At 39.6% G+C, this 72089-nt stretch overlaps 1 long non-coding RNA gene across 1 annotated transcript; it reads left to right on the top strand.

Annotated features, from left to right (window-relative positions):
- Positions 1-13622: 13622 nt before the first annotated feature.
- Positions 13623-44735, top strand: LOC136291514 (uncharacterized). Its single transcript, XR_010721594.1, has 4 exons — positions 13623-13702; positions 41063-41135; positions 41612-41682; positions 41887-44735. It is a non-coding gene; the product is annotated as an uncharacterized lncRNA (long non-coding RNA).
- The last annotated feature ends 27354 nt before the right edge of the window (positions 44736-72089 follow it).

Below are 72089 nucleotides of genomic sequence, written 5' to 3' on the forward strand. Positions count from 1 at the left end.
AAACAAGTTACAGTATTTGTTTTTCACAAGTGCTTGATCTGTGAGAGGATATAAAACCCTCATAATGGGGAAACATTTGCTAGTTTACCGGCTTTGGACCAGCCCTGCCAACCATTAAACCCACTCAGGCATGCTTGTGTTAATCTGGTGTAACGCCAGTCTCGATTACCTTCCCCTCAGTATCTTATTTTTTTTCTTTCTCTTCCTCTTCTAAGTCTCTTTGCATGTTGGCTGGACTGTGGTGATTGCATGACATGAAGATGCAATTAGTGCTACTTCCAGAGGTTGAGACTCTTGCTGAGTCCTCCTGGCTGCTCTTCAAAGTGCTATCAAAGCCCTCTTGGCTGGATGGTCCAAAGAGTCTGATCCTCCGAGATTAGCAAACGTCAGTCATTGTTTGTCATCAGTGTGTGTCCCCATAAGTTGGGCTTCCTCTGTGAGGCTGGGACTCCACACTGAAAATTCACTGAGCTTCTTTCAGAGTCCCTGCCGCTGTTACCTCATTTCTGCCTTTCTGTCGTATGCGTTCCCTAAATTCTGCCAATTGAGCTTCAGTCCTCTAAAGGTAAGGTCAGTTTTTATGCCAAGCTAAAAAATATTCCACTGTCCAAAGGAGTAATCTCATTGTCTCTGAGGCCCTTATCAGATCTCTTCCTTTTAAGTCAGGAACAGAAAACACACTCTCTCAAACTAAAGTTCTTCAATTCTTATTTTGAATGCTTAAGTTTGACTTTCAAAAATGCTGAGTGTGCTACAGTGTCTATTTAAACTCGGATGCAGCATGGCCTGGCTGTGGTGTGTAACAGCCACCTAGAAAGAAAAAAACCACAGACACAGTTTTGGGTTATTTAAAGCTCTTTGCTTGGCTGAGCAACAGTATTGCTGGATATGCCAAGACCTGTTAATTTATATCTACTCTACTCATCTGTTAAAGCAATAGGAATAACAGAAAATGTTAGATTTTTATGGTCTCCAGACATAAATTTTTCACTCTGACTGGAAGTTAACCCTGGCACCAGCCACCTCAACCAGTGCAAGAGCAACCCAAATGTCCTCGGTAGTTGAGGAGCTGTCAACACCCACCATACCCATGTGCAAACTGTCCTTTGCTGGGAGGGTTTATCTGTAATGTGTAATCTCAACCAGTGGATATGTTTGCATTAGTAATGATCTTTCATCTTGGGCTTCCCCCTCCTGCCCTCTCCTACCCCTCCACCCTTCAGGAGATCTGTAGTCTTTTAGAGACTGAAAGGGTTCTTGCTAGAAGATAGGTTGAGGTAGGAAAGAAAAATGAGGTAAAACTGACAGAAATCTAGCTGTAATAAAATCCTGCTGTGTGGTTTTGTTTGGGTTTTTTTAAATCTCATGTTGGTACAGTTTACACTTCAGCATGATTCGAGATTATACTCTTACATCTCAAGAGTACAGAAATGTTCGCAAAATAAGGGCTTGTGTTCTATTTGGCCTCTATATTCAAGGATCTTGAAAAAAACCCAAACCTCTTTTTTGACAAAGAGAACATTCTTCAGAAGCAAACAAACCTTTAAACCTATCCTCTTTCTCTGGGACTTTCATTGGAAACACTGAGTCTAAATATCATCAGTGGTGTGACCATCTCTGTGCAGCTCCTTAGCTGGCACCAGGAGAGCCAGGGCTGTGGTGGTGAAATTTTGGCAGCCACATGAGGCTTGAAAGCCTGCAGGGTAAGAAGAACAGCATGGAATGTTTTAGACTAGAGATGAGCATGCAATTTTTAAATAAGCTTGGGTTTTGGTTCTTGTTTTTTTTCTTACTCAAAAACTCTTAATGGCTTCATTCATTGAAATTCTAATTGCTTTAGGAACATTTTCCATGCAGACTTTTCATTATGCAGCAGAGAAGGATACATTCAGAGATTATTTTTGAGACTGAAAGGGTTAAAATATCCTGAACTGCTAATTTCCACTGTTTTATTCTGTAAATAACCCTTTCCTTCCTGTCCCTGTAAAATCATGTGGTTTTTACATTATAAAATTATAACCTCATAACAATTTTGAGTATTTAAGTGTTAGGAAATGTCATAGTTGAGAGATGGCAGAACATTAGTTTGTTTCATCGCTGAGCAACCATTATAGTGCTGTTTTTAATTATACTGTCACGTGTGTTGGTCATCCTATTGTTTAATTTCAGGTCCCTGTTCCAAAATGTGAGGTCAAGAAGTCTTTGGAACCAAATGCCTTCCCATGAGATTTCATTTAAAACACAAGTTGCAAAAAATGTCTGTGTAGATTAAATGGATGTTTCCAATGAAGCATCTAAGGGAACTTCATGAGAAAGCACTGCCTATCTTAGGAAAAGGTGTAAGATAGGAGTAGACCACACCTGGAAAACATGGGCTCAACTCTTTTCCTAGCAGGCCGGTGATGTAGTCATCCTGTCTTGCAAAATTCTACACTGAAGTAGTACATTGGGTACACCTTTCGCTGAGGTGTCTTGACTTCTACTCCAGCTCCCCAGGTACAGCAGCTATTAGTGGAAATGTTGACAGTATCCTAAATCCATGAGGATAATAAAAAAAGTGGGAACCACCAATGTCAATGGTTTCTTTTTTCCATGAAAACTGGGTCATAGCAAGTATTTCTGAAAAACTTCCTTGCTGACAGAAAGTGATAATCAGTGTAAAAAGTTCCGCAGGTCTGCAGGGCAAGGCGATTTTCATGAGCCGTTAATTCTAAAAATGAGTAAAAAATACTTAAATTCTGTTTTAAGACAAGAGTGTAAAATCATTATTTATGTAATTTAGCAAATCTAATGCAGAGAAAATGGGCAGACCTAGATAGATACTTTTTTTTCTCTTGCTTGCTTTTTTTCTCTCTGTACCCAGCTTTCTTTGCCCTTGTTAAAAATACTCGGTGTACGCATACCGTGCATAAATTTGCCTTTCTGACATCAAAGAGTCTGGTTCTGCTGCTGGGGCCATCTATAAGATTATACCGACCAGAACTTAGCAGGCTCATGCCAGACACTTGACCCTGCGAGGCAGTCCCAGGCCAGGCTGGATTTAAACCCAGCTCGCAGGATTTAAGCCCCGCCGTTCGCAGCCAGCGCGGGGCCGGACAAACGCGCATTGTTGTCACAATTGGAACCACATGCTGAGTAATGGAGCAGAGGTGCAACTTTCCTGAGAGTGCGCGGACAGTTGGAAACGGGAATGTATTTTTTCATTTGTGTCTGAGCGTCTCAGGCCTCCCTTACTTTGTTTTTGTAGTGTCAGACAGATCAGACACGTAGGATTAATGGAGCCGGGCACTGACAGACCAGCTCTGTTCCAGCTGCAGTGACTGTGGAAGAATTGGATCTGGACTCTCTTAACCAGTCCTCCAAGAGTGAGATTTCAGTTACCATGACCAGTCACCAAGGACTATTTTATTTTAACCCATGTCAAATCTGAGCTTGCCTATGGGGCTAAACCACAGCCTGCTGAGCCAAGTGTATCCGAATGCAAACTCATTTCACTGGCTGTTTGTTACTGTTTGGAAAATTCAGCCACATACAATATGGAATGATCTCCTCCAAATGAAACGTTTCAGGCTTCGTTGCACGTGAAATACTGCATGCTGCTTTCTCCCAGCTTGCAGCCAGTGCATCAGTTCCTGTTTATTAGGAAATGAAATGAAAGCAGGATAAAAGCATTGGACAATGTTCTCAAGCACATGGCGTTGTCATGTGCAGGGCCAGGAGTTGGACTTTGTTGATATTTGTGGGTTCCTTTCTTTTCAGGATACTCTGATTCTGTGATAGAAATAATAGAGTTTTCTCTTTGGGATCAACAAGATTAAATTATGGATTTTATGGTCTTATTGCCCTTCACTGTGTAAACCAAAAGGGTTTGTGAGGGGTGTAAACTTACGTTTACTTGGGATACTTCCAGTTGGTGACTTCAGGTCCATAGCCGTCTCCTTCTTGGCATTAGTAACCAAATCAGGGCTTTTCTGAATTGAGATCACTTCTTTGTACCCAGAAAAACACTTCTAAACTTCTTTTCCTTTGTGGGTAATGCAAGTACAAGAACGGTGATCATACTTGTGATGGGGAATAAACAGTGAGAAGGTTCTCCTTCGATTTGTTGATGCATGCTCTAAGTAGCAAGCAAGTCAAGCAGAAAATAAAGCGAGAGAGAAACATTTGCTGTGTTCCTGACATTAATCACATGTGTTTGAGCTGCCCATGGTGTGGCCAAACAGCAGGTGGGGTGAGAATCCTTGGGATGCATTTTCTCCTCACGGAGCCCCACAAATTGTTGACACAGTGTTCTGAGTGCTTGTGGCTTCATACAATGTTTTTGTTCTATGTCTGTGAATAGGAATAAGTTCCAGTGATGGGGTAGCTCCATTGGCTGTTGACTGAAAGCAAACAACCCACCCTTGTACCACTCTGTACAGAGTTCAAAGATGCCTGGCAACTTGCAGGTGAACAAGGCTGTCTGTGTGCCTGCCCCTGCCTGCCCTTGCATAGCTGTGCCATCCCTTCTTCCCTGCAGCTCTCTGGGCACTGGCAATTGCCTGCTCCTCATCTCTCAAATCCAGAGGGATGGTAAAGGGAGCTTTGCAGGGAGCGTGCTCTGAATTCTAATGAGGTTCTGGGGAATCTGATGTGTCAGTGTGTTGAAAAGTCTTGGCATGTGGTTCACGTTGCGTAAACCATCAATGTCCTCTCTGGGTAGGGCACCGTTTCTTTTTGAAACAGCGATCACAGAGTGTGGGCAGCAGCACTCCTCTCTTGCATGAGCTCCATTCCAAACTCAGAGGAGAACTTTTTCATCTTGGAAGTTCAGAATAACTGTTACTTTTTTGGTTTTGTTTTAATATTGCTAAGAGGCCACAAAGAGCACAGCACACCATCCTTCTGTGCCGCAAGGAGAAATCTGCCCCCTGAAAGAGGAATATACCCATATACCTAAATCAAATTTTCTCTCGTAAATGCACTTGTAAAAGCATATATGCACTGAATGATTAGTCAAAAAGGACTTGGTTTCTTGATCTCACATCTCATATATGTGAATCATACTTTTTTTTTTTTTATCCTCCTGACTTTGATTTAATAGGTTTTTATGTGCCTGATCAGCCATTCATTTGCCATTATATTTGGTACTATGAAATGAAAAAGTCCTATAGGAAAAAAGGGAGAAAAGATGAAGTGCCCTGATGGAAACACACTGAATAAACCACCACTACAAGTTTGCAGCCTACGTATTTCTTCACCCTTGAGCCCACATCCATGGCTAGGAAGTGAGGCCAAGCTCACTGGAAGGGAGGCCAAGCTACTGCACTTCTAACTTGCCAAGATGAGGAATGGAAGGAACGAAGGTTTCAGGCTGGTTAAAGTTTATTAACTGTGGGGTTTTTTTTCCTTTGTTTTTGTCTTTGCTTCTGATTCCAGAAGCAGCTGAGAGATGAGGTTTCCTCAAAATGCTTATTTGCTTTTTCCGGACTTTGCTCATTAGCTGCTGGGCTGAATTCCTGGGGCTCTGCTGTCAGGTAGGAAGAATAATGTGTGGAGGCAGCAATTATTTGTCAAGTACTGGCAAGGTACTTGGCATGCTACAAGGCATGGATAGGAAAGCTTTACTTACTCTGGAGAGTTGCAGTTTAGGTTATGGACAAAAATACGAAGACAAATCATACAGGGAACAAATGTGGATGTTTTTAAAATCCTTTATCTTGATGTTTTCAAAGAAGAGTAAAGTTTTCATGAAGAGAGGACAGGTCTTTATATACCAAGGGTTTGTATTTTTCTCTGGACAGGCCTGGTTGCAGCAGTTTAAAATTAAGAGAGGGCTGTTATGAAGCATTTAGGCAGTTAGGAGAACGTGAGACTTGTGGACAATTTATGCTGTGGTTAAACAATGTGGGAATTAAAAAATAAGGGTTAAGTGTTAGACAATATGAATTGAGTTGCTCAAAAGAAGTGCAATGAGTGAGAAGATTTTGACAGCAGTTAGGAGGAAGACAGTCAAAACACTTAAGTGTTTTTTAATCAGGTGAGAATTAAATTTTCCAAAATCAACCCCTTTCTTTTCCTTTTCCTCCCATCTCCTCCCCTTCCGTCCCCTTTCATGTGCTAAATGACTCTGGTGGAACTGTGCTGTAGGTACAGCATATTGTGATTAAATGCTCTGTAATGCTCTCTGAGATACATTGGACCAAAAAGTATAAATGGAATGCCAGTTGCATAAAATAAATCTGAATTCTTGCCGCACCATGGTGAGGCAGCTCAGTTACAGCTTCGACCACCCATGAATGCTCAGCACACAGCAGGGGTACTTTTGGACTTGCATCTCACCTATTATCTTGGTAGTAGGGTATGAATCTCTTTGAATGTGAAAGCCTGGTTTTGTTTAAGTGAAGAACATGAGAAAAGGCTCTTTCCTTATTTTGTTTTTTTCCCTTGAGCAGATGAAAGGTGGATAGAAGCAACTGTAAATTTTAGGAAGGAAAGAAGTGGAAAAAGGCTAATGCTTGCTGAGCAGAAATTTTATTTTCCCAGCCATGCTACCCAAATGTTAAGACTCCCCTGTACAAAAGTGTCACTGCTTGGTCAATATAAATTCACTGTCAGAACAAAGGAGACTTTCTGGAAGGGAAATAAGACTGTATCAAACCATTCAGCAACTAACAGAAGAAAGAGAATAGCTACTTCCTGCCAACATTGATACTCCAAAGATGTATGCATGAGGTGGTAGGTGAGCATTCAGTTCTTGCTGCAGCTGGCTCTTGGTGATGACTTATCCATCTTGTGGGTAAACGGTATGAAAGGCTCAGAGACACAAAAGTGGGGGGCTGGCAGGTTAGCTCAGGGAGAGTGATAATGACAGTGACTGCAGGGGTCACCTTGAAGAAACTGAGTAGAGCCAGTGTGGCTGTTGTGAGAGTGAGCATGCTAGGATTGCTAGGAAAATGGGACTATATTTCAAGGACCCTTTCTAGGTGCCACTAAGCCAGCTAAGCTAGGAACCATGTGCTGGTTCACACTGACTCCATTCTCCAGTCTGTGTTAGTTCCACATTCCTTGATTGCTGTTACTCTGACTTTCTGTTTGGCTTTTCCTTTTCTTTTACAGGAAATGTCATTGATTCTTTATCTACCCCTTCTGGCCTTCTTTACCTTCCCAACTGGAGAACTGTTCTTACAATCAGGACAGGGGTTTTGATTTCCCCAACACCTTGATGCCACAGAGTCCTTGCTATCCTCTCATCCCTGGTAACAGCAGCTGATTTCCTGCTCTTCACTAATGCTGCTGACTGGAAGTGTGGCATAGTGACTTTACATTCTTGCTATGCTCTGAGCTGTAGTGCTGCAAGGTACTACTGTGGATATTTCCCATGCAGAGCTTCAGGAACGGGACTGGATGTGGGGTTGATTTCACTGCTTCCTCACTTGCCCATCTGCTGATGCTGAGGTTTCTCTTATGCTCTTCCTGAGAGATTAGTGGTGAACATGTCATCATCCCCACATTTAAATGAACTGTTTCCTGAGGATTTGAAATGCCTTGGCCTAAAGTAATTTAATGAGAACAATAATTGCCTCATTTCCCACCACATAAGATCCCAATCCTCTTCTTGGCACAGGTATGGCATGTAGCAAATGTTTGTATAGAAGACTTAAACCATTCTTCTCTTTGAAGCCCTGTCATTGTCTGCTGTCTATTGCTGGAATAATTAAAAAAATTCTTAGTAAACTATGTTTGACCAGAGTGTAATCTGATACACTGCCTAGTCTACACTGCTGAAAAAGGATGAAGTTTCATCCTGACAGCTAGAAGAATAAAACAGATACCTGACAGTCTTTAGCTGCTTTGTGCAGTCTTTAGCTGAACAAACTGTCAGAAGGATCTGCCTGTGCTGTGTGAATTACAGGCTGTGTGACTTGGAAGGTTGCTTCTGTTCTGCTTGGTTTGTCCTTTCATCTCAGCCAACTGACTGTGGTTGTCAGTCCCATTCGCCTCCTGTGCTCTGGTTCTTGTGATGCCAGTTTGGCCTCTTTATTATCTTTATTTTTAGCTGCCTCCCGTTTTCTCATTTCTGGCCTTTAATTTCATCTGTGGTGATGCAGAAGGGCTAATTCTATTTCTTTGGACTATTTCATGCTGAGACCAACTTCTGGCACCACCAAGGACACGGAGGTGATGAGTCTCTCGTTTTTAAACTTTATTTCAATCTTTATTGCTATTTTATGTCCCGTGAGACCCTTGAAATATGGAGTTGTTGCCTTGCCTGATGCCCAAGAGCTCTCCTGGCCTCCAGTGTTCAGCCCAAAACACATTTTCCCTGTAATCTGCTTTTGCTAGAGAACTCCAGCAGGGCCTGTCACATGGAGAGACAGAGAACCTTGTGCCTGTATGGGAACACCTAGGGCTTGGTGGTCACCTTGCAAATATCTAAGGCACAAATTTTTAGGTTGGCCATTCCCAAGGAAAGAAGTGCCTTAGGGCTCAACCCTCCTTGGAATAGCTCCTAACAAAAATTAAGCTACAAGCCAGTAAGTATTTGTTTACAAATCCTAAACAGATGGCACACACACATACTTGTATGAACAGAAGGGAACGGAGAAAACCCCAGCATATTCTCCAAGCAGCATTTAGTTCAGATTTGGTGGTTTCCTTTACTCCTTATGACACGACTGACAAGTTGGCAAATGCCTGGCAGAATTTATAACTGAGGCCTCTGTTTTCACTAAGTCTTTAAGTCTTCAGGTTACACTCACTGAGTGGAGCCTGAAGCAGGCGGATTCCTTTTCCGTGTTTGGTCCCTGTACACCTTTTGAATCATTTCAGTGGAAAGATTTTCCCCTGACCCACTAATTTATCATTCATTAACTCAAGAAAGAAGGGGTTTGCCTTTCTTCCTAACAAGCCATTTCTTACTGCCTTATGCTTTGGAGGAATTATGCCAATTCCTCTTGTTCATCACTTGGACACTTCTTAATTGCCCAGCCAGGTAAAAATCTTTTCCATACTGATGTTAATAACTCTTTAAGGTGTAACTCTGCTCCCTGATGCATCCTAGAGCTTGGAGTATCCAAATCCCAGACAGAAGCTTTTTCACTTAATTTGATGACCATATTTTATAGACTACTATAGTTGTAATTGATTCAAACAACTTGTTACTGGCTCTTTGTGAGATCAAGCCCAAAGGTAATCAATAACTCAGTAGTATTAATAGATATGAGGCGCCTTGTTTCCTTTCTTCCTCTAAATTTAGGCTTTTGAGAAACACCCTAACAAATTCCAATCCCTTCCCCCCCCCCCCCCCCAACAGACTAATAACCCTTTTTCTTTCTGCTGACGCTCTTTCCTTTCTTGCACTCACTTCTTTCTTTTCTTTCTTCTTCCATATTTCCTGTCTTACTTCTTTTTCCTAATCTATTCCCTGCTGCCAGACTCTGATTCATGATCCCTGCAAGATGGAGCTGCATTGGCCGATGAGATGTGGGGGGTGCCATCTCTTTAGCCCTTTGACTCCAGCAGGGATTGTGAATCAGAGCTCTCTGCTGCTGTGGTTCAGTCTCACATAGTAATGTAAACTGGAGCTGATGGCAACTCCATTAGTGTGACAGCCTGAGCTGCCTCAGCTGAGCAGTAGATGTACCACCTGTTCCGCTGCTTCTGTGGTGGGGATTGCAGCCTCTGACAGAGTCAAGGAATAGGTAACTGTGCATCATCCTCCCTCTCTTCCATGAGCTGCTAGAGCATGACAGCCAGGGTCCTTGGACTTTCTTTCTTCCAAAAATTGATTCTAGAGCCTCTTCAAAGCTATCATTCCTTGCACAATCTCATGGGCCAAGACGGCTGAGTAAAAAAGCCCACTCTCACCTCAGACTGCCCAACCTGAGCACAGGAAAAATAAACCCATTGGCTAAAGTCCACTGCCATGCACCTCCAGGGATGGAAATGAAAACCAAGCAAATTCTTCATCTGCACCTAAATGAGGACCATTGTCACATTCCCGTCTTCCCCTCATATTCCCTGTTGTCATCAGCCCCCCCAGTTGTCAGAGATGAGATGAAATTAGATAGTCTTTGAGGTGTCTTCCAACCCTACTCATTCTAGAGTTCTATGATTCTCCAGAGATGGCACTGCATGAACATCAAGTCAAAGCTCTCCTTTGCTACTCTGTTTCCCTCTTTAGCCAAACAAACCCCTGCTGTGATAGCAGTGGTGAAACTTGCATTGGTTTTTATTAACCCCTTTTTAATATTTAGGCTGAGCTATGGGTACTTGTTTGCTCCTTGCCCAGTGCCTGTGAGGAGCCTTGCACCCCTCCGGCCATACCCTGCCGCTGTGCCTCAGGCTGGTGTTAAAATCCACCCCTGAGGTGGGGAGTGTTAGAGTGAAACAACACTGAGTGACCCATGTATACATATATGAATGTGTGCCAGGGTTATTCTGGAACACCTTGGTTGCAAAGGAAAGGAGGTATGTAGCCGCTTTGGTTAATAAAATTGGAAATATGACAACTTAAAATGTATAAAAATACCACTTAAAAGATGTAAAGTTCAAAGCAACTTTTTAATCCTGGGGGCAGGCAGGCAGCAGAACAGGCTGTTCAGAGAGGCTGTGCAGTCTTCATCCTTGGGAGTGTTCAGAAATTGGCTGGACCATCCTGATCTAACTTCAGAGCTGACCTTGCTTTGAGCAGGAGGTTGGATCCCCTGAAGTACCTTCCAGCCTGAATTTTCCTGTGGTTCTTGTGTCTTCTGTTCTCCAAGACTGCTAAATTTACCTCACCATATTAAATTAGGAGAGAATAATAAATTAAAATCAAATGGTTTACTCTGAAGAAAGGAAGTAGCAAGAAGCAGGGATTGAATATGTCCCATTATTTGATTTTATTATTAATGGAATCTCTCATTTTCCTTTTGAATTTTCACGAGTGTAGTGGTGAGGTAAGGGGTAACAATTAAAAAGAAAATGTGAAAAATTAAATTTTGTTTCCTCCCATGTGTTCCGGTGCATTTTCCTAGGTACAATTTGTACAAGTTAGCTGCTGTTGCTTGAATTCTTTTATGAATTTAACCCAAAATAAATGGTATCTGAGTTTATTTTGTACTTTGTTATGTGTGGAGGTAGATAGAAGGAGACTATTCAGGATACGGTTGACATTCAGCATGCTTAATTGTTTGTAATTGTTTTGTTGTTTAAAAATTTTCTTGTATTTTTACCTATCATTATTTCTGATACTTACGCAGAAAAATGAGATGGTTCATCTCCCCTTTTATGTAGTCAGACACATCTATTTTATTTTCTGAAGAAGAAGAAAAAAGAGAAAGTACCCAGAATTAAGTTCAGATGACAGATGTTTATGTGGCTAAACTCTCAGTTTGGTTTAAGTAACACAGGGAGGAGTAGGAAGGAATGTAACCTTTTAAGCTTTTTTTTTTTTTTTTTTTTTTTTTTTTTTTTTTTTTTTTTTTGTTTACAGATATGAGGAGAGAGAACAGTAAATAAGTCTGAGTTACAATATGCCTTTAAAAAAATCACATGATATATCACCACCATGTGGAAGCCTGCATGCCCTTTCCCATAGGGATATGCCACTGGGAAGGGATTTATAGGCTGCTAGCTCATTATGCAGAAATATTTACAGTGGGTTACCAACTGTGCTGTAATTGTTCCCAAAATTCCCTCTGGAACAACACCCATGGCTGGCCAAAGGTGGCACTGGTTGTGCTGCTTGATTTTCATTCAGCACCTCAGTTTGCTGAGCACAGGACTCCAGGTAGCACAGGGATTGTTCAAATCCTGCAAGGAATCACAGTACTCTGGAGGAATGTTTACTTCATGTTTACTTCAATGGCTGTTTCTGGGAAATATGAGCTATAAACAAATCTGTTTTGTCAGCACTGGAAGGAACCAAGGTGAGGTGGGACTGCATGCAGGCCTTGGCTGTTAGACAGTGAATATAATCTAATTGCAGGTGTTTGGAGTGTACTTTTGTAGGGAAAATAAACTTTCTAGGTGTGCTGTACCATTTGATTTGAGATTTATATGTCAGTGCTTATCAGCAGTGAGGTAAAATATTTAGTGTCTCTGCATTTCGGGAGCAACTAATTTCAACAAATTGATCAATGCTTATTTGCCAAGAAAGTTGTTAGGAAGCAGCTGAGGGGCCAAGAGCAGATCTATTTTTAATGCTGCAAAATCCCCACAATTTAGTTAGTTTTATTTTATTTTTACATGGTTAAACCATGTCTTCAGTTCCAGAAAATGGTGCTTTTTCTATCAAGCTTCCAAATTGCAATTCCATTTTTTAGCTAATAAAATTATGTCTGGTAAAGAACATGGGAGGGTTTAAAGGAAAACCAAGGATGAGGATGTGAACTGCAACAGCTGAAACTTGAAACAAAAGCATCATTGCAACAGTTAAAATAAACTGTTGGTACAGTGCACATAGAGAAAATCAGCTCTGTAAAACAAATGGTAATAAATTCTGTCGCAGTTTTCTCTATGGTTTGGGCTCTATACAAGCTAGAAATTGGGATATTTTCTTTCAATATACGTTATGTTACGGGACTCAAATTTTTAAGATGCGCCTTCTAGGTTTTGTTGGTTTTAGGTGTATTCACCTGACCCTTTTAGGCCTCATTCTACATCATACTTAGTTTTCTCCCTGTGTTTAGACTGATTTCTACAAAATACGTATTACTTGAAGCATGTGTGCAAATATTCACTGTAAGGTTCAAGTTTAAGATTTATTAAAGAAATTGATAAAGGAACAAAAATATAGAGTGTGTTACAGTGCAGGTTCTTCTGTGTTTAGACACCTCCTAAGGTCATTAGTGCCTAAAGCTGTAAACAAAGCCTTTTTAGTGTATGAATTTAGTGGCTCTAATATTAAATGTGCCATGTAGGCTGCTGCATAAAAAAAAATTGGCATAATCCTGATTATTTATCAACGTACAATTGTGTAAAGTATACCTAGAAGCCAGGTTTGCAGGAGGAAGTAATAGCTGGGGTAATAAAACTAGAAAAAGCAGCCAAGTGTGAGAGGTCAGAGGCTTTTCATGTACAGCTGAAAAGCTTTTCAGATTCACAGAGTTTGTCAAGTGGTCTTGAACACCCCTCTATAGAGAACATGATTTCTAGCCTTTCTAAAGAGGACTAATTTCAATTTGAAAATGATTAGGCTAAATTACATTGGACTCCTTTCATGGCCATGATGATTTCTGTCATGGTGAAAATGCTGCTGGGAGCCAAGTTATGATTTTGTGGATGTGGGAGCAATACTCTTGAAGCAGAGGTTGGTACCTGACTACATTTGGGCTACCTTTTTAGGATAGGAATCTCCCTTTTAGATTGCAATTCAACGCTTTTTTTCTGTACTAATAGTTGCTCCTGTTACTGCTTTGCATTCCACACATGCTGTACAGGCAAATGTGGACAACTGACATTCTTGACTTTTTAACTCTTTTTACATTTTTAGCCTGGTAGTGTGTAGGAGAAGGGAATACAGGTGACCTTGCCCCTGACAAGTAACAGCTGAGGTAATTACGCAATACAGCCTCCCCCTGATGAGTCACAGCTGTATCCAATAAAGATAAGTGTGATAAAAGGGAGTGGGCTAGGTAGGAAGGGGGATTCATGAAGGAGAAGGAACCTTAAGGAAGAGGGAAGGAGAGGCCCTTGAGGAAGAAGGATCCTGAGGAGAGAGAATCCCTGCTGTGAGGTTAGTCTGGGTGTGCAGTCAGAGCCTGTTGTTGGAGCCTGCAGTCACAGTTTAGCCAGGTAAAAGCTGCAGTCAGAGTTCAGCAGGAAATAACCATCAGTCAGAGGTTGCAAGGGAGACCTACAGCAGGAGCTTGCTGCAGGCAGAGTCAGTGAATGGTTGGAGTCAGGACAGCAGATATGTAAAGGGGAATAAGCCAGGACTCTTTTCATGCTGTGATAAACAAGTGGTCTGTGTCTTGGCTCATTTCTGCCCTCTAACAAGAGGGCTGCTGCAACAGTCATGACCTACCACCTAAGCGGGGTAGTACTTGTGAGTGCTGGAAAAATCTCTTGCAGGCAACTCCTTGAAGTTGGACAGGGAAAAGGGGGAGAGTTCCTTCTGAGCTGCTTCAGAAGGAAAATAGAGATAAAGATCACTTCATTCATATGTGGGAGAAAAACAGGGAAGGAGGACCTCAGTGCATAGCAGAAAGAGCTTTAAATGGTCATTTGAGGTAGATGTGTGTAGAGAAGCAATTGAAAAAATCACATGCATAGTATTTATTTTATATAGAGTAAGGCAAATTAATCAGCAACAGAATAATCTAGATGACTGCTATCTTGTATATATATGCTTCAAGCCTACAACTCTTGATGAAGCTCTTTTGGCTTCATGACTAAAACTCCACAATGGGATCAGTGGCAGTGGGACAGAAAAGCATCATGGCAGAGCAGGGAATTGCTTTATATGGCAGAAAATAAAGCTCTACCTCGAGAGGGGATTTTCAGAGCATCATGCCACTGTATGTCAATGACACAGGGCCCTGATTTAGTCCTTAAAGGTATAGCATTTCTTCTATTCTGATACCTGTACTTGCCAGCAAAAGCTGAAGACACTATCATATAATTTTCCCCAATGAAAGGAAAAGTTAGGTGGAGAAATGTGACCAGTGGCTGGGTTTTATTGATGATTATGGCAAATGAGCGTTCATGGAGCTGAATTCATGGCAACTTTCTTCTTGGCAGTGTTAAGGATTAATGTAAATGAGCCTGTAAAGCTGGTTTAGGGATCTGATTAAACAATTCAGTTGATTTTAATGTAGAGTTAAGTAGCTAAAGAGTCTGAAGTCAATCACTTCAGCGCACCTTTAAAATACTAATACATTTCCTTTGTGTTGCTGAGAGGTGTTGAAATTTTATTCTGGGAATGAGATGAAAATCCTCTGGAAAAAGAAGACATCCTTTCAAATTTTATTTAGAAGAAAAAAAAAAAGGATTTGACTTCTCTTGCAATAACCATTCCTTCCAATTCTGTAAGCCTGGTATTTCTTTTTCTCCTGTATTAAACAGATCTGATCTTCACTGTACACAGTCCCTAAACAATTTTACCACTAGATCTTATTTCCTAGGCTCATTTTATGAAGGTGTTAATTGATCTTCAAAAATACAAAACAGCTCTCTGCTGTATGAAGACACTTATGCCTTGCTGATTAGTTTCTTTAGGGAGAGGGTTTCTGTGGCCCCAGAAGCAGTTTAATTAGACATCAGAGCAGCCTTGACTGCTGTGCATCTTCAGATCATTGTGAAGACAAGTTGGCTGTCTTGCTTTGGACCTACTATGAGTTTTCACCTTTATAGTTTTGTTTGTTCTTTAGGCCTCTGTTGCTGATGCTCATGAAAAGAACAAACCAAAATGTGTTGGGTTTTTTTTTTTTTTAATTTCTTCTCTTTTATCATGGAAAAACAAGCTGGTAGAGGCTGGGGCTCTAATGTAAATTTAGAAGACCTGAGACAGAAGGTACTCTGGTCTTTTGCAAATGAAACCCTCATGCTGTTGCAGTTTGAGTGAGTTTGAAGCAAATGCACTTTATCTCCGAGAATTTTCTGTGGAGTTTAAGATTGTAAATTGGACAGAAACTTCAAGGTGATTCTGAGCTACTCAGTCAGTGGTATTATAACTTAGAAGCCTCTGGAGGGAATGAAAAGGACCCTCAGCCCCCACTGCTTTCTCATCTCCAGCTACCATGGGGATTTGTAATATTAAGTTCTTCTAGGCTCTAGTAAGACAAAATCTGGAAATTACTTATGTCTGTTTGGCAGGAGCCTATTTGCTTTTATTTTCGGTTTGTTTAATTTAAGTGTGTTTTTTCCATTGCTTTTTGGGAAATTTTGTTCTTAGAGTCTATGTGACTGGTTAGTCTCAAGCTCAGTCTAGACAGCCAGGAGTGCATGTCTTGCCATTCTTCCTGCCAGTTTGTGGTATTTGTAAAGCGTTCCTCACAAGATGGCATAAATAACACTTTCTTTCAGATTTTCTGTCTGTCTTGGACTTGACTTCTGCTGTTCTTGGTTTTATAGCATGTTAGTAACCTCTGTTTTGCTAAGATAAGCAAAGGACTCACATGAACACAGAGATGTGTGTTTTCCCTGGAATTTCTAATTCAATTTACATGGTGGAGCTTAGCTTGGATTTAGATGCTCAATTTGTGTGAACACAGAAAGGCTTTTTAAAATTTTTTAACTTCACAATTGTACTTATCATCAGAGACTGGCAGTCAAATCAGTCTGTTTTGATTTCTCTGAAGTGAGCCTTGTTTGAGTTTGTCAGCGGATTCAGTGAAATTGAGTTGGAAATCCAGGATTTGTCTCTTTGGAAGGCTGCACTTCCATAAGATGGTCAATCCCTTTCTAGGGCAGTCCTCTCTGTGTAGGTTTCCTTGTTTGTTACTGTTTTTGAAAGCCACGATACAATGCACCAGTGTACTAAAATTCTACATTTCCAACTACCTTTAAGGGCTCACTTTGATCTTGAGAAATATTTTATCCAGAAAAGGTTATTTCACTACCCACAGATGGCATGAACAATGACCTGAGTAACATGAAGTGATTGCTGGACTAATACAAATAGGATAATTCACTCATGTGCTATGTGGGTTGTTAGATACATAGAACTACCATCGATGTGTGTATGTACAAACGTAACTTATTTTCTTTGCCTTTTGAGCTTCTGTGCTTCTGTGAAACTTCCCATAGATATTTCCTGGATGTATCTTCACAGGTCCTGTGGGTGGAAAGGGCTTTTCCCTGCTATGGAAGAAGTTAGCCAGTGGCTCACTATGCTTTGGCCTTGCACCAGGGAAGTTCTCTCAGCTTCTGTAAACAGAACGTGATGTTGATGCTGTGTGTGATTCAGTGCACTGTGGAAGTCTCACCACTTCATTTCCAGAAGGCCTCAAACTATAGAGTTCAGTCTTCAACAAGCAGTTAATTGCAGCACAGGAGAATGCCAAAATAGACAGCCTTTGAAATGTGGTTCAGAGCATGTATTTTGTTTGAGCAGGATCTTACAGCCCTTTTATGTGGATTGCTGGGTTTTCTGGTGGAGATTCAGCATCTTTATCTTGAAAAATGCTGCCTGTGCTTGTGGTACTATTACCTGGCATCTCACCTGCTGGATGGATCCTGTTTAAATTCAGGGAATAGCTCTGTGAACAAGTTATTGTCTGGTTAGCTGCAACATGAGCTGTTCTATACTGTGAACTGCGTAAGTTTTAGTTTAAAGATTTTTCTCCTTTAAGTGACTCTGCATTTTTCATGGGGTAGGAACATGTTTATGGTCAGTTTTCATTGAGCAGGTTACACAGTACCTTATGGGTGTGTCTGTACCCCAAGTCTGGAAGACTTGCTCTCTTTCAGCTGAATTAAATGGCATACATTTTTGAAGCAGTTTTTAGAGTCATGTTTAGATGCAGAAATGGAGTGGGCAGTGAAATGTCCGGTAAAAGCCTAACTGCAGTAAACCAGTTCAGCACATTCAGTACTTCCAGGATTCTGAGTGTGCTGACTAAACACAACTACATAGCATATTTGAATGCAGGCAGTGCCTTTGGCTTTGGTAATTTGCCAAAAGTGTGAAGTTAGTAATTCCCATTAGGATTTCTAGAATTCTCAGGGTGGCTTCAGTTATACTGCAGCTAGGTTTTTTCTTTAAATGAGAGGCTGGGTACCACTTTAAAATTAGTGTGTTGGGAAACTTACCTGAAACCCTGGATTTGGCTTTATTGTACTCTTAATTGCCCTTGGCCATTAACAGCCTTTTGACCTTGGAGAAGTTGTTTTGGTTCAACAGAAGCCTGATTATAGTCCTAAAATTGTGAATGTTGCCTATATTAGTTAAGTCTTAGTAGAGGAGATCAGTCCTGATTCTACTGATGGTTGATATTTCTCTGTTTTCAGCTCAGCTTTTAAGTATTAAGGAGTGTAAGATGATGAATTTCCCGAGTAGCTCTGAGTGTTGTCACACACATTTTCACTGAAATCTGCTAGGGCCCAGGAACTAAAGGTCAGAAGGCCATGAAGTCTTTTCCAGCTCAGGTTGCCTTTGTTGTCTTTGGCTGTGTCAGCATGAGGTCCTAGCACCCACAAAAATCTCTCGTTTCCTGCATTAAGCTTTGAGAAGGTTTTCCTGACTTACAGGTCTCTTATTTCCCCTTTTATTCTGTGTTTGGGAATATCTCACTCCCCAAACATTTTTCTTCATTATGCTTTGCTGTAACATGGGAGAATAAGTATCATTTTGTATATCTCTCAGCCCAGATAAACCCATTAATCCTGAAAAATATTGTGTACTAAGACAATGATGAGATGAGCAGAGAGCAGCAGTGTTACTCTGCAAAATAACCTCTCGCATTCATTCTCTCAAAATTGTCTTGAAACCCTCCTTTGAAGGATTCTTTTCTCAATGATAGGAAATTTTCCAAGTTTTTCTGGTTTTCCTTTTCCATAGGACATCTCTATTTTCTTGGAGTTTTCCTGAAGCCAAGCCTGGTAATGAGAATTTGCTTTTACATTGACAGTCTTTTCATATTCATGTATTTCATTCTCTGAAATGAGTGAGATTAGAGCTAAGGAATTCCAAGCATAAGCATTCTGTCTCTTTGCAGTCATCTGTAAGGTGTGGTTTGGAGAAACCCCTCTGTGTTATGTTGTTTCTCAAATGGACTGTTGGGCAATGTGGACAATGGGGCCAATGATATTGAATTTCTTGATAACCATTAGCAATTTTGGTGAACAAAAAGCTGCAGAATAAATTTAAAGCTATGAATAAGTAAGTACATTGGATAAAGATACTTTTTATTTCAGAATACACATTGCTTTTATTGTGTGAAAAGTGTAAAAAGGGAAGTTTTCCTTTTGCTCTGGTTCACATGGAAATGAAATTGATAGTTATGAGCTGTACTGTAGTCCACAGGCCCCTGAGCTCTGTGACAGACTGTAGATGCCTGTGATCTGCAAGAGGTCTCACTTACATATATTGAAAGAGTCTTGTACTTCTGCCTTACAGACAAGCCTTCTGAATTCTTGGTGCCTAAAGGCAGGCTTTCTTCCCCATGTAGGAATTAACTTTTCATTGTTGTAAATCATCTAAGCTCCAAGGAACTCTCCTGTAGAGCTGATGGCTCGCTCATCTGTATCTAATACAGCTAAAATCAGTGTCTTTTTTTTCCCCTCATACCCCTGTCCCCAGTCAAGTGCTTGAACACAATGGACACCAATTAATTGATGGCAAGTTCCAGTTAGAAGTCCAAAGCAGACTTCAGAGTCTGAGGCAGCTGAGACCAGAAATCAGATAGTGAACAGAATTCAGGTGTGTTTTTCATGTCCTCTGGAGCTGAGCTCACCTTTGAGCTCCAGCCCTGAGCTGATGTGGCAGCATTTAAGGAGGCATTAGCTGCAGTTCTTAGAAAGGCAGCTGCCCCCCACCCCCAGCTTTTCAACTTGTGATGTTTGGAACTGATTTCAGCATCCAGTTATGTGAAGGCTGTACTGGCTGTTACTTTCATTGTACAGGTGAGAAAGCTTAAGCTCTGTGGAAGTGACGTTCTGCTTTTTCACAGATTTCTTGTACAAGCCAGAGACAAAGTCCTATGTCCTAACTCATATATTTGAGAGCAATCAAGAAAATCTGTGACCCAGTTGCATTTCAAAGCTATTATTTTCATCTTCCAGATGCAGTTTTCATTTATCAGTGGTAAGCAGCCATCCTAAAGTACAATAAAAAGTGTGATGGGGGAGGGAGAAACTGTCTTGTTAAAATGGTGATGAATTTAAAGCTTTTGCTTGGAAATTTTCCTCAAAGACCATCACAGTAATTAAATGCCATCAAGCCACAATAATTCTGAACCTGTTGCCTTCTGCATCAGGAATACATTGAGAGAACAGCTATATTTCCATCCTTGCTGTTGAAACTAGTGGTTAACTACTCCTCTTTCTCCTGTTCAAACCAGGAGAACTCAAAATTTCTGTCAGATATAAACTGGAAATGAATCTGACATTTAAAATTCTTTCCCTGCCAAAGTCCAATCTGAAAAAAAGCTCCTCTGAGCAGACACTAATTAGATGACAAATTTAGAAGCCTAACAGAATGCACAATCTAGTAAAGACAAATTAACTCAGTCTTTGATGCTGCCTCAGTGTAACTTTCAAAAAGACAGACACCTGTGTGGTGTGACACCCTGCTTGCATTACACGCTTTTATTGGTCTAGGTGAGAAAGGAAATATGTCATTGTACTCTAAGAAGGTATTCTCATTCACAGTATTCTCATTTTACAGTAAAAATGTGCAAAACACCATATACTTTTCCCTTAGGTTGTGAATGGAAACATGTTTTATTATTGTACTCTGTAATGGTTATGTTCTTGGGGAATGAGCTAGTTCCCATGGCTGGCTGTTGGAGTGGCTCATGTTTGAAGAGGCAAGCTTCTGATTTATTATTCTACTTCTAAAAGGTATCACAATGAAGTCAAGGTAGTAAAACCCCTTTTGTGATGAGGTTTAACTGTAGATTAGCTGCACGGTCTCTTTACTTATTCTAGACTTGTGAATCCACTGAGTCGTGTCTTTCGTTATCCTTGCTTTTTCACAGTTGGCTTCTTTCTTTCTTTGTCTCTTTCAGTGTACCTTCTTCATTTCTTAATCCTTCCCCTTACTTTTTTTCTTTAGGTTTTATGTTTGAGCTGCATGTTTTAAGATTATTTCATTTTGATTTATCCAAAGGGTTGAGTGGAAACACTGTTATTTTTGTGAAACAGATTAAGTATGCAAACAGTTAACAAATCACTTACATTATGCTCATAGGACTATCTAGGGGCAGAGAGCAGAATATAGTCTCAATAATGAGTAAATTGTCCAAAGAAATCCATTGACATGTTGTTTTTAAATAGAAAATAATTATGGAAAGAGTGACTTTCCGTGCTGATCTCATTCCATCAAAGTTCAGCCTAGGGTTAAAAACTGTCTCATTTGTTTGGTGCTCTGTTCGGTAATAACAATTCTGTCTGATGCTCAGTTTCTATGGAGAGATGTTTGCTTTCCTTTTGTTTGATAACTCACTTCATGTTTAGGTCAGGTTAATTGTTTGAAAAAGGTTGGGAACTTTTGTCATGGCCAGGGATACCTGTGGTGAGCTTCACCACTAAGTGACGAGATCCTCTCCATCAACCAGCACACCTACACTGAGAGTGCAAGCAGCTTCTCACAGTGACAGAGAGGCATTTCTACTCTAATAATAAGCATTAGAAAAAAAATTAAGAGAAAACCAGGCATAAAGAAACATTTAATCCAAATGAATTTGTTTTCCTAGCCTTTTGAATGGATTCATGACTTAAGCTGTTCAGCAGATTGACTTGCTTAAGAAATACAAGTGGTTTCTAGCTGACACATAGGATTTTATGAAGTGATTGATCACAGCTGCCAGTTGCCAAGGTCAGTGGGATGTTCTGTCTTGGCAGTCTCCATGTATGTGCATGTGAAAAAGAGGGGGGTGAGGGAAGTGACAGTGGAGGGAGCGAATGGTTTGCAATTCAGTTAATGTGATTTTAAAAGTATCCCAAATGCAAACGTGTCTGCTTTGTAAAGACAAACTTTGTGTTGGTCAGGCTTTTACTGTATCTTGGGGTTTTTTTTGTGTGTGTTCATTCTCCTTGGGTGTTTTAAGTTTTTGAAGCAAAAATCAGAAGCGTGGTCAAAAGATGGGAGAAGAAATATGGAATAACTGTTGTCCATTTTTTCCACCATTATTCCTAAGTGAAAAACAGTCTTAACTTTTGTGATTTGTCAGTTTCTTTAGGGAGGCAAGAAATCAGGGATTTAATCTCGCTCTTGTTGAGCTCAAAGGGAATTTACCATTAATTTTTGTTGGAGAACAATCATGCCCTATGCCAGCAGATGAAATAAATAATGCTTAAGTTTTTAGCTTGCTATTAATTTATGATTATTTGTCTTGTCATTCAGTGGGTGGGAGATTGGCAGATCAGATGTTTCATTCCCAAGCGTTGCTGTGGACCTGAAGCAAAGAACTTGAGTGACTACTCTGTAATCACCTTTACTCCCATAAAACAGAGAAATTCATTTAATCTGATCCTCATACTCAGAAAGAGAGCCTGCAGAAGATGCAGGTGTTTGGGAATGCTGGGAGATCTGGGATATAGAATGGGAATGTCTAGTTTGGAAGGGTTATGTAGTGGCCTAGGCATATTTAATCATTGGAAGGACAGAAAAATAAGGAGGATACAGACACAGATAATTGAAGTATGTTTGACCTTTGTTAGATGTGATTTCAGCCACATTAGTTTTGCTTATGGCGTCATCCAGTGCTATTTAAATCCAGAGTGCATCAGCAGGCTTTGGATGGAAAGAATGGGAAAATCAAATGAAGTAGTGACAGAAGTATAAAGGAGTCATTTTTTTGCTGTTTACAGTATTTTCTTGAACTGGGAGATGCTTGTACTGTGGTTCCAAGACTCCTCATATTCCTCATTATGTTTTTGGTCTCAGTAACTCTTGCAGGAACTAGGATCAAAAACTTTAGGAAACTCCCTATACACTTAGAAAACACCCAGTGTTTAACAGTTATTAAAGCCCTTCGAGTTCCCAGCATTAAAACACTCCCAGCAAAAGAAGTTTTATTAGAAAGAGTGCAATTTGTAGTTCTGGCCTTAAACCTAGACTCTTTGTGAACTGTACATAGGGCTAGGACCTGGCTAACACGAAAAATCCCAAACATTTGAGATACACAATTTTACGTTAGTTAAGACCACGCTTGTCTGTTTATACAAAAATGTGAGATAAAGGAAGAGTATCCCAGGCTCCTGTGCCTATTCTCCAGGCATAATTGGGGACAGAAGGATGGCAGTTGTGCACCGTTGCTAAAATAACCGCAAAGGCATGAAGTAGAGGAATTTTTATCTTGGTTCTGAGATGATTCAGTAACTGCAATTTTTTTTTTCTCTGAACAGTGAGCTGTTGAGTGGTTATGCCACTAAGAACCAGCCCATGCTGCTTGTGAACCCCAGAATTTTCTAAGTCTTCTGAGCTGTCTCTGATCACAGCTGTATGAAATTACTCTTTGCCTAGAACTGCTTTTTATTTTTGAAAAACTAGACAACCCTCCCTACATGAACCATACAGTTTTTCAACACAATTTACTCTGAAGGGAGTGCAGTAGGACCTCTGATGGAAAAGTTTTAAGTGGTCAGGATGGACACAGATGATATATGTGGGCCTTGTTCTATAGGGACTCCACACTGGCCTGCCAAAATTAAGCAGGAAATGGAAATGGAGAAGAAAAATTCTTGGCTTCTGAGTCAGACTCTACGGTTAAGTCACAGCCAAGCCATGGATGCCCTCTAAATCTTTCTAGATAGGATGGTGGAAATTGGATGAGATGGAACAGAGCTCTTGGTCAGTGGAAAGTCCTTGTCTGGAGTCAAATGATGTTTTATCTGAAATGCCTGTCCAAAATATCAACGTTTCTCCTGTCCAAGCTGAACTGTAGAAATCTTGCTTAGCTGAGGTCATTGAAACCCAGAGGGGAAGCTGCTTTAGAGACATCTTGCAGGATAATATTCTGAGATAATTTTCCTTTTGGTGCCTTGACCTGAAACTCCTGCTAAATCCACCTATTTGCTACTTTGTTCTCCAGACCTAGCAGAAAAGCCTATTCTTGTGGTTGCAAGCCTAAGGTTACTTGTGGTTTTACTACCACAGAGTGGAATCCTGGTGAAGAGAAGGGATACTTGCTAAGAGGAGAAAACATGGAACAATTTGCTTTGATTTATGTTTACAAGTCTGAATTAGAAGTATAACTTTAGCATTCCTGAAGACAAGGCCTTGAAAAAAAGCTTCGTGCCTTAAGAAAATGATCTTTTTTAGTTAGAGTAACTTGATCTAGTCCTTTATAGTTCATTCCCCTACTCTTTAGTGTGTAGAGTGGAGGAAAATGGGTTCTTATTACCAGATAGGTTAGAATGATCTCTCTGTCTGGTATCCTCTCTGAACTCATTTATTTTGGAAAAGATCTTGAAGATTGCTGAGTCTGACAGTTAACCCACTACAAGTCTGTCACTAAACCATGTCCTTAAGTGCCATACCTGCCTGTCTTTCAAATCCCTTTAGGGTTGGTGACTCTACCACCTCCCTGGTCAGTAATTCCAATGTTTGACAGCCCTTTCAGTGAAGAAAACTTTCCCAATACCTGATTAAAACCTCTCCTGGTGCAGCTTGAGACTATTTCCTCTTGCTTGTTACTTTGGAGAAGAGACCAACCCCCACCTGGCTACATCCTCATTTCAGGGAGCTGCAGAGAGTGATGAGGTCCCCTCTGAGCCTCCTTTTCTCCAGGCTGAATACACTCAGCTCCCTCAGCTGCTTCTCACAGGACTTGTGCTCCAGACCCTTCCCCAGCCTTGTTGACCTTCTCTGGACTCACTCCAGCCCCTCCACGTCCTTCCTGAACTAAAGGGCCCAGAACTGGACACAGCACTCGAGGTGTAGCCTCAAAATAAATAGATGCCCTTCCTAGTGAAGAATTCTGTGTGTATCTGGAGCCTGCTGCATCTCAAGTCAATCAGTGATTGACTGGATTTGCCATGAATTTTAATTGTGAGAATAATTACACTGATGTTGTGTCTTTTGATGTGTTGCATGATGAGAGAACAACTCCAAAGGGGCCTTGCTTCTTCATATAATGCTCCAATAATGCTGCAGTTTTACAGCTGAAACAGTAATGTGCTTGCTTTATTTAACGTCTGCTGTACTTCATGTGTGATTGATTCAACTGATGCTGGCTCTTTCAACTTGTCTCACTTGAAGACACTTTGAAAGTTAGGTAAAAAAAAAAAGAAGTTTTTATGAACATGCCCATCCAGAAACAGAGGCAACAAAACCTCACATACTCCTATGTTTTCTTTCCTTTGGTAAAGTGGTAATATTGTCTGTTCCCAGAATTTCTGACTGGACTAGTGAGGAGTTGGTAGTGCAGGATGTGAAGTGCCACATGTATGTGAAGGGAAAGGTAGTAGCTCATGTTAAATCAACTGATACGATTGCAGAAAATCTCAGAACAAGAAAGCTTGTCAGCCTTCCTTAATACTTTCGGTTTTGTCAATCAAAGATGATGTCTCTTCACACAAATCCTCCTTTTATGCTTTGCCTCTGACTTGTGGCAATGCCACTACGGTGGCTACACAGTGCAATGGCAAATGAATAAACTTAGTTTGATTCGTTACTCACAAAGTTACTTTTAGGGTTGTTATGCACTTCTTATTTCTTACACAAGCACCTCCTGTGCTTGTTGAAATCTGAGAGCAAAAATGAGCTAATCAGGAACTCAGCTGAGATCAGAACATGAATGAGGCTTATTAATACACTTGTCTTGTGCAAGGAAAAGATTAATGCAGTGCTCTTTTTTTTTCCTAAATGAAAGGAAATGTGGCTAAATACAAGTACCTATCATGTACAGCCTTGTAATAATTTGACAGAGCTGCTGCTTCTGCACCCCAAGTTTTGACTCTGAAGTTGTTGTCAGACCCCAAACCTTTTTTAGATACTTTTCTAAATCTTAGTACAAAGCATTTTCCCTTAATTTATACTTGCTGTTGAATATTTAAATATTTAAACAGCCAGCTTTTTGCAAAGTATAAGGTTTTGTTTTCATTCCTCCAGATTTGAACTGTACATAGCTAGAATTGTGATTTAAATTAATCCAGTGCATTTCAGGCATGCCAGAACAAGGGGAAATACAGATTTCAAACTAAAATATCCATCTTAAGCTCAGTTTTCAATGAAAAAAATCTTCCTGATATTCAACTCACACAGTTTATCCAAGTCTACAGCAGTGGTGATGTCTGACTGCTGGGTTTGTATTTTGAATGTAAAAGCTCTGATTCTCAATTACAATTATGGCAGAGATAAAAACATCCAAGAAACACGAAGGAGATGACAACCCCAAGCAAAGGACTTCATCATCCTATGATGTGTCTGCTACAATCTCCTAATATTCATCTTTGGGTGCAGATGATATCATCTGAATACATTTTTCCATGGAACATCCTTCTGTGTTGCCCAGGAGCAAACAGGATAGGTATCCTTCCTAGACACACTTCGCATTTGATTTTATTTCACTGACCTGTAGCTTGTACACCCTCTGTTGAATACAGAAAGCTGCCCACAATAAGCACATGAAGGCAGATTAATTAGGTTATTACATACTTTTCTTTAGGTGGGTAGCAAGTTTTGTGATTTTATGAAATCTGTGAGGGAAAAAAAAATTCTCCTAAGGTTTGCTTCCCCAAAGTAGCCATACAAAAACAACTTCTGATAGCGAATTCGGAATGAAGTCATAAAGTTATTTAACCTTCTACAACTGCCAAAGAAAACAAAACCATGTAAATGTGGTTTCTATGATTTACTCTCTTGCAGACAATCTCACTAATTTACTAAGGTTCCTTCATAATAAAGCAGTTATGCTTGGTGAAACACATGTGGAGTATAAGCATCCTGCATCTGGATCAGACTTTGCCTGTTGTGTAGCCCTCTTCCCCCATTCTCCCTCCAGCCCTGACATACATACTTAGAGAGCTGCTCAGTGCTTCACAAATGATTTTGAAAAATAAAAGATGACAATTACTGATTAGTAATATTTTACCTCCAGTACAGTTCTGTGGGGAGTTGAGCTCTGATTATCATGTTCCATATTTCTGTTTGTGAGACAATTTTGCCTTTAGCAGCAGATTTTGTACTATATTCCACTAACAGGCATTTTGATAATTACTGTTGCAGTCTCAGTTTACCCTTTTATCTCCTCAGAAAATATATTGAATATGTTTGGATAATTAAATCTTTTTTTCAATATAATATTTTTATCAACTCTTGAAACAACAGTTCATAATAAAAGGAACTGTGCTGTGCAGAAGGAACCCAAAATTTATGAGCAACAAGAATTAGTACTATTAAGACTTGAGGAATCCTGAGATGCAAAGAATGTGAAGCAAAAAAGGTTGTACAGATGTTGGAGTAATCTTATATGGCGTGAGGAGCTGAGAAGCTTGTGATTTCATTTGATCTGCACTGGCCTTGGCTAGAGCCCTTGCAAAGATTACACATCCATTTAAAAATTATTTTGTCCTTACTGGAATTCAGATCTTGGTGGTTTTCCTAGATGGATTGTGGTTGGTGTGTGAAACTTTCAATAGCATGGTCTAATCAATACCATCAGGGTCAACATACTTCCCTTATGCCTCTTATGTTCCAGCTGGGGTTTGAGATTATTAATAGGTACAGTTTTCTGGAAACAACTTGATAGTTATTTTCTGAACTTCCATGTGATATGACTACTTTTGAGCTGCATTAACATTTCCATTTCATTAATCTTTGTGACCTAAGATGGGCAGGTCCTTATGCAATTTCCTAATTATTTTCCCTTTTTTCCCCTTTCTCAAGTGCTTGATCTTGGAAAGTAGAGGCATGTGAACTGCTTGCATGTTAATGAAACTCAGCCTACTTTCTCAAGGGAATGTAACAAATTCAAAATCAAGCTTGATTTTTCATCTTTTTCACTATTGAGGACTTATTTTTGGGTAACTTCTAACAGTGTTTCCCCACTGATACTTTGTTCCTAGGCAGTGACTGTGTACACAAATTTTTAATGCATGGTATCCGGAAAAAAGATGTTTCACGCTCCTAATTCCAAGCATAAAATAATTTTTCAGATGGCACAGTGGTTTTATGAAGGAAAAGAACAGTGGTTTTACTGGGGAAAAGAACTACTCAGGAAGCATAATCCACAGTGTGTTGTGGGTGAGGGAGAGTTAACTGAAAATTTGATAGATGGGAAATGAACTTGGAATGTTCTTTGGAAACAGAATTTAAGTATTTGTCTGTATTAGGGTTGGTAGTCACCATTAGCCATAGGAGCCTTTTCATGACATTTCCTGTTGGAGTTTGAGTCCTGTGTACAGGAGTTAAGAGTTCCCAGTTTTGGTGATGAAGTTCAATTTAAGAGGTAAAACTGAAGTTCCAGTGCAAAGCCACGTATGGAGGCAGAGAGCAAAAGCTTTTTGAAGCACAAATTGTTTTGGGGACAATGAGGAATAAGCTCACATTTTGCTGTAGGTGTTTCTTTAGGCTTCTTATTCTCTAGGATTTCTTGAAAATAGAGATGAATTCTTGTTATTTACCATAAAAATATTCCCCAAAACTTGCTGAAACACCTTTCAGGCTTGTTTGTGACATCAAGTTAATTGAGAACTTGTAAACCAAACTCTTTTTAAAAATGGTTAAATACTTGTTAAATAATGGTTGAGATAGCATTTTTTAATTACATGACAGCACATTATTTTTATTATCAACTGCTGCTTCAGTTAATTCACGTATGGAGTATTCTTTTTGTAAATTCAGTGATCTTTCTCCGGACTGTTTATAGATCTTCCGAGATTTATTTACAGTCACACTCAACTTTTGAGTTTCAAGTAGACCAAAGCTAGAATCGACAATGCATGCGTGGCCTTATGCTAACTTTTGTATTAATTTTGAATTCTAATTTTTCTCACAGCTGATTTGCTGTTGAGCAGATGTTTTCATTGAAGAATTCAGTAATGCCTAAACCCATTGATTTGTGAGTCCTAATTTAGTTTCATTCATTTCAATTTACATTCACTTTTCTCTCGTCTGAATTTTGTCAGCGATAACATTAACATCAACCAATTTTGACTTTTGTAGTTTATTAAAAGGATCTGAAAACCACCAAGTTATATCTTGGGATAAGTAATTCCAAAGAGTACAATATAAAGCTTACTGATAACTGTTTCCCAAAACAAAGAATTCTGCATTGTATCAATGCTTCCAGGGCCTCCTGTGGTGTGTTGAAGGTTTTTACTGCATTAAGAAATAAAGGAAAGAAAATTGATCTTCCTCACACTTGGAAAATGTATGAGAGTGTCTACAGAGAGTGCAGGGAAGGCTTTTTGCTTTGCTAACTCCTTTTAATTCATGGGAGAGGATCTGAGCCAGTACAGCATAACTTTGAAGAAAATATTATCCCAAAGGACAGGTTACACCCAACCTGATTTCTTTACTCAGATCCCTCTTCGTATAATTTCTCTGCCTTAACGTTAGAACAAGGATGTTTTCTGAACTCTTCTGACAAGAAAAGGATGCTTAGAAAAGGCTTTAACCTGATTTTCCAAGCACATGTACCAGAATCAGTAAGCATTGGGACTTCTCTGATTATAGAAAAACAGAAAAGAGGTGTATGAATTATGTTTGCAAGTTAACCTGAGGAAGAAAACATTTTTAAGAAAACCCAGTAGTGAAAAAACCCAAACAAAACAAAAACCTGAAAAAAGTTAGAGGAAAATCTTTTACTAGGTCTTCATGATTTTCAGACATTTAAGGAATCACATAAATGCATGTTTTCATGATTCAGAGAAAGATTTTGGTACACAGGAAAGATTCAGTGAGGGGAAAATGCAGAGCAGGAGTTATGACTTCCATTGAGACAAACCACCAGTATCCCTCACAAGTATTTTGCTTCCTTGATGTCAAGGCTGAAACAAACTTTCATGGTGGTTTGTCCTTATGTGGAAAAATTTCCTAATATACTTAATGAGGCTAAGTTCAAAAGAAGTAGCTGCAGCCTCGCCATGTAAATATTTGCTGTTTGGGGAGTTCCTCTCAAAAGAGTAATCTTCATGTCATGACATCCAGTGCTTTATTGTTGTCCACAGCTTTCTGTACTCTGATTCATTTTGTTTAAGTGCACAAATGCTATTTACAACAGGCTGTGATTGCTGATGCAGTTTTGGTTTTGACTGGGACAGGAATGTTCTTACTCAGTTCCTACCCCTCTTATTCAGCCCTGGAACTGAAGAAAAGCCACCAAGGCAAGTCACCACTGAGACCTGGCTGTGTTTACACTTTGTTCTAGGAATAACAGCATGCTTGTGCTCCAGCTTGACCTCCTCTAGCATCCAAACAGCTGGGAATTCGAGACTGGGAATGCAGAGAGAGGCTTGGAGGGCATCTCATCCTATATTCTGCTTTCTGGGCTGTACTCCTGCTAAGGATGTAGATGAGGCCAGAGTTCTTGATGGTTTTTCTGGGACTAAGGAAAACAATATGTGTACATGTATATGTGTGTGTGTGTTTATGTTGATTTCAACACAAATGTGGAGTTAAATGTCTTCTTCACATTGGCAGAGCAGCTTTGCCTGCCTTGTTCATCATGCTCCCATATAACTTTGTGTGCAACAAGAGTAGGAGATTATACTTTTACAGCCCTGGGAAGCATCCTGAGAGCTTGCCAAGCAGAAGAACAGTTGTTTAATATTACCTCTGTTTAGAAGCAATTACATCCAGGGAGATGCAATTCAGATCAGACCCTTCTAGAGCTTCTCAAGTTCTCTGTTAACTGTTTCAGAGCCAGTCAGTGCTTCTGTCATCATTTGCTGTTGTACTCTTGCCATCACTGTGCTGGTGCAGGGCAATATACCAAAACTGGGAGGGGGGGAGGTGGTGTCAAGGAAAAGGTCATGTAAAATGTGATATTTGTAGTGCTCAAACTTTTGGTCCCTTTGGTTTTAGGCTTTAGTGAGGAGTTTGTTCTGCGGAACCAGCAGGCTGCATTGAGGAGGAGGGGTTGAATGATGATGAGGAGGCAGGGCTCAGGTGCAGTCTCTTGGGAGATGACAACACAGGTGAGAGCCCTTAATCCATCTTGGTGGAACAGGACTAGTCAGCTGGTGATAAAAAGGAATATAGTCTTGTTTTTGAGGGGAGGCTGTTTTGTGCTTCTTGAGTGGGTTGTGTAGCAGTGGCAGAAACTCTCTGCCTGTACATCTTGCAGTGTTTTTATTCAAATTGTCCACTGCTTTGGTAGTTTTCTACTATGCAAGAATCAAACATTTACACCAAGAAAAATTGTACTTCTAAGTTCACACTTGCATAAGAAGGTAAATCTCATGATGTTTCACCTTTTCTGTTTGTATCTGGGGAAGGGTGGTTCCTGCATGTGTTTTTTGACAACTCACTCTGAAGTCTGTGGTTGTAAAATATGAAGATGGTTGAAAGATTTACAGGTTTAAATTACTATGTTTTAAAACCAGAGATAATAAAAAAGTGACAAACTTATATAAGAATATTTTTCCAGTTAATCATAAAAGCAATTATAGATTTTTTTCCAGTTTCTACTAATTTCTAATTGGTTATTTGAAATATCATTAAATTATTACCACTGTTGTCAAGCAACAGCGGCTCCAGTAGCCTGCTCTATCCACTGCCTTTTGAAGGGAGAAAAATGCCGCACTAGTGGGAAGCTGAAACGGCTATTTGCTGTGTGGGGGTAAAAGGAAGATGGGAGTCTCTGGGCTTTTAATTTCTAGGTCTGTTACCAGCATTACATAGGAAAATGTCAGCTCAGAATTGAAATGTAGTAGCTTGAAGTCACAGATGCTAACTGTGTACCATGTAACTGAGCAGGCAATGTGCCTCATACGTGTGAAGTCCCAATTAAAAGCTCCAAAGTTATTTTCTAGAAATCACTTTTCTGTTCTTCCATTGGAACAGAAAATACAAAAAAAAAAAAAAAAAAAAAGGAGGAGGAAGAATCTCAGCACTCCATTGTATCTTGTGGATGGATGACACAGTGATATACAAAGCTAGCCCTGCTTTTGCTATTATAAATTCCCAGCAGTGGCAGGGAACTGGAATGTGCTTTCCACAAGGCAGGCAGGCTGCTCGCACTTGAGCCTGGGAGGGATTGGGCCCAGAGTGGTGTTTTTGCTGTAGAACTTCTGCAGCTCTCTTTGGCCTGAAAATATTTTCTTTATTCAGGAAAAAAAGAAATTAATAAAACTGGAACAGAGCTGCAGTAAAAAAGTGTGCCTTAAAGATATTCCAATGACCCCATTGTTTTAAATTTAAGATAATGAGAAGACTTTAGGTGGGAAGATTTTCACTAATGATTCAAGGTGTGTGTGAGTAGGGGTAAGTAATAAAGAATTAGAGAGAAATAAAGAGGGAAAATACAAAAAGGAAATGAAAGGTGAGATTTGGCAGATATTTTGGGAGCGATGGAAGAAACAGAGCTTGGGGATGAAGAGGATGGAAGGAGAGGAAAAATGGATTGCAAAGTTAGGAAATGCAAGCCAAACCAAAAAACCCTGAAAGGTTTATAAGCTTTTCTGGAACAAGTAACAAAATTGACATCCTAACTGCATAGAAACAGTCTTAATATATGTGGCATGGGGTGTGGAACTGGGATGTTAGAAGTGGAATTGGCAGCATTAAGAACCATCCTGTATAAATGCTTCCATCCTCACTGAGAGATTTAGATTTTTCTTGTCCATCCTGTTCTTGCTATTATTTAATTTTTGTCTATCTTGCGTCACTCAAATATTATTTTGGGTTATGTGTGGCTCATCAGATTTTTCCACTGCTTGTATCATTTACAGTTGTCACTGAAGATGGCTAGTTATAGTCTAGTCATGTTGGTGGAGAGCCTAGGAAAATACAACTTGACTCTAAAATATCTATTTTTTTTCTGAAATAAAAAAGCTTAAAGGAAATGGTGAATAAGGGAATAAATCATGATCTATTAACAAGACTGTTTTACTGTCAAAGCTCCCACTAGACACACATACCACTAACAAGATTGGTACATTGAGAACTCTGTAAACTGATATGCTGCTTTCATTCAGTGGAAAAGAAGGATATGCACTGAAGCCAGCTTGACATTGGCAATGCACAGTGCATCATGCAATAATTATTGTGCTCCAAGCCCCGCTACAAAAATCTAGTTTGGGTAATCTGTCATGTGGAGTGACCGACTGTACTTCGGCAGCCCTTGCCTTAAAAGGGAAGCATGTGGGAAGATACTTTGCTGCTATTTCAGGCTAAGGTTTCAGGGAGGGATGTGAAGTGGTGCCAGGCTAGATTTTGATAAGTCATCTTTATAAAATAAAATGTGGGATAGATTTTTTTTTTTTTAATGTCTTCAGCAAGCTCTGCTTCCAGAGCCCCAGGTTCTCTGGAGTGGTACTGTTCCATAGAAGACTGCTAGGAGCCAGAGTCCTTGCCTGCCTCATGGGCCTTTGGTTTGGGAAGCCCAAACTGTTTAGTGTCAACCCTGGAGCCCACCTGTGATCCAGCAGCACCTCCCAGGGAGCAGTGTGTTGCTTCTAGTGCTGTGCCCTTACATCTTGGATGGTCCTCTATAAATTGCCTTCCTTCCAATATGTGGTCTCTGAAAATAACAAAAAAGGCTTGTAGGAGTTGAGCAAAATCAGGTTTGTTTTGAACTTTTAGAACTTCTGAAAGGACTTTAATTTAGTCTTTATCATTTTCCTAGAGGGTGTATATCTTAAAATCTGCTGTGAAGTTGTGGGGCCAATGTTATAGATTTGTGTCCCAGTCTTCCACTGATCACTTTGAGAATGAAACCCTAACTTGCACTTTTGTTTTCTTTGCAGGGTTTTGGTCACATTTAATAAGTATAAGACTACACTCTAAGTGAAATCCATTATTAACAGTTATGGCCAGTGAGTGGTATGGAATTTGGTAATATTTTTTGCTGTGTAGTGGGTGATGCATTTTTTAGGGTGAAAGATCTAGTCTGTTATTTAATCCAGAATTAATTAATGATGACCACAATACAACATGTATTGTTACCTCCACTTCTTTAGTTGAATGGAATTGTATTGCACAAGGGCAGAGGCTTTTAACACAAGGAAAGGAGATCCCTTTCCTAGAGGCAGGGCCAAGACCTGTGAAGTTCTACAGCTGATCCATCTCAGACTAGGTCTTTGCCTTAAGACAAACGAGGCAATGTGTTAGGAACAAAAAGGATTGTTTTGATCAAAGGGAGGGAATTTAACATAGAATGTGCTTGCCATGTTGTGTAGAGAATTGCTGGAAGATGTTCAGATACTTTGATGATGAAAGGAAGGAATGCCAGATAAAGAGTACCTAGGTGATTTAAAGCCTGTAATGGGGTCAGTTTGTGAATAGTATTTTCTTGAGTATAAAAATCTTGATAAGTAAAGCAATATTTTAGTGTGCTTTTGTGGGATGGCTTTAGAAAATGAATAGTCAGCACGTTGGCAGAAAAAATTTAAAAACTGAGCTATGTGTTGATAGAAAGTACAGCCAAATGCTCAGAACCACCCATTTCCTCCTGTCCCCTTTGATTTATTCAACTTTAAAGTGCAAGTTTTTAGCAGACACACTTTATCTGATGAGATTCATACCTCAAATAACTTCATTTCAAGGCAAAACTTGTAGCTGCACAGCAGAGGTCAGGAATCTCCCACGTAAATAACTGAGTGGTCTTGCAAGTGAGATCTCCTCTCTGCTGCACGAAGAGAAGTCTGTGCTTCCTCTTGTGCACGGTGCTGTTTGGCTGAGTTCAAAAGGAGATCATGAGGGAACAGTGAAGAAGCTCAAGTAGATAAAAAATGGTGTGTTAAAATAGGGCTAAAAGAATAGAGACATTTCAAAAAGGTATGAGAGTTCTAGGTAATTTTAGGAGACCCTTAGAGGTTGAGGATCATACTGTGAGGAAAATAAAATGGGAGGAGGATGGAGTTGCAGGAGGAACCAGGAAATGGTCTCTTTAAAAGGTTTTAGTCCAGAGAGTTATTGTATGTACATTGTGCTGGGTAGGCTTGTTGTTATTCTCCACTGGATGGACATTGATGTAGAGTCAGTTGGAGGTGGGAAGACCACTGGGAATGTGGAATGAGAAGAGAGGAATAAATGTGTGCCTGTAACTCCCTTTCAGCCATGCTTTGCTGATTGTTGCAATCCTGGTACTCATTGGGCAATGTCCACAGTGTAAAATAGACATGTCCACAATTTTGTACAAATAAAATAATCTGGCTTGTTTTTTAGCATATGGGATGCTGGTTTTCTCCAGCTTGTTTTAGTTTTTGATCTCACTGAATGAAGCTAAAAGATAATAAATATGCAGAAGGAGAAATGAAGTAAGAACACCAGGAAACTGAGCAGAGTGGGACAGGTTTGCCTGTCTGAAGAGTTTTCTGTTCATTAGAATAAAATGAATGGCTTGATCCTACTTTCCCCTAAGCCAAATTCTTTTTCCACTGGAATTAGTGAGAGGTTTTCCTGAGTAGCATGTGAGGGTGAAGCACACTGTCTGCAAAAACATCATTTGTCATTTACTGCAGTTGGAGGATCAGAGACTGCTGCTATGTACCAGAGTGAAAGTAAATGGCTTTATACTTGCTGAGCTTAAAACCTAAATCCTTTAATCTTATCATGCCAAAATACATGTAATTTTCCCCTATAAATTCAGTTGTGGTTTTCTGTGTGCTTGTTGCACGGGTACATCATCATGTTAGCCATGTTATAATGACAATTCAAACGACAGTGCTGCTTCTGGCAGCAAACATCCCTGTAGAAGAAAGATGCAGGCTTTTATAGTTGTGATGCAAAAGAGCACTTTCTGAACTCATTAGGGAAAGTTGTAATTGCCTTAACCAACCATCCAGCTTGATGAAACTCTTTAGCAAAACAGTCTGAGGAATATATTGGAAGGCAGTGACTTCAGAGATTGTTCCCAGGGATAAAAATTCCATCATCAGTTGAATGTTTGTGAGCTTCCCTCGAGCATCCCTATAGGCAAAATATATTCCCATGCTTTAAACTATTAACCTCCCTCCTATTTTTGAAGACCTTTGGTGGCTGAGTTTATAAGAGAAGAAGGAACATTTAGGAAAACAAGCGGAGCTTATTTTTCCAATGTAACAAAAAATTAGAACTGTTGTCTGCAGTTTTACCAGAGGCTCTCATGTGTCTGTTTATGTGAGATTCTCCAAACTTTTGTGGTTTCAGTGGAACTAAAGAGGACCTGAGATTTTCAGATTTCTTTCAGCCAAAGAATACGATAGGCATCCACAGGGGCAGGGGAGCGAGCCATGAAAAATAAGCTTCTGTGAGGCTTGGAAGCCTGACATAATTTTTCCCTGTCAGAACCTTTGGGCTTTTATTCTGCTTTGCCTCGCACCCAGTTAAATCCCACTGCTTTTTTAGTTTAGATGCTTCCGGTGTGAGCCACATGAGAGTGTGGCCATTTGTTTGGAAATACTCAGTACTGAAGAAACCGGAGATACTATGGTTGTGAATGTGTGTCACTGATACTCCAGGAAGTGCTACATTTCATCAAGTCTGTTTAGGGAATAAAAATGAACTCCATTATTTTTAGGAAAATTCCAGATGTTGTCATAATATGTCACAGGCTTCTGTCACTGAAATGTTTTTGAATAACAGTGCTAATGTGTGATATTTTGCTGATGTTGTACAAATAACTAGATGTCAGCCTCCATAACCTCAGCAGACTTTTATATCTGTGTGTCTGCTTAGCTATTAAGAGTTATTAAAAAAATAAAAAATACAATATCCTTTTAAAAAGGAAGAGGAAATAGGAACTTGCTGAGGAAGCACAGGTTACAGTGTTCTGGTTTGAGTCAGCAGAGAGAAAACCAGAACAAAAAGGACATCCTTTTTATGGGGAATGGAAGGACATATGCATGCCTGTTCAAAAGTTACTGCTCTGTGTGTGCATAAATGCACATTACCAATTGTGACCAATATCGGTTATGTGAACCATTTCCCCCATTCTCACACTGAGAGAAAACTGCCATCCTCATTGCAATTTCAAACTTCTGTAATTTGATCATTTGAAAGATTGCAAAATGGGCTTGTAAGATGCATCCATTTTTCTTACAGAAGAAAATTGACCATAACCTCATAAGTGGAACATAGGACATTTGAGACTGTATGTATTATGATACTGGCACATAGAATATATTTAAATACTTGGATGTAGAATTGTTGGGTGATTCATTCTTGCAAAAGAGATTCTCTCCTGCCTTTTATTATTGTTGCTGCAGCCGTGATGCTGAGGCTTGCCCTTACCCAACTGGCTTTTCTGCTCTTGAGGATTGAGTACTTGCATAGAAAAGTAGTGCTGTTTATTTAGCTACTTTGGGTGAAAACCTTAATTTCTAATGACATTTTTGGAAGGTGGTAGTTTGCTCTGATGAGAATTTTTGGTGGGGAACTCGGTATAACCACTACAAATGGCAAGGAAATGTTATTGCTATGGCATCACCCAAATGAAAGGCTCACATTTTGATCTGAAGACCTAGATCTGTGAAAATATTTACATGTAATACTTCTCTTGAAGTTATTGGACACTGTCTCTTTGTTCCTTTGTGCACCTGGTCCTGACAGAATGGTAGAAAGAAAAGTGGAACTAAAGAGGAGGCAAAAGGAAAAAAATGGGAAGTGAATTGGTGAAGAGGCTCAGATCAGCACTTTACCTGAAACCCTGGCAGCTCTTTGCTGTCACAGAACTGTGATAACTCTGCTGTGTGTTGGAGACTTCACAGTTCATCGTTGTAGCTTTTGCCAGATAATGTTGGCGGTGCTGATCTAGTTCTCTTGCACTCCTTCATGTACCTTCCAGCATGGTGTCAATTGTCTTAAACCTTTTCTGAAAGATCCTCAGAGAAATGATTAACCTTTTCTGCTTTCAACTTCTCACCTAGTACCTGAGGCAATGCAGCCTTTTTTCTATTTCTGCTCAAAATTCTGAACGTCACAACCAGTGGATTAAAATGAATTGGACCTTTTGTTCAGCACTGGAGATAAGAGTTAATGATTTCAGATGAAAGTTAGCTTTTTTTTTTTTAAAATAAATTCCAAGGTTCGTTGTCTCTGTGAGAAGAACCAAACCCCGTTTGAAGGCCTAATTGTAATTTAAGTAGTCCAATCCTGTTGACGTACTTGTGTGAATAGAAATCACGTTACTGGTTGCTTTCATGAAGCAGTTGCATCAAGGAAAACTCCTTGTGTGGGAATTTTGTGTTGTAAATAAATTACATAGCCTTTTCCAAAGCTTGGTTAATCCTATCTTAGGATTAATTATAGGAGAAATACTATTCACTTGGGGAAAACAAATGATCTCAGAAGTGGAATCATGGTAAACTTAAACCAGGATCATATTACTAGTTGGTTTTGGCTTGAGAGTTGTAATTTCAGGAAAACAAAGGAGAGACAGCCTTGGACCTTTGCTACGTAATTGACAAATCTTAGCAAGTGACATTTTTATTTAATTGAATCCATATAATTTGAGAAATTTGCTTTGCACATGTCTCCCTGGAGATGGTCTCTTTACACTGCATTCCCCTTTGACCTTAATGTAGAAAACGCCATAGATTGAAGCTAAACAGACAGCACTCAGGCTAGATGGGCTACTGGAATGTTTTGGGAATTACAGTGAGGTGCATCTGAGGTGCTTGGGTAGTGTTTTACTTGTGGTAAAGCCAAGCTTCCCTGCTATTGCCAAGAAAGATTTGCAGTTTTATATTTGTTTTCTTTTTGCATTTTTTTAAGCTTTCCAGAATGCACATTTTAATCCCTTTGGTAGAGTTTCAGAGAGCTGCTAAAACATTTGAACTTCATCTTTCCTTGATTTTCCAGGCCTCACGTAAAAAATAATGTGGTGAACTCATTGCCATTTCTGATTTCATGTCAGCCCATTCTATTTGTTCCTAACACTGAACTCTGATTTTTTTTTTTTTTTTTGAGGGAGGAAATATTTTTTAATATATATTTTGGTATGATTTGGTTTTTTCTTTTTACTCAAGTTATTCTAGGCTAGTTAGTTTTTGATTGTGGTTTTCTTGTTTCTGCTCTGAGGTTTATTAAGCAATGCTGTGTGAAAAACAGTAGTGTGATCAAGGCGCTTCATGGAACCCTTGCTCCCTGTAAAGATGTCTGCTATGCTGTTTCTCCATGCCTAATGTGCAGGAAAAGGCTCCACAATTTAAATGTTGTTTAGGTCTGGATACAATCAGCACTGTGTATATTTGGAACAGATCCTGCCATGTTTCTTCTGGCTCTTCCCTGAGTTCGGTCACAGTTTTTTAGACCTTTCTGACAGGTTGGAAGATGCTGGGAGAAAGTGTGTAGTGCACATGATGCCACTTCCCAAAAAAGAGTTCTTAGTCACTGGGAATTCTAGTGGACATTGACCTGAGTGAGACAGCTCATTTTCTCTTGGGAAGATTGTTCCGTTTCTGTGTGGTGTTGGCAGAGGGAGAGGGTCTGGAGCTGGCTGTGGATCTCCTGAAGCAAAACCCCCACCAATACCCTCTGCATTTTGGGAAACAGGAGAAATGCTGTCACATCAGATTTTGTTAGAAGTATTACTTCTGCTGTGGAAATCTAACGTTTCTGTTGTGAAAAAGTGCTTTCTCTAGCTAAGATGACAACAGCCACAGCGCAAATTGAACTTGAGGAACTTTGCTCTTGTGAAACATTTCCACCCTTGGATCAGCAGAAACTCGTCTCAAAGACACCAGGCCTTTGGGAAATAGGCTGCTGCCACTGTGATTGGATCATATAATTTCTCATGTCATTGACATGATGTTGCACTTAGGACCTTCACAACCAAGGAGGGCAAAGCTGGGTTGGCTATGGAGTAGTGGAAGGCAGTGGTGTGATGTCCCTTACAGAGGATATTGCTTAGAAAGAATTACCTTCTTCCCTATGCAGGCTAAAGTGGATCATCTAGTGAATTTTTTTATAGCAGTTCTGCTGTAACCTCCCATTTTCTTGATCTCTTCTGTGTTTCTGAGCCCAGTCGGACAGAGCTGGGAAATTTGGAGCAATTATGATTGCTAGTTATTGACACACTCACCATCAGGCGTGGGTGATCTTGACATGGCACTCCTTTTCTGCTACTTCTCTTGCAAATACTCTGTTCTTTCGTGTTGTTCTGTACAACAGAAATTTTTATCCAATCCTGTGTGCCATCTATTTTCCGGATTTATCTTTCGATATTTGTTCTTAAAACTCTTGAAATTGTACACTTTTGCGTGTAAATCCAGTTACAAGGATGAAACAGGTTTATTTTGTTAAAAAAGTAAAATTCCTTAAAAGTTTTCCATTTAAAAGTTGTGTTTTTTTCCCCTCTGGACTTCTGGAAAATAAAGTTGGAAAATAAATATATTTTCTTGGACTAAAACTCGAATTAGAGGGAACTGTTGAGTTTGAACCAATAGAAATTTGTTGGTTTGCCTGATTTGGTACATAAATTCTGTGCCTTTGCGGGAATGTAGTTTGGAATATGCATCCACCATTTCTGCCTTCAAGTCTAGGACCCACAGAGAAGAATGCAGGTATGGGATCCTTCAACTGTGATTTACCTATTCAGGGCAAAACAGAGTTCCCCCAAGTGAGAATTCAAACTGCGCCCTTTTTACAGGGACACTGAGGATGTGACAGCATGTTACCTGTGTTTCTGTTCCCAGACAGTGAATTCTTCCTTTTCTCTTCCGGAATTCACCAATAGCTTTTGAACATTAATAGGTTTTTGGGTTTCATTCAGTAGGCAGTTAGCTTCCCAAGTATTTCCTCCTCACTTTTATAGTTTTTGAAAGAGCCTTCTACTCTCCTTTCATCACCCTGCAGACAAATGGTTTTGTGGTGTACTTGAACAATGCCGGGACCTGCCAGAAAGAGGAGCTCGATTTGCCCGGAAGTCAGGCATGTAGGACATGGTTTTAGGTCCATTTTTTGGGTTCAGCCCTTTCAACCACAAAGCTGATGAAGGGGAGCACAGTCTAGGTGCTTTCAGCTCAAAAGAGGAAGAGTCTGCAGCAGGAAAAAGGTTGAAACTGCTGGGAGAAGTGGGAAGTAGCTGATGCAGGCTGCGCTATTAGCGGCTCTTCTGACAAGATACCATACAGGGGTCAGACCAGAAAGTGGGCAGATATGAAGAATTTTGTATGAAAAAATTATTTGGCTTGACACCCGTGTCTTTCCCTACCCAGATGCTTTGACAGGAATTCGTGTGCTGCTTGTATTACAATTGCACTGACTGCTAGGAGACAGTATTTGTTTTCTTTTAACGTTGTATTTCCTCAACCACGTGCTGAATTTCCACACTGGGGTGTCAACTTTTCTTTTAACTGTATTTTTCATATATTTGTGTATTTTTTTCTTTGTTTTTAGTCCATGCCTCGCTGAAGTTCGAATTTGAAAGTTTATCTTCCCTTGTCCATCTTGCCGTGAGCAGGGAAGCCAGGTAACCAGCATTTTTCAAGTATTACAGTGTCAGTAACAACTTGTAAGCAGTAGATGGCACAGGAGAGGTACGAATAAACTGAGAGCAGCCCCTTCTTAAAAGTTTCTGCCTGTGTCTTTAAGCAGTTTAGGAATACTAATAACCAAATTAGGAAGGTTTGTATCTAGCCTGTAGAGTGGCTGTTATGCTTGTTAACTTGATCTTTTATCCTAGATTAACTGAAGTCATTGAATTGTAAGTAAAATACCTTTTCACAGTGGGATATTTAGAAAATGAGTTTTCTCTTTACATTGTACCGTCTGCTAGGTGAAAACTAGACACTGTATATGCATGGAATAAAAGTTACAGGGATCATATGCTTATGCACTTTTCATCCTTCATGGCTTTCCCAATGAGTGCATGCTGAATTCTAGTCTCTGTTGTGTCAGGAAACAAATCTCAGGAGCATAAACCTTACGCTACTTTCTGCTTTGCAGCTCCCAAGGTTGTGATCAAAAGCGTTTCTTGGTTCCTGTGCTGCGTAACATATGTCCCAGGAAGTGAATAGGTATTTCTAAGGACACAAATACTTGTTTTATTTCCTTTGATTGAAGACTGAAATTGTACAGTGTAAACAAGGTTCCAGGTATTGGGCTAATGATCACAAAAATACCTCCATCTGTTCCTTACAACAGATTTCTTACTTTTTTTTTTTTTTTTTTTTTTTTCTTCTTTTTTTCTTTTTTTCTTTTTTTCCTTTTTGTTTGTGCAGGGGAAAAAGCTTCAGGAAGGTCCTGGAAGGGGGAAGCCACAAGGGAGCATGGTCTGTCAGTTTGTGTAGGGTCAGGAGCAGGGAACTTATCTCACTTCTGCTACTGACTTGATGTGTGACCTTGGGCAAGCCACGATTCCTCTGTGGGCCTTGCCCCTTCTTGCCTTTCACTGGGCATTCAAAGTTGTGTAAAATGCTGCTGTTCTGATTCGATACCCTTTATCAGTTCACTGTGTTGCACAGGTGTAAAGAAGAGTCAAGACCTATTTTCTTTCTCTCATTTATATCTTGTAGGGATGATTAGTTGCTACTGTTGGTACAGCCCCAGTAGATTAAAAAAAGACTTGATTTTTTTGTTCTCTCAATGCACAAGATAAAAAAAAACACCTGAGAAGGCAGGAAGTTTTTCATCTCCACTGTGATTTTGAGGTTAAAATGGGTATAGGTTCTTCTATTTTATAATAGACAGAAAAGGCCTTAAATTTCTCAATGTTTACAGCAAAAAGAGAATTTTATGAGTGTGAGGGAATAGAGAAACAAGGCACAGAATTTCAAATTTCTTGTGTACAAAAGGAAACATAAAAAACCCTCAACCCCAAACCAACAAAACCTAAACACCTTCTCCCTACTAGATGCTAGCAGAGGAATCATGGAAGAGACGGAAAGATATTGCAGGATTTTACAGAAGTTGAATATGAGCTCTGTTTTCTTCTGTCAGTAGAATACTCAGACTAATCTGTAAATAATGTCTATTTATCATTAATTGCTGTGGCTCTGGGATTCCTGCTTCCCACTAGGACTTCCATGAAAATAAGATAGTCTTGGCCAAACAAAATTCCATGGTGGAGGAGGGGGAAAACAAACGATTAGGAACATTGTAAGGCCCCATCAGTATTGAAAAAAAAAAGTAAACAGCAATGGAGAAGAATGTCCTGAGATGCTGTGTAAGAGCAAATCAGTTGTTGCAGCAGAAACTGATTAAAGTCTGTATAACGATTCCAGTATTGTGGAAAGTTTTCCAAATGCCCTTTCAAATACCAATACAGATGAAACAAGGGTGAAATTCCTCTTAGTGGCAGATGGAAAGTGCTGTCCTGTCTGAGAGAGTCTGACTGGTGGCAGAAGCAGTCACCCACCCCATGCTGAGACAGGCTGGTTTCCTTGCTCCTTACCTGTTGTCCTGCTTCCATATGGCTCATGCTTTTGGACTGTGAGCCTTGGCCATATTGCCATGCTTGGTTGAAAAACAGTCTATGTGGAACACTCTAGGTGTTTTGATTATGTCAAAATAGTAGTAACAGTTGGTATGCTGTGACACTGCTTTCTGCACAGTTGTGTTTATAGCATCAAGTGACCAAGTATATTTTGATACAAGGCTTTTCAGTATGGACTTTCTTTAGGAAGAGATTGGGTGTAGCGCTTGGTGCCATGGTCTAGTTGAGGTGTCAGGGCATGGGTTGGACTTGATGATCATGAAGGTCTCCTCCAACCTAGTGATTCTGTGATTTTATTCCAGGTCTTTTTTCTGATTTTTTTTTTTTTCTTTTGAACATTGGTCAGAAAAAAAACCTGGATGAGAATAACCCTCAGATTTTTATTTTAGTCATGATGAAGTATTAAGAAAAATACACACAATTGAATTCCTGAGTGGGATTGACTGATGACATAAGTTCTTTGGTTTTCCTTATATGTTATTTAACCAAGACTAAGGGGAGATAATTGGCCAAGTTCAAAGACTTAAAACAGTCCCAAGTGTACCAAAGTTAGACACAGCATATTAAACACTTCTAGTCAAAGTGCTGTGACTGTAGCCTCCTCTTGGATGTCTGTAGTCCATTATAAATGGATTTTTCTCTTGTGTCTAGTAGCTTTAATGCTGATCTGGTAGTATTATGCTGAAATAAATCTATTAAAAGAGAGAGTCCTAAGAGCCAGCTTTGCTTTCTTACACCTAGAAATTGATCCTCTGCTTCCCTGCATGCTACATCTATTCCCATTTATGTAATGCCCCCACATAACCATTAACAGCCCAGGGTCAGCATCTGGATTCTGGGAAATTCAGATTGACTCAACCCATCTGCTCCAAAGGGGAATAGTATGGAAGGGAGGCCTGTGTTTCTGTAGTTTCTATTTTGTCCCTATAGCCCATTCGCAAACTTAAAAGCAAGTTGAAATTTTTAGGGGACTTAATCTGACTTGTTGACAGTGACACAAATTAAGATGGTGCCTGTTCCCTGTGACAGGGTTGGAAACAGAGCACAGTTCTCTTGGCTCTGCTAATTCAGTGATGGTGGTTCTCAGCTTGGGACTGATGATGCAGGGTCAGACCAGGACTTCACCCATCTACTGCGCTGTTCTTGACTGGTTTTCTGTGCAATTTAGGAATGGCAAAATCATTTCTGTCCCCAACCACTTGGCTTCAGCCAATTTCTGCTTAGTGACTATTTAATGACTTGGAGACCCTTTCTGGTTCTTTGTATTTCATAGCTACAAACAGACCAATTTTCTGTGAATTTCTTGTCTCCCCCTTGAGTCTATTTATGTGTTTGGCTTTGTCCACCATCCTGTGGCAGTGAGTTCCACGGTTTATGTTGTCTGAAAAGTGTTTTCTTCTTTTTGCTTTGAACCAGGCATGTGATAATTGCATAAATGCCCCCCAGTTCTCATTTAACAAGGAGAAATTGAGTATTTGCATCGTATGAATTTCGCTACACCATTTTTACAGACTTGTGACATGATCTAGTAAAGAGCTGTCTGTATTCCGTATTGAGTCCTTACCTTTTATAGACTCTCCACTGACAGGAAAAGATCTTTCATATCTCTGATTCACAAGGCCACATTTTCTGTGTTTTTTGGACTAGATGAAGTAACCAAAGTGACTCCAGGTTCTACTTGGTGGTTAGGAATGGCTTAATTAGAACCTAATTATTAATTAGAACCTTAATTAATTATTAAGCCTAATAATTAATTAGGCTTAATTATTAAAGGTACATGCATTAATTTGCACTTCTCTACAATGCAACTCAGGATTGTGGTTTTTTTCCTGTCAGTCTTCTCAGTTAGCTTTAGTTCTAGAAAATACTTCGCTTTGTTAGTATGCTTGTCTGTAATGTGCAAACCTTACTGTTTTCACCCTCATTCTTACCATATTGAGCAATTAAAATCCCAGTTGCTCCCACAAGGAAGTTCTACAATGTACCTGATATGAAATCTGACCATTTATACCTATTGTTTATCCTTAGTGTTTTATCAAGGATCCATCTAGAAGAGTACATTTTCTCTTGTTCAATTGCCTTTGGTGTAATGTTTGTTAAAAAAAAAAAAACAAAATAAGAAACCACCCTGGAAATTAAAAAATGTATCTACTGTGTGGTCCTTGCATATGTATTTAGGGGTCCTTGAAAAAACTCTAGACCTTATTTTGAATATCCCAGAGTATATCACAATCCTTCATCATTTTTTATGTTTCTTTATTACAGTTTCCATAAATATAGTATGGAAATCAGACTTAGGAGCCTGGAAGTCATAATGTTTTTCTGATCTGTTACTGATGATCAATGTCCTTGAATTCTTGACTGAGCTTGTGTGGTACAGGTTTGGAACAGGAAACTCCCACTCTGCCGGATCAATATAATTAATCTTTGAAGTGGTGGAAAGTTTGGTATGGTTTCAAAGGTCATGTTTTCTCAGTCTTGCTGTCTTGGTTTTAGCAGCAAACTTCTTCCCGACTTTCATCCAAAGCAGCAGTATTAGAGCTGTCAAGCTATTTCACCAAAGCCACTGATGTAAGTACTTCAAAAGTGTTGTGGTACAGAGGGACCAATGTGTTCTTTTGCCAGAGCCCAAAAATTAAGGTGTTTCTTGGACTAATTTTAAGTGAAAATGATACTTCTTTGCTGCAATTATTTTTGAATAAGGGCGGGTAAGTTAGAAAGTTACAATATTATATCTGCTCACATTGTCATGAGAATGGAAAACACCAGGGATGATAATAGAAGTGGAACATATAAAAATAAATTATGCAATTTTTTTTTAAGTTGAAGAAGCAATTTGCTGTTGCTTGTCCTCCATTTGGCTGTAGATGAGAGGCATTGCTAAAAACGCTTCATTATCTGTGAGCTAGTAAAGCTTTTCTTTCATCAAATAACACTCACTTGATGGCGGAAAAAATATTTCCCTACTTTGAAGAAGATGGCAACACACTGTCATATGGCTTCAGAAAGTGACAGTGCTGACATAATGGGTTTTTCTTTGTGTAACTTATTTTCTTTAGCATGAGCAGCATTTGAAACAAATAGTTCTGGGTTTGAGGATGTAGACAAATTCAGCTCTTTGGATGCCAAATTGGAGGCAGCAGTTTAGGGGTATTATCCAGAGGTGCTACAAATACGCAGAGTACGTTGGTTTAGAGTGGTTTTGGAGGCTAGAGAAGTAAAATGATTCTGGCAGGGGTGAGTGTCATGAGGCATGGGGGAAAAAGAAGTTCTGTAATGTGTATTTTGCTGTATGGCTGTTTATTACTCTGGCTGTACCTAAGACGCTTCATTCAGATGCTAGTCAGGCCTTTTTCTTGGCCATCCTTACTCTTTCTCTCTGCCCTTGTATTCACATATAATCAGAGACTTTTATTCCAGAAAGTAATAAGTTAGTATCAGAAAGTATTCAGTTCCTGCTCTGGAGCCTTATACCTACCAGCACATAACAAGTTGCTCAATTAAAAATATTTACTAAGAGGTGTGGAAGTGTGCAGAGGTTTGACTTTCAAGAGCTGACTAAGAGTAAAGAGTTGGGTTTTTCCTTGAAAAACCCCACCCACCCAACCAATAACAAAACAAAACCAAAAAACCCAAAAGCAAAACCAAAACCCCCCAAACCACAAACAAAATTTTAAAAAAAAAATCCCTTGAGCTGTTATTATGATGACAAAAACACTTTTGGCATTTGCTCAATAAGCAGTACAAAAGATTGATATTCACTTTGTCCTCTACACTTGTTTTCTACTTGAAAATGTAGAGGCACTGGAGATACATAAGGCAGTCCTGAACCATCAAATGTTTTGTGGAATGCATCTTTTTTGGATCACCAAATTATTAGAGAGAAATCAAACAGTTTCAATAACTAAATATCTCAGAAGGAGACTTCTGAGGTCTGTCTCTTCCTCTGCACTAGAATTTCTTAATTTGGTAGCTCCTAAAAAGCAGTGTATGCTCAGAACCTGTCAAGCCCAAACTTTTCTTCAAGTAACAGAATACTGTGACATCTGTAGTATGAGAATACTTATTTCTGGTCACATGAACATGTATGGAGATGAAAGAATTGAACTAATTTGTTGGCTGTTGTTGCTATTTGAGAAAACATTGTTTTCTTGTGTCATGTAGGTCTGAGTAGGTCTTAAGTCTTCATCTAGATCTTGAAGGCACAGACATTTATATTGTCTGTGGCCAAACTGAAGAGGGATGGAATTTCTAAAATCTGTCTGCAGCGAGGTCTTGCGACTTTCAAGATTGGGCAAACAAAATTCATCGTAGGGGGGTAGTTTGAATAAACAAGGAGAAGGAGAACAAAGGAGTCCAATAAGAACAAAAAATGTCACTAAACTTTGAGTCAAAAATGAGCAGGTCCCAATATTGTGTTACCTCTCAAAGAACTGCCTTCCTGACTTATCCTGCCTTACTTCTCTTTTTAGTCTAGCCAGCTTCCTATGGAGGAACAACCTTCTCTCCTTCCTCTTGGCTGAATCCCTGTTGAAGGCTTTCAGCTGGAAATCCTGGGGTGGTTGAAATTAATATAATCAACATGGCTAGTCAGAGTACCTAATGACTTTCTGCCTGAGAGCAGCATGGCCTTAGTTTTGGATCTCATCTCTCTGGGCAAGAGAGCTCTGCTCAGATCTCCGGAGGGGGCTTGCCTCGCCAAGACGAACACTTGTGCAGCTGACAGGGAAGATAAGCACATGTGTACATCAGGATGTTGTATGTACATGTGGATGTGATGTGTATGGAAGCTGCCAGCCCAGAAAGTGAAACGTAGAGAGCAGCATTCTCAGTCTTGGTCTTTCATGAAACAGATTTTTGGGGAAAGGTTATAAAATAACTCTGTTTTCTTACCTAGTTTTATGAGTGAGCAGGTGTAGACTTGCTTAATTGTTGTGAGTTTGGAAGCATCCCCTACCCTGTGTTACTCAGTGTGAAAAAAATTCTGAATTTTCTCACAAAGTTTAATTAATATTTCAGCTTTTAATTTAAAGAGGAGGGTGGATTATACCAGCTGTTGTTTGTATATAGTAATAATCTTTGGTCTTCTCACCTAGGTTATATTTGTTTTTGCTGTTAGATGAAGGGAGATTGTTTTCACAATTGTGTTCAGAATGCTTGTATGAAAATTGCAGGGAGAATAATTCATGCCTAGAGGGTTTATTCCAATATTAAGTGACAATTCTAACTGTTTTGATTTTGTGTGTTAAGGTGGGTAAGCTGGTGGTGCAAATTTTTTTCCCCTTAAGTCTTGATCTCAAAGGAAGGAGAACCACACAAACTTATATGCAGCTTCTCTCTGTTAGGAGTGGAGCCTTTTCCATCCCTTTTCTTGGAGGATCAGTGCTTCTCTGCAACTCTTTTCTTTGTGACTATGGTGGTGGAGTCTTTCCTCCTGCATTTAGTTTGGCTGATGGCACAGTGTGTCCTGATAAATGGCGAAGACTGCTATTGAATGTTGGTTTTGATTTCCTGAGAGGATGAGCCTACAGTTGAGGTACTCTAGTTCTTTCTGGGGTTTGTTTTGTTGTTTTTTTTTCTTTCACCCTGCCAATTAACATGGAAGCTGTGTGGGAAGTGGAACATCCATACTGTGGAAATTTTAATGTCTCCAACTAATTTTTCTTTGCAAAACTGAGCTCAGGATGTCTGCCAAGAAGACTGCCCCCTCGGGAGCTTGCCTGTGGGTGGGCTGGCTAGTCTTTTGGATCTGGCTTTCATTGAAAGATTTTTGACAGTATCAGTTCCTGTAGAAGCTTGTTTCTACAAATCAGCATTTTTCCACTGGAATAAAAAAAATTATTCTAGAATTTCTGACTCTAGTTAATGAAAAATAAACATTGAAGGGAAACTGAGGAATTTCATGACCTCACCTGACAATGCCCTCTAAATAGGGAGTAAAATAGCCTGTATCTGAATGGTCCAACTGGCAGGCTGTAAGCCTGGTGCTGCCTGCAGGCTGATTTCTTTTGAATAAGCTGCCGAGGTAGATAACTGCAGAGAATGCCTTCCTTGCCCTCATCTGGTGTAGAAGAATATGTTGCAAGAGGTAAAGAAATAAAAGCAGAAGAGTGGAAAAAGGAGACTGAGTTCCCTTTTGCTCACCCAGATCACCAGCTGCTGTGCAGAGCATTGGTCTTGGCAAGGTTTCCTGTGTGAAATGAGGAAATGGTTTCTGATGCCATTTTCTGCTCCCTACAATTTTGTGGCACTCGCACAAAAAGCCAGTGCTGCTGGAGAGGGAAAACTCTGCCTCTCAGAGGAGTTCTGTGGCCCCCGGGTGGAGGTGTGTCCAGTCAGGCAGTTTACAGTGGGCAGCTGGCAGTTTCGTCCTGCCTTGTGCTATTCCTTTGAAATTCCCTTTTCTGCTGTCAGCTCGTGTAGATGCCTTTGAACTGGCCCCACCATCAAAAAGCCATCCTGCAGCTTCCCAGTCCTAGTAGTAGTGCTGCATGGACCTCTCTTTTGTTCTCCTGCTGCAAGGTAAATGTTAGTAGAGCATCAAAAAGCTTTTATTTCTAAGGTTGTTAGAAGAAGTGAATAAGGGAAGAAGTGACAGTTTTTAAAACGAATAGGTTAAAAGAAACTTTTGGATCCATCACAGGTCTACAAAGTGAGGAAATAGAAGTAGCTTGATTACCATTAAATCTTTCAGAAAGAACATGTTTGTATTTTGAGTTTATCTTATTTTTTTTGTTTGGCCCACTTCTGTTTAGGAACCTCCAGCACTGGAAGAACAGTAACTGGATGCAAACTCTCCCCTTTATGTTAAATAAATGTAAATGTTTCTTCGACTTCCATAGCCTTATAATAAATGACTGGCTCGTGAAGGATCAGATCCAATGTATCCTTCATCAATGAAATCTCAACAAGTGCCCCAAAGCATAATATATTTTCATGCTGTTGCACTTGGACCAAGTCAAGCTGTGCTGGTAAAGCTCTTTGGCTGCATGCAAGGCTCATAATCCATAGGTTATGGCTCTGCCAAGTCTAATGGGACTTGGGCACAGCATGAAAACATACTGTTCCAGCATATGCCTGGCTTGCAAGAAGGGAACCCAGCTCCACAGGTCCTGCCCAGTAAACGTTTGGAGCAGATTGCAGCGCCCTTTTATCGCTGCCTTAGTGAGAATCATCAGGAGCTCTCAAGAACTCATTAATTATATTTCTCTGAGCATAGTGTTTCAGCATTTTGAGTACAGCTAATTACAAGCAGATCTTAATCTTGGAGTTTTTTTCCTTGTAATTAATTATTTCTTCATTATCTTTAAACTATTTGACTAAGCAGTTTACATCCTGCTCTCGCTTCTTTAGCAGATGTCTTGAGAAAACAGATGTTTCTGTTTTCAAGAGAGGAAGGTTCATCCTTTTCTAGATGGAAGAAAGCTCTGCAGTTTAATTGTTAGCATGGAAAATGTAAGGGAGCAAGCACACTGGGGTTTTTTGTGCTAAGCTAAATATCTAACACTGATACTGTAACTGGAATGTATGTATATGAATACATATATATAAAATTCATATTCCAGTAATATATTTTTATCTTATATATGCATATTATATATATATATATATATATATATGAGATATTAAAAATATATACCTTAAAGGTTTTCACCTGCTCTGAGTTCTTAAATATTTTCACTGGAGTTTTAAAAAGATACATACATGTTTGTTAAATCTAGTCTCATTGAAACTGGTGGAAGGCTTCACAGTCTAACATTTCTGAATTGAGTAACTTGTTCAGAATCTTCAAGTGTTGTTTAGACAGTGTTAAGCAATGTGCCTGGAGGACATTGAAGGGGAAAGAGTTAATTTTTTAAGAAGATTTTCTTTGAACATGTTGCCTACAAATAATTCTTTATCTTATTATTTAAAACTGCTTTTACTGACAAATTAGCTTCTGTGGCCAGAAGATAGCTTAGGTTAGTCTTTAATAGATATTTGGAGATAATCTTTGTTAATTAGGATTTATTAGCCTTCAGCCAGACTCCAGTGCTTGATTAATCTAAGGTAATTAAACTCTTAAATCTGTCTGGCTAATCAAGAGGAGCAGTCCTACCTAAAGCTGCAGCTCCTCACCAGTGGAATCAATGGGCTGTTAGTCTGCCGTTGGATTTCTGGATTCAGTCCAATAAATTGAAACTCACTTTTGAAGATTTTGTGGTTTTGGATAACAAAGGCATCAGATGTGCTGTGATAAGTTCTGTTTCCATATGCCCTGTTTTTGAGGCTGTGACAATAATATAGATTAGTCCAGTCACTGACCTGACACGCAATGAAAACTTTTTCATTAAATCTTTGCTATCACAATAGGGAGTAAAGATTATCCAGTTATGAAAACCAGGCAACAGTTGACTGCAGTGTGTTGGGCCACTCTGAATCAGAATGATGGGTATTTTCTTGTATTCCTTAATGAAAAAAAAACCTTAGGCTGTTGCCTTTTGCCAAATCAGGATGAAATATACCCAAACAATGACAGTATTCCTTTCTGGTCTGCATGTTGTATAGGCATTTTAAAAGCTTGGGTGTTAGCTGTGATTCAGGTGCTCAGTGTTACACAAGGTGACTCCTCCTTTGACCCCAAACTCAATATGAATGTGTTTAAATGCCTTAGTAGCTTTTGAGTTTCTTTTGAATTTTAGAGGAGTTTTGATTCTGCTATTCCACAGCTCGCTATTTGAATTTGATATCTTGAAAAAAATAGACTTCTCCTATTTTGTCTTCAAATTGTCAACAGCCAAAAGACTTCTTTGCCTCATGTAGAATCTGTGGGAAGTTCCTCTGTACATGTCACAGGGGTTGTCACTAGCAATGGCCTCACCTCTAGAAAAAAAAATGTGTCTATGTCTGCTAATCAGCAGAAAAATCACTGCTGGCTCTGTGAGTGGTCCTCCTGGCAGGCAGGACATGCTCTGGTAGGGGTTGGCACTGCTCAGCTCTCATTTCCTCTATTCCCTTCTCTTCTGCAGGCATTTCAGTATGATTAAAGACTTCTTAGTTGTGCATGTTTCTCATACCATACTCATCTATGCAAATGTGTCAGAGGAGAATTTAGTCAGTGGTACAATACAATTGAATACTCTGGTTTCATGCATTGTTTTGGTTTTGCCTCTTTCACTATGAAATGTTTTCCAGGCTTTGGATTTAAAGAACACTTCAGTCGAGAAGAAGGGACTTGGTATTTAGAAAAATCTCATATTAGATTGTGTTTATAGAATACTGTTAAGAAATTAATAATTTTGAGAAATAGCTTTTCTACTTTCTGGGAGCCAGTCCTTGACATAAGGTTTACAGCCACCTGGAGAGCAGTTCCTTGTCCTTAGGCTCTCTTTAAAATGGGAAGGTGGGTGTTTTTGCAGTGCTGCTGGATGAGGCTGTTGATACCATGCGTGACCCCGGGTACTTTGCTGGGATGGGAGGGATCTGATGAGGCCTGCAGCTCTCAAAATGCTGCAGGAGGAATCTGTCTGAAAGGTTAGAGAGGAGAACTGCTGCCAGCACAGAGGGAGAGTGTTCCTCAGAAGGGATGTGTGCACACAGATGTTTGGCTCTCACTGAAAGTTCACTTGATTTAGTATTGAAATGTGGAGTTAATAAACCGAGCAGAGTTGTAACTGATGTGTTGGCCAACTGGTGGCTTAATATGATCCTAATTAGCAAGGTCCATCATCAGATAGATGTGTTTGGGTTTGCTCTGATTGTTCTATCATCTAAGAACAGAGAGATCTTTTCCTGACACATTGTAGATGTGCAAAACTTCTCTGAGCTTGCCTCAAATTAAAGTGCTTTGTGTGGGTCTGTGCTGGTTGGTGCTGTCCTTAAACATAGTGGAAAAAGACGTGGCATGTGCTTGTGAGGATCTTGTGCCTGGTTTCACTATGACCCCTCTGTAAAGCAATTTGAGAAAATTCCTCTGTCTTTCCAGTCTTTCAGCTGGAAACGCTGCCAGCTCATTTTGTTTGTAGCTATTATCATTATCTAAAAATGAATGAAGAGGAATGAGAGAGTTGCGAAGAACATACTGGCATCATGAAATTGTGGTTTGTGTTTACAAGTCATTTAAGTAAATCTCATAAAGTTTAAAGGAGGACATTTTTAAAGTGTTCTTTATTCTTAAAGGATGACTGAGTAATTAAAAAAATAAATCTTGTTTTTTGCTCCACATTGTGGCTGAAGGTGTTTGTCTGCATAAAATAAGCACTGAAGCCACTTGTCCTCTTGTGGTATCAAGTCCTATTGCTGATGTGCTTTCCTGATGTGCTACAGGAATGCTTCTGTTTTGAGTTGCAAACTAAATTGAGAGCATTTTTTTATTGTTTTAAATCAATTAAACATTCTCACTAGATTTTTATGGACTGGGTTGTGTTCCTTTATTGGCTCTTAAGCCTGTTATTTCATTGCTGACTCCTCAGAGCCCAAGGGAACATACAATTATTTTTTTTCCTTAAGCAACCATTTCAGAAGGCAGGAGACCAGAATATGAGGAGAGCAAACAGTATATATAGTCAGCATTGCAAATTGTCATTCCCTATAGTTTGCAAAAGTGTGACTGATACTATATTCATTACAGATTTACCTTTTGTCCTCTCCTTCCATTTTTATTGACACCTACAATGTAGTATCTGCTAACATTTTGGATAGGTTTTACAGAACTCAAACTTAAAAGCTGAAAAAAACCTTCAAATTTTTCATGCCTTTTTTATTTGGGGAAAAAGCATGAGAAATGGACGGGGGTAGTCAGCTGAAGTTCAGGAAATGGAGCAGGAGTTCTGAATCCTGGAGCTTATATTCTCATTCAGGACGAAACTTCTATAGCTGAGATCAGTTTTTCTAGTTAAACTCCACATTCACTTAAACACTACAGCCATACTCATTTTGCCTTCTATTCTACTTTGTAGATGAGCTCTATTACTGTAGTTCGTGTCCCCTACATTAATGTCTGAGAGAAACTGAGAGATATTGGAATAGCTTCATGTATGAGCCTTTGTGTGGTAGCTTTGGAAACCACCCAGAACAGAGGTAGAGTGTTGTTTTCACCTGAACCCTAGATGCTGTGATACATGAAATCAAACTAATATTCACAGACAATCAGCCTTCACTTGGTATTTATATTTTGTATCTTAGGACTTGTACATGATTAAATATAATCCAGATGATGTGAAGCTGGTCCATGGACTCGTCCATTGTTTCCTTTGATAAATTCCAGGAGTTCATAGATATTTCATAGATAGTTCAGAGATATGCCTTTTCTTTGTGTATATCTTTCCAGTTGATATTTGTGTCTTCAACACAGATTCTTCCAAGGATTGAATGCTCCCATGAAATGAAGGGGGATCCTTCCAAGTCTAGGCTTCACATACCTGAGTAGAGGATTACTATTGATCACCCAGTGCCTGTTGTGTGGGGAATCAGTTGCTGCTTTTGCTCTCACATCCTTCATAAATAATAATCTCAATAACAGATAATTAGAAATTCCTAAGTAATACAAAATGCCAGAGAGGCTCTAGAAACAGTGAGTGACTACAGTGACTCAAAGCTGGACGTGTCTTATATTTTAAAATGTGATTTTCTTGGGAAAAAATTCACCAAGGAATCAGTTCTGAAGGATATGGGTTATGGTTAAAGTTTATAGATTTTAATATTTTTTAGATTTTAAACATATTACCTCAGGAAAAAATACCCCACCCCCTAATCTCAAGATTCTGGGTCTCTCCTGAGATGGAAACATAGAAACATTATTCTTATACTGGAATCAAGATCTAAGTCCACAACTCTTCTCCCAGAGAGAAGCTGCACATTCATTTGTTTCTGAAGAAATCAACAATTCATCAAAATTATTGAATTAGCAAACCCATTTTTTGAGTTCCTGTTGCAATTTGATATACCAGAACAAACCTGTCAAACACACCCTCCTTTTCAGCTGCTTTCACAAATGTTTCTTGCTTCCCATCAGGAGATCTAGGGAAATTGGTTTAAACAAAGAGAGCCTTATTTGTTTATTCAGTTATGCAAGTCAAAAGTTTATTTCTGCTGAATATAATCTTTAATGAAGTCGGGGAAGATGCTATTCCTTATCACCTTAGAAAATATTAAGCTTTCATCTTCTCAAACAGACACCTTGGAAGGCTGTGCTACCCATCCACATGCTATATATTGAATAGAATTACTGTGATTGGGAGGAATTCTTGTCATTTGGCTTGTTAATATGGCTTGTTGCAGCCAGCACTTGATGGTGCAGAGGTTATACCGTGAATCTGACTAAAGAAGCTTTTTTTTGTTGTTTGTATTTTGGGGTGTGTTTGTTTGGGCTTTTTTTGTTGTTGTTGTTGGTTGCTTTTTTTTTTTCTTGGATTGGTTCATGATAACTGAGACTGACAGATTTTTTTTTTTAATTGCTCTGAATTCAATTTTTCAGAATTGCTGAAGGAGGTAAGTAGAGGAAAGGACCCCACAGTCCTCAGCCTGAGCCAGCTTATTTGTGTCTGTACCCATTACATTCAGACACATAACGGTATCTGATATGTAAAGAATAAAAAAATTAATAAAAAGTTACACTTCAAAAAGCATTTTAAAAATACAGGAGTTGACCTCTCAGGTTTTGTTATTTTTGTATATATTACCTCATTAACAGTAAACAGCCTGATTCCCTTTGGTGAAATTCCAGTTAAACTGTTTTAATTGTGTTGGCTTCCTTTATAATTAACAGCAGTTTTCATAAAGGATCAGGCCTTATAATAGCATGAAACCATTATTTGAAGGTATTGGTCAACATGTGACTCAAGTCTGTAGTCGTAGGCTGAGGAGAAAGAAATTTTAGTAAAACTGCCTTTCTGATTAAGAGCTATTATTTGTTTTTAAGATAGAGCAGTATTTACCCAGAGTGTCACTAAATGTAGCCTAAAAAGGTACATGTGGCATGTTTGCACTGCAGTGCGTGGGGCTCAGGGTGGGAAATATTTTTTTTTGGCTGGCTGCTATTTCTCAGACCTCATGACCCGATACAAATGAGCACTCCTCCTTCTGGTATTTAGGAGGTAAATATATAGTTTTAAAATATATTCGGCCAACCCCAGAACTAACTAAAAAAAAAAAAGGAGCAAGGCAAAAATTTAAAAAATATAGTGCTTCCTGGAATTAGTTTGGGTAGCAAGGCATAAGAATCTTTAAGTCTGTTGTGACAGATGCTCAGGGAAAAGAAATTCACTGGCAGCTTTTTTTTTTTTTTTTGCTAACCTAAACCAGGATTGTACAAGTAAGATAAATCTTATCTCCACTAACTGCTTGATTTCCCACTTAAACCCCTATTTAAAGATTTTTGAGGATTTATGAAGACTTAAGAAAAATAGCCCCAAACCCTACAACAAATACCATCTCAAAACCCCAAAGCCTAACCCAGACATTTTATTATTGCCCTGGAAGAGGTAATGCAGCATAACTGCACCCACTGACTCCTGAGACAGTTTTGGAGGATCTGTGGCCTTAGCCTAAACAGCTTTGGAGAGAGCTGATGCTGCTGCGTCTGTCCTCACAAGTTTCTGCTCAATCCATTCTCTTTCATTGAAACAAAATGAGCAGAGGGCTCAGCAGACAATTAACTTAGAATTAATGCATGATCCTATTATAACATGCTTAGCCTTTATTATATCTCTTAATTTAGTTTAATTCAATCCTAATCTTCATTTAGATCAAAGTAATTCCTATTTGAGAGGTAATGAGGGAGAACATCTTAGGTAGGGTAAGGTACAGAAACTCTTAATGGCTTCATTGATGTAATCAAGGGCTTTCATCACCAGTGACTGAACACTAGAGTGTGTTTTTCTTCCTGTGACTACTCTGTAAATAAGTACTTCCACAACACTTCTGCCCTCTTTTTGAGTTGAATAATATGTGCACGGTGCTTCAAGACCTCCTGAGAAGTGTACTTTCAGGGTCTGAATCTGGTCTGGACCTCATGAAGACATTTAAAGGCATCTTAATATGTCCATTTGTGTTGCTAGCCATTTATCTAGTAATGGCCGCTTTTCAGGGAGTCATAGAATCTCGAGGAGTTATAAGGGACCTTCGAGATCATCTAGTCCCAACCCCCCTGCCATGGGCAGGTACATCTTCAACTAGACCAGATTGCTCAAGGCCTTAGCCAACCTGAATTTGAGCACTGCCAGGGTTGGAGCACCCACAAGCTCCCTGGGCAGACTATTCCACGCTCTCACCATCCTCACAGTAAAAAATTTCTTCCTAATACCTAACCTCAGTTTCCCCTCTGTCGGTTTGTATACAGTACCTCTTGTCCCATCACTGCAGTTCCTGATGAAGTGTCCCTCTCACTTCCCTTTAGGCTCCCTTCAGATACTGGAAGGTTACTCTGAGGTCTCCATTCAGTTTTCTCTGAGCAGTCCCAGCTTTCTCAGCCTGTTCTCCCAGGGCAGGTGCTTTACTCCTCGCCAACCTTGCTACCCTCATCTGGACTTGCTCCAACAGTTCTGTGTCCCTCCTATGTTGGGAACACCAGAACTGTGCAGAGTGCTCCAGGTGGGGTCTCACCAGAGCATGATTTCCTCTTTGTAAAGCCATAGAGACTGTTACCAGTCACCTCTTCATTTTCCATGTGCCTTAACACAGTTTCCAGGAGAATCTGCTCCATGATATTGTCCAGAGGTGAGACTGACTGGTCTGTAGTTCCTCAGGTCTTCTGCTTTCACCCTTTCTAAAAGTAGAGGTTATATTTCCCCTTTTCCAACTGTCAGGAACTTCATTTGACAGCCATAATTTTTCAGAAATGATGGATAATGGCTTAGAAACTTTGTCTGCCAGTTCCTTTAGGACATGTGGATGATTCTCATCAGTTCCCATGGACTCATGCACATTCAGGTTCCTTAGATGGATTTGGGCTGATCCTCTCCTATAGTGGGCTTAGGGTCTTCATTCTCTCTTGCATTTGCTTTTCCTGACTTGAGTGCCATGGCTGGGTCCTCATCTGCCCCCAGGCACTTCCATATCCTCCAGCTGGTCACTGACATAGAGGGCTACATCCTCTCCAGGTCTCCCTAGCCTGTCTTTCCTGAAAAACCTAAACCCTTCCATTCCAACACTGCAGTCACAGGAGCCATCCCACCATATCTTTCTGTGAGGCCAGTGATATACCCACACAGGTGTGTGCATGTCTCTAGCTGCCCACTTGTTCCTCAAGCCATGTACATTTGTGTACAGGCATCTGAGAATGGATAAAAGAATTTCCCCAGTCTTCAAGGCAGTCATTCACTGAGGTCTGTGTGTGCATATCTACAGGAATCCTCTAAAATAAATGTGTGGAGCCCTGTATCCCATAGCATGAAGCTTGTTCACTTGATCAAAGTAGTATTGCTGAGTGTATTCTGGATAAAACATCAAGTTAATAACAAGAAAAGTTATCTCTCAAAATAGGTTGTTTTGTTGTTTTTTTGGGTTTTTTTTGACAGCTGATGATCAGAAGTTTAGTCATGAAGCCCAAAATGTTAGCATTTCAGAACGAACACAAGAAATTTGAGGAGATAGTCTCTAGTGGTGGAGGGTGTTACAGCTGGTTCTCCGCCCTTTGAATTTCATCTAGTTACACATCTGATGTGGTTAATTATCTAAAAGTCAGTGGCTTTGCTGTCTTCCTGCTGTAGAGAGCTGAGGCAGAGATGGGGAGCAGCCTTTTGGAAGCTCCCTAGCTTTGTTCTTGTAACTGTGACTTGTGTAGCAGCCGCATGGTCAGACTAGAGAAATTGAGGCTGATGAGGATTTCTCATGGTGTTTCATTCCCCATTCTGTGTACTTTTATATGTTTCCTATGACAATAGAGCTGTCTCCTCTCACTGTCTAGAAATACTGACACATAGCAAAGAGATTCACTGTGTTTTCTCAGTAGCCCTCAGCTGTAAACATCCTTAGAAACCATGTTGTTTCTTTGGATGAAAAAATATTCCAAATAAACAGACTGCTTAGGAGACAGAGACTTTTTAAACTATGATTTAGTTCCTACCAGTTCATTTTTATGATTCAGATTGTGTTTACTCTCACGCACATGATGCAAAATACCACAGACTTGTCTTCTACTCCACCCCACTGAACATAAACCAGACTTTTTGGAGATCAAAGTCATAAAAATTGCAAAGGGCAGTTATTTAAGTCATTGAAGTAGCATGCCTTTTTAAAGTAGATTGATTCCCAAGTGTAGATTAACTATAGGGTTTGAAATGGTTTTTCTTTTTAAATGATATTTTGGAATGAACAAATCTTTGCATTCCAGTTTTAACAGGGGATTTTGATAGGGAATTTAATAGACATCTGCAGTAGAACAAACTTCTGGCAGAATATTGAATATTATCTGTTTGAGATGCTTGCTGTATCTGAATTTCTCATCTGACTTCTTCACCTGCAACCCTCTGTCCCTAACAGTTGAGAACAAAAGGCACTGGGCCAAGTTAGCTCCCATCATTCCAGAAGTTTCTTCTTTTCTCTTCTCTGTCCTCATTTTTCCTGTCCAAGGGGATCTCACAATTTGAATTTTTTTTCTTGCCTTCTGGGTTCTGTAGGACACTTCTGTGTAATTTTGTATGTCTGCAAGCAAACAATGAAGACATCAGTGAGCAGTGCAAACATTGAACCCTTTCCTTCCTTTCAGTAACATGTTGCATTTTAGGAATACCTTTTACAATTGAAATGCTAAATTATTAAGACTTAAGATCAACCTGCAAAGGCCTCTGAGGTTCTAAAGGGGTACTAGAGCAGCGATCATCTGCCCCAAAATACCAGTTCAAATCAGGAGAGAGCAAGGTGTCCTTATAAGAAGTATGGTGGAGGAAAAATGAGCATATCACATGTGGAAGGAGGGAAAGGCAACCTCAAAAATGTCCCAAGCCTGAATGTTTTGAGATCATCCTCAGCCAGTATTTTATACCTGCTTTTCTAAGGCTTTCACTATGCTTTTTTTTTAATGCAAATGCAAGGAGGAGAAGTTCAACCTGTGTGAGAATATGACTTGTGTGGGGTCACAGTAAGTGAAGTGTACACGTCGTAGCTGTAACTCCTCAACTGGCAACATAAACCTGATGGCCACATCATAACAGTTAATGATCTGGAACTACCCCTAAGTAGTCTTTGAAACAGAAAATGAATTTTATATGTACATATTATATTGAAAAGGAAAATGAATTATAGAAAGGTGTCGATCAAAGAAGTGTGGAGCATCAAATTAATTAACTGTACTGAAAAATACATTTCACACTTGAATTGGTAGCATGATGGTTCTCTTCATCTGTAGACCATTTGCTCAATTGCAACCTCATGAAGCCTGTCTACTATACAGCAACCTGCATCAGATAGATTAAATCAGTTTCAATGTGTTTGATAATGAAGAGGGACTTCTGACACTGCTTTCGGTCCTTGTTGTGACAGTGCTGACAGTAGAGATTGTGCTGGTAACCATCAGTTCCTGGTGTGCCTTGGGAAGGCAGCTGTGTTTCAAAAGGGTAAATGGGAGGATTCTGACACCAAGTGTACAAACCAAAAGGCATGCAAGAATATTGCTTTAGGCTGAAGATAAAATTTTTGTGACTTTCTTTCTCTTGGGTATACATTAGGCTGTGTCTACTGTCTTCGCAGTTCCTGTGGGACCTGGAGTTAATACTGGTCATGCCTCAGCTTCCCAGGGGGAAAATGGAAGGTTGCATGTACCAGTCTCCTCTTTTCTGGTTTCTACTTGTCCATTTCTGGGTTTCTGTGGAATGGGATGTAGTTTTAGGGCCCTGAAGTCAGCTCCCAGCCCTTATTTAAAGCTCATCAATCAACTGTAACTCTTCAGTGCACTGGTTTGCATACCCAAACATATGCTTGTGAAACTACCTGTAATTTGAAACTTGGCCAGACATTTTTCAGGTCCTGAAATCCATCCAGGATATGTTTGCAGAAAGAATATTTCCACAGCTGAGTGTTAGAGAAATAGATAGATGGATCTTAAAGAAAAGAAAAAAAAAAAAGTGGAATATTGAAAAAAAGGTATTGGAAGAGAGAACTGTCTAGTATTTTCGGATTAAAAACTTATAGGTTGTATTTCATCAAAGAGAAAATGCTCTTTCTTATAAAAGAAAAACTTCTAGCAGAAAGACTTCTGCTGTCTTTTTGACAAATATTATTTAGGGGAGAAGACTGAATCAGACAGGTTAGTGTGTAGTTTGGATAAAAAAATCTTGAGATTCTTGAGGACTAACACTTACCTTGAAAGGAAGCTGCCTGTTTTTTGCTTTGTCATATTGTTTGTAAGTTAGTTGATTCTTTTTTGTGGCTTCCTCTTTGGTGATGATATTTTATTAGAAACAAGACAGAAATGTTTGAGTGTATTAAAAGTCCTTCTTTACTCAGTTCCACTCCAGTACACCAATTTAAAATATTTTTTTCAAGCTTACGCTTTGCAATCCTCCCCCAATGTATTGGAGTAACTCTTAGTAGTTGAAGCAGAATTTTGAGCTAATCTACGTCCAGTGATAGCAATCCTGTGCAGTGCAGGATTTGTGAGCTCCAAGATGACACCATGAGGTATCTTGTGGTGCAGAAAGTGTTTTGGCAGATAAGAAGGACATGCTGAAACACATGTTAAATACTCTTCAGTATCAAGTGGTAACATCTCTGCAGTGTGCTTTGGGATGTCTGTAGAAGCATTAAAATCAACATAAGAATTATCAAATCTCAACCCCCTTGATTCTAATACATACTTTAAATACTGCTAATGTAGTTCATTAGTATTCTGAGAAAACTCAAGCAGACTTTTCAACACTCAGCCACAGAGTTTGGAAATATTCAAATATTTCTATGTTTAGAGGCCTCTGTGGCCACAAAGAAAAATATGCTAATTTCAACCAGATCTTTGTGTTCTCGGCTGAAGTAGTAGCTAGTATGTTATAGGCATATACAAAGCTGTTCTCCTCCCAAGAGATATTATAGCTGTGAATGACTCTTGGAAAACAATATTAACTTGCTGCCACAACCGGATGAGCTATAAAAATGAGTACAGATAATACTGTGTTATGTTTTCTTGCTTTTGCAGCAGCCAGCTAGCATTTGGTCCCCTAATTTCTTACAAAGAAAATAGCTTTTAGGGCTTTTCTTCTAGAAGTTGTGGTGGAGTTGCTTTTATGATCTCTTCCATTTTCTTACTGCCATACATCTGGCGGTCAGGCGTGAGCCGCCAAAGACTCTGTGGGCTACGCTCAAGCCTTTGGCTGTTACCACTGCCTTTATGGTAGTTGTAATTAACCTTACTGCTCCTCATAAAGTGTTTTCACACTTTTTTTTTCCCCCCCTCTGGAAAACAAGCAAACTTATTTTTTAAATGGGTGTTGGTTTTCTTTGTGAAATGTTTCAGTTACTCTAATGGTCAAGCCTCGGTCGTAATTTTACTGATGGAATGTACAAGATTCACGCTTTGCACCACCACACAAGTGTGAGCAGTTGTTCCGAGTGAGCCACTCCTGAGAGATATGGATCTGATGTTGAGGTATGGCTTCTATTTAAAATCCAATGGCAACTAAATTTCAGTTGAGTTTTTGTTTGATTCCAGTAAAACTTCCTGTTCAGTTCCGTTTAGGCTGAGAGAGGGGCTTCTAGGGAGTTCTGGGACAGACTTTGTACTCAGGGACTTCTGCCTTCCTGAAGGAGCTGGCTTGCCATTCTCCATCAGGGACCTGCCTTGGACATGCTTGTCGTGCCTTTGCAGTGATGCCTGTACAGCAAATGTTTGCTATTTTCATTAAAGAACCTTTTCAGAAATAATTTTTGCCTGCCTCATATTCTGGTACTGAGTTTACAAGTGCCTGGTGTAGTGTCCTGTGTCAGAAGCCAAAGTCTCATCCCAGATTTTTATTTCAGGTGAGCAATTCAATGTGATCATTGTGGGCAATGCAACTGGAGAACTTTGTTCTGTTCTTTCTTTTTTTTGACTTGTCATGTGTTGTGACCACATTTCCTCAAGATGAACAGTATGCTGAAAACAAGATTTAATTAGCATTGGTTAACACTTTCCTGCAAAAGCTTATGTTTGTGGTTGAGCTTTCCGTTTGCCCCTGTTAGTAATGAATGAACTTGGAAGAACAGACTCTAAGTGGCAGAGTGGTCACCCTCAGTGGTCACCAGGAGCTTGGTTTCCGGCGGATTGGGAATACTCTCAGTTGTGCCTCTGCCATTGAAGCTGCCCTGGCTGTGGCCTTTGTGAGCAGCTGGGAAGCCTCAAACCACAGTCAGAGTCACAGCCCTCTGCTTCAGAACTCCCTTGTGATAAAAGGAGCTGGGATTAGTGTCTGGGACCCAGAGCTAAGCAACCAGCCTGGGCCCTCTCACGACAGGGACAAAAAATGGGGCCCAAGGAGCCCCTAGTCCCTCCCCAGGCCTTGGCATGAGCTGGGGGGGTAACTGTCTTTTTTTTCTACCATTTAAAAAATGTGTAATTTTTTGTTGTTGTTCTTGGACACAGAAGAAAACACAAAATTAATGCCCATTGGTATAATTCTTTTACTTCTGGAATGAAATTAGGTTTTACCCTTTGTTTCTTTGCCTTGTGAAGGGAATTGTGGGAAATTCAGCAGACCTGATCACACAATGGTTTAGTGCAAGTGAGACAGAGATCTGCTGCACTCAGGCTGCCTTGCTGTCTGTTCTGTGGCAGAGACTATTTCTCTTATTCTTTTTGCTCTCTCAGAAGGCAGCCTGCAACCTTCTGCAACCCTGTGAGGTTTTTTATTAATTCACTGTGAGGTTATTTTGCTAAAGAGAATAGGTTGTGATGAAGACAAAGGAAGAAAATTAGTGTCAAGTATGTTTTTCTTTTTTTTTGATTGTTACCATGCAAACTTTCAATGACGTTTCAAATCTTGGAACAACTTGTGGAAAACTCTCTCGGTTCACCGTAGGTTTACATGGGATTTTGAAATCATTCATTCAAACCCTTGAACTTTGAGAACTGACATCAAAATTTGGCAGAAAGGCGTTTTCTTAAGAGTAAAATTTTGGTTTGGTTCGTAAGGCACTGTGTTAGAACTTTTGTGGCTTATGTTCATCTTTCCTCAAAGCAATGCTGAATAGATGACAGTGGCTGCAAAGCTATATTGCAGAGAGCAGAGTCTCCAGGGGCCCACTTCTAACATCCCTCTGTCTTCCATCAGCTCTGAGTTTTCTCCAGTTCTGTGCCACAGCCTCTGTCCCAAAAGCTTGGTAAAGCTTACTTTTTCATTGACAGTGAGATTAGAGGAACCTGGGGTGGTTCTGGAGATGTTCTTGGAAAGGAAAGCCTTACTTAATGGAAATTAACATTGTCCACTTTGTAGGTGCTGTTAGAAACGGCATGTGCATACCTCATACATTGTTTTGCTTACATTGTAAAAAATGGTGCCATTCCACTCAAGAAGGTAATGGAAAACCTGCCCTGATTTTGGCTTTCTCATTTCTTGTTGTTGAGCTAGTAAGGCATGTTCTGACAATTCCTATTATTATTATTATTCTCATTATTATTATTCAATTTATTTTTATTATTCCTTTGATTTTAGGGTGATTGATCTAAAAAACTAATCAAACTAACAACCTTTTCCCCAACCCCCCCAAACCCAAAAACATGTTTAAAAAACCCCCAAAAACCTCTAGCATATGTGTGAGATGTCCATGTACGTAATTTTGGAAAGACTTTTTATTCCAGAAAGTTGCTACTAATAACTTTGCCTTGGTCACAGTGGTTAAATTCCACAAAAGCGGAATGGTTTTTGTAATTGACTACAAAATCATCACTGAGTGTTTCTCCTCAGGCTTCAGATTAAATGTGCAGAAGTTTCGTTGGAGCACCTTCAGCATCTTGTGAAGCCAGTATATGCTATGCTTGATTTTATTTCTTGCTTGTGGCACATCCAGTGTTACATTGCATGAACTTTTTCTTCTTTATACGGAAGTGTGAAGTCTCCCTCTAGATGACCCATTGAGATCTTCATCATGTTTTATGTTCATAACAATTTTTCTATTTGGAATTCAATCAAGGCTTTAGGCTTTCACAGTTTTGTCAGAGATGAAGGCAGTGGCTTTACGCTTTTCAGGGAAACAAATCCTTCATGACCACAACAAAACAAAAGCTTATATAAATACAAAGAAAGAAAATTCTTGTGAACTCTTTGTGAAAGAGGGAGAATATGATTGCATAAAGCATTTCTATCTGCTGGAAAGCTGCTTAGCTGTCTTAAAGCTATGGCGTTCTAAAAAAAATTTTCTCATTATTGCCTTACTTTTAGAGGCTATGAAGATTTTTGTCTGGGAAGTTAAGTTCTGCCCTTTAGAGCAGAAACTGAGGGCAGAGAACATTACTGCTTTGTTGTCCACGAGATCAATGGCTGCAACTTCTACTTCAGATACAAATATACAGGTTCTGCTAGACAGAAGGAATAGGTAGATGGGGAATTTTGCCTCTGAAAAGGCTGTGTTGTGTAGTGGGAAGTTTACCTGGAAGTGAGACCAAGTGTTCCCTGTTTCTTTCGTCAGGGTGACATACACAGCTGTTCTTGCTAGCTTATCTCTTGCAACTTTTTCTCCTGAAAGTCTGATTGCTCCATAAGAAATACAATTAGAATATCAAAGTAGGTCTCATTTTGAACAAAAGGGAATTATTTTTCCATTTTGTGGGAAAAACTGAGCAATGAAACTGCACATGGATTTTCTGTTTCAAATGAACAAAAGTTATAATAAGATAATTATTTTTTCTGACATAACATTTTTGTGTGTTTTTCCCTCTGTTCTGTGAATATTTTAGATCATCAGGATTCCAAATATAAGCAATATCTGAGTAAGAATTTTGATCTATTTTCCAGTTTCCTTATACTTTCCTTTCATCAATAGGCTTGAGCATTATACGAGAACACTGAGCTCTAGCACAGTACATGAAGAGAAAAAAAAATTAATCACACTGTATTTTCAAATTCAAATAAACAGGAGTTTTTTTGATCCTTAAAAAAATGCTCTTGGCATAGAATTCAGATTTCTGTCATTCATAAACTGCTATGGCTCTGAAAGATGTGATGCTTTTGATAAGAACAAAGGTGCAACCCCAGTATTTTTTTACCTCTCTGGATTTCCGAGGACATGTGGCTTTTGGAAGTGGCACTGATAAGTGGTTTTTGAGTGACTGCTTTGGTCTGCTGAAAACGGGAGTAATTTCCATTCCGAAGCGCAGCAGAAAACAAAAGAGCACTGAAATCTCAACCAGTGGCATTTCCCCCTGTGGCAACAGCTGTATTCCTTCAACTGCTCTCCTTCCGTAGGAATCTCGCTGGGATGCCAGGATGCCCTGCCGGTTCACCAGGAGCCGCAGACACATTGTCTGTTGCATTAAGAGGCAAAGAGTGTGTCACTGCCTGTCGTCTGAAGCTGCTGATTGGCATTTGGAAATATCCGGTCATTTTCAAAGCTGTAATGGAATTAGTTCAGCAGTAATTTCTTTGCTAAGTGGATGGGAGAGCCTGCATGTCTGTCACTGTGTTTATAAAGAAAGGCTTGTTTGTGTATCTATAATTTTTTTTGAGTGCTCACATCTTGCTGTGACATTTACCTTATTTTTATGCGTGTGGGAACTTAGTGATCTTTCATTAATTTACAGTTCTTTTTAAGTGTTCAAGACTACAGTAGGACTTTGAGAGAAGTCTTTAAAAAAAAACCCAAACCAACCCACAGAACACCCAACAAATTTAAACTGTATTTTATTTGCACTTCAGAAGTTAAAACCAGGTCTCAGGCTTCTGGTTCTTGCCTAGATGCCACTTTGTGCTGATGGCTCTGTTAACCATGCTGGATGTAGCAAACTTGTCAGAATTTCCTCTCCAGAAAGGTGTGACCAGCAATAACCTCTCATATGTGCTGTAAAACAGAATCTAATTTGCAAACAGTCTGACTTTGTATGGAGAGTGTAAATTAGCTGGCTACAATCTTCATGGTGAGAGTGGGTTACAAGGCATGAAAGCACAGGAGACCAGGGACATGTGTTGTCTCAGGGGCTCCTAAAGTCGTCTTATAAACTTTCTTTTCCACAAAAGAGAAAGTCAAGATGGTTTTAAGTATGATGTGGGGATGATAACTGTGGTATCTGAAGGGTATTGTGTTTGACTTTACTGGACTTGAACCTGTTATTAGAGATGAACAGAATTCGGGATATACAGTTCATGGAAACTTTCATGAACTTTTCTTCCTACAGAGGGGAAATTCTTAATTAGGGGTCAGGCCTGTGAGCCAGCTGATTAGGAAATGCTGCTGAATCATGTAAATGGCACTTTGATCTGGTCAAAGCTATTAATATTCTCTGTTCCACTGTATCCAGTGATTCTGTATACTACAGTAACTCAGCCAGGCCTCGTCCTTACTTGAATGTATACAAGTCACTGCATTCAAATTTTGGCTGAGCATCCTTGGTGTCTTCCAAAATGCACTCTTGTGTTTATCTTGTTTACATTTTTCTCTCTGGAAAAACTCTGGCACACAGAGAGCTACAATTCATGGCATCACCCTGACATCTAAACCCTCATGCAGCAGCACCACAGTATTCTTGAGGAACAGTTTTGCTTCTGAAGGCACACTTTTGAAAGAGAGGCAGTGATATGTGTAAAAGAAGGAAAAAGAAAGTATATGGAGACAAACCCAGGGTGAAAGTAAAACCACATGGAGTTAGAGTGAGAAATACAACAGCAGGTCTTTGACAAGACAGTACTGGTCTGGACATGCAGGTAATTGAAGACAGACAAAAGGATGATTTTAAGCACAGTTTTATTAGGTTAATAGAGCAGGGATATTTCCGATAAGTCCAACATGGTGTTACAGGATTCTTACCACATAACTCATAACTCAGGATCGCTGTTCTTTGGTTTACCCACAGGATTTAGCTTGTAACTGGAGCAAAAGCCAGAACATAAAGAATATGGCCTAAAATAGCACAAAGCCTAATTATTTTTTTTTTTTTGCTTGACCAAAGTCATACTTAAGTTATGCTTTAAACTTCAGACGCAGTGGAAAGTACAGGTAGTGGAAAAGCAGGGCAACAAATGAGGAGATCTCAGGTAATGGTATTTTTATTTCACCTCTGTATAGGTGTGCTTGAAGCAAAATCACATGACTAAATAATAAAATATGCTTAAGTAGTGATAGGCTACTTAGGCAAAATATTTGTGAACAGTTAATTAAGAATGTGACTCAGGGGTTCCAGTGCTTTATTAACAATATAAAATGGCTTACTCAGAGAGAGATCAGGGTCAATCTATAGGCAGTGCTCTCTGAAGTCTCCTTTTTGCCATCTCAAAGGTACTTGCTGACCTTGTATTTGTTCTAATTGCTGTTCATTAGTGAAGCAGATAATAAAGTAAATATTTGCATTAGAAACCCTGTAGATTCATGTGCAGTCTTAAAAAATATTGTATGCTGGCTCTTTAGAGTCAGAACTCATTCTTTGGGAGAGTTTATTGAAATATGGAAGATAGATCTAGTGCTTCAGTCTATAGGGTTCACAATTATATGATAAAAGTTAGTAAAGAGTGAAACTCAAGCTTTCCAGACCCTTAACTGTTTCCTCTCTAGCCTCAGTCACCCAGGAAAATATTCTATCTCCTTCTTCTGGGAGATTTTGATGTGTGTGGGTTGTTTTTTTTTATAATCCCAATGGATGCTGGCTGATATCTGAATTAAAAAAAAAAAAAGAAAATTTTGATTACTGGCATGAATAATTAGTAAGCTATTAAGTACCCTATTTCTAAGTCACTACATCTGTGAACACCCCTGTCAGTGTTTAACTGATGGCATGAGAAAGTTAATTTTTTTTTTTTTTTTTGGACTGTTCCAAAAGAAGTTCTTGATCCCTAAATCAGGGACTGGGTTAGTTTAAGTGGTGCTAAGAAGTTGTGTTGTTATTGATGAAGGAAAAAGATAAACTGCTAAGCAAACAGATCCACACCCCTCCACACACACACACACATTCTTAGAGCTGGGTGGTCAAAGCCTGTGTCTGCATCAGAGAATCTGGAAGTGGTTTTAAAGTTTGCAGATCCATTTAGGTTTCTTGGGCAAGTCCCTTCTTGCTGACACACAACCACCCTGATATTTGAGGGTGAAAACCATGGACAAGAAATCTGAATGGAGGTCTAGTGCTTAGTAAAAGATGCCCTCCACAAAGTGCTGGGGTGCAGGACCGCATGCTCTACCCTGGGAAATGCTTTAGCTGGGGTGGCACATTGACTAGACTGTCATGTTCATTTCAGTGAAGATTCACTATGAGAGCAGTGGCTTTCTTTTCCCAGGTACCAAGTGTTAAACATGATTTGGTGCCTGATACCATTCTCAGAAAACATTTGTCCTGTTTGTGCTGCTTTATTTCTATCTGTTCAGGGCCATGATTCAACTTTTGAATGGGCCATGCATTGCTGTAGTGTGGGCTACACCTGTGCTGGGCTTTTATGCTAAGCAGTTGTGTAGTGCCAGACTTGCCTTGTGGCCTTTACCAAGATGGAATTCCTTGAGACATCACTGGCCAAGGCAGTGGGAAGAGCTTGGAACTGTATGGAAGCTGGATGACTGTGAGATGGTTTGGTCTTCCCCAAACATCTGTCATTCTGAGCTGCCTTAGGATGAGTGGAATAGGACAGGTGTGAGAAAAGAAGGCTGCAACAGTTGAAGTTCAAGGAAATTATTGTTGGATAGAATGTGTTGAACTTTGTCTCTGTTTGAAAGATATATGGGCATGCTAAGAAGTCTCTGTCTAGCAAACACCAAGCCTTTCCCTGCTAATCAGAATTTTTAAAACTTCTCTTTCCCAGAAAAATCTGAATGTGCTGTCAAAGACTTTCTTCCTAAAAGGCATTTCTGGCCTGTATGCCTCTGACCAGTCTGTTATTTACCCTTTCCTGGTGTGAACAAACATTTAGTGAACATTCTGGTTTCCTTCCAGACTGTAAATGCACTATGGCAGGTGAACCTGGTTAAATGTCAGTGACCTGCTGTACTAATTGCAAGAGGCTTTAAGCATTCAATTGCTAATTTCTGCAGGCTCTAAAATTTTAATTCACAACTCATAATTTCTAAATCATCAAATCTTCTGGATTCCAAAAATTCAGAAAGTAGCTCCTGGTGTAAATGGCAGATTATTTGTTAAAACAAGATGAGAGGCACGTCATCACAGTTGGCTTTCAGTTATAGCTTAACTGTTGGAAATTATTTCAGTTATACACATAAGAAAGATCAGCTTTTACAGAGGGCTTGAGAATTCCTTGTTAATTTTGTGCATTGTGTGTGAAAAGAAACTTTCCCAGAAACTTTGAAGCTAAGCTTGCACATGGCAGCTCTGTGAAAAACTCAGGGTTTTTACCACTCAGTTCAACCACTTGCAGCATTGCTTTGAAGTGAGGGTTTGGGCCACATTCATCCTCTCTGGAAAAGTTACTGAGGCCATTAAATGAGGAATATGGCCCTGAGTTCTGGTGCAGGTTTGCTAAGGAGAGTTGCCATATGGGGCAGTGTGCTACCAGTATGATTTAAAAGGCATCTGAGCCAGAGCAGGGGAAATAAAAATCCTTACATTTGCAAACTGTGATTGTGAATGTTGATGTGTATGAGTCTCTAGATTTGAAAAGAATTCACTGTATTCCCTGTTGTTTCTAAGTTCTTTTAAACTTTCCAAATCCTTCCTATACCTTTGATCTCTAACAGAATAAATCTGATCTGAATGAAAGCTATTTGCCTATAGAATAATAATAAAAATATTTTTTCTGTAGGGAGGGCTGATGCTTTAAGTGTGAAAGCTCTTGGGGTTTTGTATGGTCCATATTTTGCATTTTCAATAACTTTGCCTCCCTGCCCCCTTCTGCCTGCACCCCCACCTCCCCCTTTTTTTTTTTTCTTTCTCCTTTTTCTTTTCTTGTAGAACATTTTTTTTAATGCTGCTCAGGTTTCTTTCCGTGTACTTTTGCAGCATGTGTGTGTAGTCATAGGAAGACTATAAACTGGAAAAGAGAGAAGAGGGTTATATATAAATTTCAGTTAATTAGTGTTCTGAGGTGCTCTAAAGTAGGAATATCATCCTCCCCTCAAAAATGTATCCACAGTCATTAAGAAAGGAAATCTTTGGAAATGCTGTTATCCCTAGCTGGTCCTAGGTGGGACATTCAGTGCAGCATGGCCTTAACTACACTCTGCACTGCTGCACTGAATGTATTTGAAGTACTTGTCAGTCAGTTTTTGACTCTTTGGCCGCAGTCCACCCAATGTGATATCCAATTGCTTGTGAATGGATCCAGTGTTTGGACCTGCAGAAATCTGCTTCTTTGGCTTTTACAACTATTCCTGATTTTTTATTTTGCATGCAACAGGGCTTCCTGACATCTGCTTCAAATAAATTTTTTTTCTTATAATATTCATATATGCCCCCTTGTCCTGTCATGTGTATTAAACTGAAAATAATTCTTGAATAGACATCCATATCATGTAGGATTTTGTGTACTTTTTATAAACGCCATCTGGATTTGATCCCGCTCTAGAGAGGCAGGATGCTTTGTTTTTTGACAGAGTTTTCTATCAGAAACACTGTCAGGAAGGAATCCACGGGCCTTTCTTCCTTTCAAACCTGAGATAGCGCTGAGTCTGTCTACAGCCTCACTTCAGTGGCTTTTTAAAAGTCAGAAATCCACAACCACAAAGGGCTTGAATAGCCTAACTAACTCAGGAAGGGGTTTCAGTAATGGTGCTGCAGACTTTCATTTATAGAGTCTGCAGAGCTGTAGCAGGCAGTTTGCCAGGGCAGCAAATTAACATTATTTAACATTTCTGAAACTTTTAATTAAGCTTGTTTTAGGCTTGCAGGCAAACTGGAGCATATATTCCCATCCCCCACTTAAGAATGTTCTTGGCTTCTCGATGAGCTCTCCTAAGTGGTCCCAGTTC

This window comes from Chamaea fasciata, unplaced genomic scaffold, assembly GCF_029207755.1.
Source record: "Chamaea fasciata isolate MVZ Bird 193981 ecotype frontalis unplaced genomic scaffold, bChaFas1.0.hap1 SCAF_6, whole genome shotgun sequence".
NCBI lineage: Eukaryota > Metazoa > Chordata > Aves > Passeriformes > Sylviidae > Chamaea > Chamaea fasciata.